General features: G+C 40.9%; 1 protein-coding gene and 1 long non-coding RNA gene across 2 annotated transcripts; one reads left to right on the top strand and one right to left on the bottom strand.

The window, feature by feature from the left end:
* The first annotated feature begins 17,320 nt into the window (after nucleotides 1-17,320).
* LOC149983112 (solute carrier family 12 member 1-like) lies at nucleotides 17,321-57,369 on the top strand. The gene is made up of 26 exons (XM_090239014.1): nucleotides 17,321-17,975; nucleotides 22,691-22,828; nucleotides 25,462-25,537; nucleotides 27,596-27,691; nucleotides 28,384-28,523; nucleotides 28,677-28,787; nucleotides 37,819-37,930; nucleotides 38,188-38,315; nucleotides 39,059-39,143; nucleotides 39,231-39,394; nucleotides 39,532-39,639; nucleotides 39,943-40,066; nucleotides 40,239-40,340; nucleotides 40,684-40,839; nucleotides 41,071-41,170; nucleotides 41,376-41,487; nucleotides 41,569-41,709; nucleotides 44,129-44,235; nucleotides 47,190-47,272; nucleotides 50,862-50,987; nucleotides 51,288-51,416; nucleotides 52,961-53,072; nucleotides 53,343-53,429; nucleotides 53,905-54,040; nucleotides 54,552-54,619; nucleotides 54,984-57,369. Exons 1-26 carry the CDS (start codon nucleotides 17,715-17,717, stop codon nucleotides 55,117-55,119), a joined length of 3,138 nt encoding a protein of 1,045 aa, XP_090095140.1. The 5' UTR covers nucleotides 17,321-17,714; the 3' UTR covers nucleotides 55,120-57,369.
* A 7,033-nt stretch (nucleotides 57,370-64,402) lies between these two features.
* On the bottom strand, nucleotides 64,403-65,755 carry LOC149983111 (uncharacterized). Its single transcript, XR_016496896.1, has 2 exons — nucleotides 65,634-65,755; nucleotides 64,403-64,556 (listed from the first exon to the last, which is right to left on the bottom strand). It is a non-coding gene; the product is annotated as an uncharacterized LOC149983111 (long non-coding RNA).
* Nucleotides 65,756-72,089: the final 6,334 nt, after the last annotated feature.

Raw genomic sequence — 72,089 nt, 5'->3', positions numbered from 1 at the left:
CTGTTGTCCGGACCTCTGGCAGTCTATGGGGGTGCCACAGGATTCAAGTCTCGGGCCGACTCTTCTCTGTATACATCAATGATTTCACTCTCGCTGCTGGTGATTCTTTGATTCACCTCTACGCAGACGACACCATTCTGAAAACCTCTGGCCCTTCGTTGAACACTGTGTTAACTAACCTCCAGATTCAAAGCTTCAATGCCATACAACTCTCCTTCCGTGGCCTCCAACCGCTCTTAAATGCAAGTAAAACTAAATGCATGCTCTTCAGCCGATCACTGCCCCCACCTGCCTGCCCGTCCAGCATCACTACTCTGGACGGTTCTGACTTAGAATATGTGGACAACTACAAATACCTAGGTGTCTGGTTAGACTAAACTCTCCTTCCAGACTCACATTAAACATCTCCAATCCAAAATTAAATCTATAATCAGCTTCCTATTTCGCAACAAAGCATCCTTCACTCATCCTGCCAAACATACACTCGTAAAACTGACCACCCTACTGATCCTCGACTTCGGCAATGTCATTTACAAAATAGCCTCAAACACTCTACTCAACAAATTGGATGCAGTCTATCACAGTGCCATCCGTTTTGTCACCAAAGCCCCATATACTACCCACCACTGAGACCTGTATGATCTGGTTGGCTGGCCCTCGCTTCATACTCGTCGTCAAACCCACTGGCTCCAGGTCATCTACAAGTCTCTGCTAGGTAAAGCCCCGCCTCATCTCAGCTCACTGGTCACCATAGCAGCACCCACCCATAGCACGCGCTCCAGCAGGTATATCTCACTGGTCACCCCCAAAGCCAATTCTTCATTTGGCCTCCTCTCCTTCATGTTCTCTGCTGCCAAATACTGGAACGAACTGCAAAAATCCCTGAAGCTGGAGACTCTTACCTCCCTAACTAACTTTAAGCACCAGCCGTCAGAGCAGCTCACAGATCACTGCACCTGTACATAGCTCATCTGTAAATAGCTCATCCCCATACTGTATTATTTATTTATTTATTTTGCTCCTTCGCACCCCAGTATCTCAACTTGCACATTCATCTTCTGCACATTCTACCATTCCAGTGTTTAATTGCTATATTGTAATTACTTCGCCACCATGGCCTATTTATTGCCTTACCTCTCTTATCCTACCTCATTCACACATGCTGTATATAGATTTTTCTACTGTACTATTGATTGTATGTTTGTTTATTCCATGTGTAACTCTGTGTTGCTGTATGTGTCGAACTGCTTTGCTTTATCGTGACCAGGTCGCAGTTGCAAATGAGAACTTGTTCTCAACTAGCCTACCTGGTTAAATAAAAGGGGAAATAAATAAATAAATACAAATATCAGGAAGTGCATAGGAGATGTTGTACCCACAATGACTATTAAAACCTACCCCAACTAGAAACCATGGATAGATGGGAGCATTTGGGCAAAACCGAAAGCCCGAACCTTTGCATTTAACCAGGGCTAGAAGACTGGGAATATGGAAGAACACACAGTGTAGTTATTCCCTCTGCAAAGCAATCAAGCAGGCTAAACGTCAGTATAGGGACAAAGTTGAGTCCTAGTTCAACGGCTCCGAAACGAGACGTATGTGGCAGGGTCTACAGACAATAATGGATTATAAAGAGAAAACCAGCCACGTCGCGGACACAGATGTCTTGCTTCCGTACAGGCTGAACACCTTGTTCGCTCGTTTTGAGGACAATTCAATGCCACCGACGCGGCCCGCTATCAAGGACTGTGGACTCTCCTTCTCCATGGCCAACGTGAGTAAGACATTTAAGCGTGTTAACCCTCGCAAGGCTACCGGCCCAGATGATATCCCTAGCTGTGTCCTCAGAGCATGCATAGAACAGCTGGCTGGTGTGTTCACAGATATGTTCAATCTCTCCCTATCCAGGCTGTTGTTCCCACATGCTTCAAGATAGCCAACATTGTCCCTGTACATAAGAAAGCAAAGGTAACTGAACTAAATGACCATCATCCCGTAGCACTCACCTCTGTCACCATGAAGTGCTTTGAGAGACTAGTCAAGGATCATATCACCTCCACTTTACCTGCCACACTAGACCCTCTTCAATTTGCTTACCGTCCCAATAGATCCACAGAATGATGCAATCGCCACTACATTGCACACTGCCTTGTCCCATCTGGACAAGAGGAATACCTATGTAAGTGTTACGTTCCCCAGTTTCTGTGTTGTAGATTGTGTATTTGAGTGTGTTTCAGGAGATGGCTTCCTGAAATCCCCCAGCAGCTGATTGGTCGACTCCACGGCTAATTGTAGCTGACCCCGCCCCCTTGTCAGGACGCAGCTGTCTCCAATTTCCAATGCCTTTGAAGCTATATAAAAGCCAGTGTTCTGTTCAGAAGAGAGATCATTGTTGGTAGGAGATTGCAGAGAGAGATTGAATGTGATATAGATCATTGCTGAGAGAGGAGGTTGATGGCTGAGGGGTATAGCATGTTGGCCGTTGGTATGTACTATGTTAGTTGTTGTTGGTAGCAGCTTTGGTATGTTCTGTGTTTGTTGCTTTGTCAGAGCTTCTTTAATGGCCTGAGTTAGTTTTTTCTCAGTTTCATTGTGAAGTGCATTGTTTAATATTCTGTTTCATTTGTTCCCAGGGGGGAAGGGGAAGGCACCCAGGGAGTGCTTAGGCAAGAGGCCTGTGGGCATACATATACCCGTAGTATATTCACTGTCTAGGCACACAAGGTAAGACCTGGGCGGACCACCCCCTGTATTTTGGTTAGGGCACCAGGTGGTGCTAAATTAGGTAAGTAGTGGGTAGGCAGGTAAGATAGGAGAGGGGGGGGCTTTGAGATTTACTTTCTTTGCTTTGGTTCCGTCCAGCCCCTTTTCCCCATATTACTCTATGAAGGAATACATTCAAGGTAAACTGTAAATTCTCTGCCTTTTGTCATCCTTACTCGCACCTACAGTCCATACCTCTTTCACTTTGCGGAGAGTTGAGTTGTAGCAGGGTGTTGCGTTCCCTCTTCATAGAGGCGTGCATAACAGTAAGAATACTGTTCATTGACTATAGCTCAGCATTCAACACCATAGTTCCCTCCAAGCTCATCATCAAGCTCGAGGCCCTGGGTCTGAACCCCGCCCTGTGCAACTGGGTCCTGGACTTCCTGACGGGTTGCCCCCAGGTGGTGAAGATAGGAAACAACACCTCTTCACTGATCCTCAACACTGGGGCCCCACAAGGGTGCGTGCGCAGCCCCCTCCTCTACTCCCTGTTCACCCATGACTGTGTGGCCAAACACGCCTCCAACTCAATCATCAAGTTTGCAGATGAAACCACAGTAGTAGGCTTGCCAACAATGATGAGACCGCCTTCAGGGAGGAGGTGAGGGCTCTGTGAGTGTGGTGCCAGGAAAATAACCTCTCACTCAAAACTAAGGAGATGATCGTGGACTTCAGGAAACGGCAGAGGGTGCACCCCCCTATCCACATCGATGGGACCACAGTGGAGAAGGTGGAAAGCTTCAAGTTCCTTGGCGTACACATCACTGACAAACTGAAATGGTCCACCCACACAGACAGTGTGTTAAAGAAGGCGCAATAGTGCTTCTTCAACCTCAGCTTAAAACCTAAAACCCTCACAATTTTACAGATGCACATTTGAGAGCATCCTGTCAGGCTGTATCACCACCTGGTATGGCAACTGCACCACCCACAACCGCAAAGCTCTCCAGAGGGTGGTGTGGTCTGCCTAAAGCATTACCGGTGGCAAACTTCCCGCCCTCCTGGACACCTACAGCACCCGGTGCCATAGGAAGGCCAAAAAGATAACCAAGGGCATCAACCACCTGAGCCACTGCCTGTTCACCACGTTATCATCCAGAAGGTGAGGTCAGTAAAGGTGCATCAAAGCTGGGACCGAGAAACTGAAAAACAGCTTCTATCTCAAGGCCATTATACTGTTAAACAGCCATCACTAGCACATCAGGGGCAGCTGCCTATAGACATAGATTAGGAGGCACTGGCCACTTTTAGAAATCGATCACTAGCCACTGTAATAATGTTCCGTATCTGGCATTACTCATCTCATGTGTATAAACTGCACTCCATACTATTCTACGGTATATTAGCCACTTGTAAATTGTGTTTACATATTCCATCATCCACTTCATACTGTATTGTATTCTATACTACACCACTGACTGTTAATCAGCCATGTCCAGTACATCAGGGGCGGCTGCCTATCGACATACACTGGAGGCACTGGACATTGTCAGAAATGGATCACTAGCCACTGTAATAATGTCTGTGTATCCTGCATTACTCATCCCATATGTGTAAACTGTACTCTATACTATGCCACTGTATCTTAGTCAAATGCCGCTCTGACATACATATACTGTAGCTATGTGCATATAGCTATTCATCTAGTGACAGCCATGTTTGGGGAAACTCCTCTAGTGTACCATACTGTCCTGTACAGCCTGTTGCCCAACCCTGTCCCTGCCACGCCTGAACTCTGGACCTGGACTATCATCTACCATTATCAACCATTATTGTTATTACCTGTGCCCTTTGGATCTCACCACCATGCCTAGGTCCATATCCTGTTATACCATTATCAACCAATATTATTATTACCTGTGCCCTTTGGATCTCACCACCATGCCTAGGTCCATTTCCTGTTATACCATTATCAACCATTATTGTTATTACCTGTGCTCTTCGGATCTCACCGCCATTCCTAGGTCCATTTCCTGTTATACCATTATCAACCATTATTATTATTATTACCTGTGCCCTTTGGATCTCACCACCATGCCTAGGTCCATTTCCTGTTATACCATTATCAACCATTATTATTATTATTACCTGTGCCCTTTGGATCTCACCACCATGCCTAGGTCCATTTCCTGTTATACCATTATCAACCATTATTATTATTATTACCTGTGCCCTTTGGATCTCACCACCATGCCTAGGTCCATTTCCTGTTATACCATTATCAACCATTATTATTATTATTATTACCTGTGCCCTTTGGATCTCACCACCATGCCTAGGTCCATTTTCTGTTTATGTACAGTATTGTATTTTATTGTATGGTTCCTGAAACCTGGTTATTAGGGTTGATGAAATAGGCCCCTAGTGCTAGGGAGGATGTATCTATTCATAGAACCTGGGTCTCCCTGTGAGGAACATGCCATATTTCATTTGCACAATCAATATATAGATGTAGGATCTTAAAGGTGCAATATGCAGAAATAGCTACACCATTTCCTGGCTGCTAAAATTCTAATAGTTTGCCTAATTTCAGTTTGTGACAAAACAAGCTATGTATAATGTAGAGCATAATTGCACCATTTAAACCGCTGTGAAATATATTTTCAATAACCAAAAATAATGTATTTTCAACTGTTTGAAGCTGAAAATTTTACTTAAGAAGGGAAGCATAGAAATTCCGCACCTAGAACAGATCTACCGCTTCTTAGATGTGCTTTCAATGAGAATGAGAGATCTATAACTTTCTATGGGAATTTGGTCAGGTAGCCCAAAAAGTTACATATTACAGCTTTAACTTGATTACCCTGTTGTAGGATTACTTTCATGCTATGCAGAACATTTTGTGTATTTCAGGCTTCTGAAGTTGGTAATTTGTACTCTGAAATTTCAGACTTGATTTTCTCCTATGACAAATGTATCTAAATTATAATCCAGATAATAATTCACATTTCCTGTTGCTGTAGAATTATTTTCCTGCTGTGACTAAAATGAAGGTCCTATATTGTAGCAATTGAATAGCAATATATAGCCTGTGTTTAGTCTCCTAGCTGTCATCAGTTATTAGACTATCCCTAATCTGCTATTAGACACACGTGCTGCTCCTGGGGTGTTTTTGTCTTCAGGCTAAAGCCAAGGTCAGATACACAGCGACTGTGTCCCACCCTATTCCCTATCTAGTGCACTACTTTTGACCACTTGTCAAAAGTATCCACTATGTAGGGAATAGGATGCTATTTGGGACGTAGGCAGATATTATCTATTAGCCCTGCCAGTCATTCATAGCTACATAAATGACTGGTAGTTCTGGGTAATAAGGAAGTTTACGTGTGAAGCCTTTTAAACAACACCCTAGCAGCAGCAGCAGCAGCTCGGGGTCGTATTCAATATAACACACTGCAGAAAACATTTTGCAGCAGAAAACTAAAACAAGCATTTCTTATTGGACACATGTAGGTAGTCCCTCCCTGTTTCAGCCTGTTTTGTCCGTTTGGTGCCTGATGAATACAACCCAGGAGTCATGTGGCTGTAGAAAGAGAGAAAGGCCCTGGAGCTGTTCCTGTTATTAAGTCTCATATTAACTTCCATATTAACACCTTTCATTTCCTGTCCACCTGTTCACCTCCTAGTGCTCTGCCACTCTGGGTTCAGCTTCAGGTTGAGGTTTATTTACCTGACATCATAGTACATTATGTGAAACATACTTAACATGTGATGTCATGCAATAGTTCAAAAGATGGGTACAAATAATAGTTATACTTTATTTAAAAGGTACCAACATATTGACTTCTTAACGCATTCAGAGTTCATACAGAATGCTTTTTTTAAATGATTTATATATTTTTTTACCGTTATTTAACTAGGCAAGTCAGTTAAGAACAAATTCTTATTTACAATGATAGTCTACTCCGGACAAACCTGGATGATGCTGGGCCAATTGTGCGGCACCCTATGGGATTCCCAATCACGGTTGGGTGTGATAGAGCCTGGATTCGAACCAGGGACTGTAGTGACACCTCTTGCACTGAGATGAGGTGCCTTAGAACGCTTTTACAAGAAGTGCAGTGCAGTGCATAAGGCTAACACGGACTGTGCATGAAGAACTAAGCCTAACAGGGACTGTTCATGAAGAACTAAGCCTAACAGGGACTGTGCATGAAGAACTAAGCCTAACAAGGACTGTTCATGAAGAACTAAGCCTAACACGGATTTTTCATGAAGAACTAAGCCTAACATGGACTGTGCATGAGGAACTAAGCCTAACAGGGTCTGTTCATGAGGAACTAAGCCTAACAGGGACTGTTCATGAATAACTAAGCCTTAACAGGGACTGTTCATGAAGAACTAAGCCTAACAAGGACTGTGCATGAAGAACTAAGCCTAACATGGACTGTGCATGAGGAACTAAGCCTAACAGGGACTGTTCATGAAGAACTAAGCCTAACAGGGACTGTTCATGAAGAACTAAGCCTAACAAGGACTGTGCATGAATAACTAAGCCTAACATGGACTGTGCATGAGGAACTAAGCCTAACAGGGACTGTGCATGAAGAACTAAGCCTAACAGGGACTCTTCATGAAGAACTAAGCCTAACAGGGACTGTGCATGAAGAACTAAGCCTAACAGGCACTGTGCATGAAGAACTAAGCCTAACAGGGACTATGCATGAAGAACTAAGCCTAACAGGGACTGTGCATGAAGAACTAAGCCTAACAAGGACTGTTCATGAAGAATTCAGCCTAACAGGGACTGTGCATGAAGAACTAAGCCTAACAGGGACTGTGCATGAAGAACTAAGCCTAACAGGGACTGTGCATGAAGAACTAAGCCTAACAAGGACTGTTCATGAAGAATTCAGCCTAACAGGGACTGTGCATGAAGAACTAAGCCTAACAGGGACTGTTCATGAAGAACTCAACCTCATCCTATTACTGCACCACTCAACCTGTCCAGTATGACAACCTCCATTACAGTTCATTTTTTAATACCTTTTTACTTAACCTTTATTTAACTAGGCAAGTCAGTAAAGAACACATTCTTATTTACAATGACCAAAAGGCAAAAGGCCTCCTGGGGGGACGGGGGCTGGGATTAAAAATACAAATCAGAGATAAGTGTTACTCCTCCCTGCACACATGTTTACTGTGATTTAACTAGGCATCGTTGGGAAGGGCTCGTAAGCAAGCATTTCACGATAGTCTACACCCGTTGTATTTGGTGCACGTGACAAATAAAATGTTATTTTATTTGAAGACAGTTTCGGTCGGTGTGACCTTCCTATAAACATTCCCCACCTCCACAACTCTCTCTCTCTCTCTCTGTGTGTTCTATTTTATTTTATTACTAAACATATAAACTGAACAAAAAAAATGTTGGTCCATGTTTCATGAGAAATTTTCCAGATGCACAAAAATATGATTTATCTTAAATGTTGTGCACAAATTTGTTGACATCCTTGTTAGTGAGCATTTCTCCTTTGCCAAGATAATCCATCCACCTGACAGGTGTGGCATATCAAGAAGCTGATTAAACAGTATGATCATTACAAAAGTGCACCTTGTACTAGTGACAATAAAAGGCCACTCTAAAATGTGCAGTTTTGAAACACAACACAATGCCACAGATGTCTCAAGTTTTGAGGGAGTGTGCAATAGGCATGATGACTACAGGAATGTCCACCAGAGCTGTTGCCAGAGAATTTAATGTTCATTTCTCTACCATAAGACACCTCCAAAGTCGTTTTCGAGATTTTGGCAGTGCGTCCAACCGGCCTCACAACCTCAGACCACTTGTAACCGCACCAGGCCAAGACCTCCACATCCTGCTTCTTCACCTGCGGGATAGTCTGAGACTAGCCACCCAGACAGCTGATGAAACTGAGGAGTATTTCTGTCTATAATAAAACCCTTTGTGTGGAAAAACTATTTCTGATTGGCTGGGCCTGGCTCCCAAGTGGTTGGGCCTATGCCCTCCCAGGCCCCCCAACGACCCTGCCCAGTCATGTCAAATCTTTAGATTAGGTTCTAATTGATTTATTTTAATCGACTGATTTTCTTGTATGAACTGTAACTCAGTAAAATCAATGACATTGTTGAAGCGTTTATATTTTCATTCAGTATAAATAGATATTGTTATTGAGACAGACAATAGGCGTTACAGACACTAAGACTGCAGATGTATACACTGTCAAATGTATCAATCCCTACAAAAATGATCATTAATTATGACAGAGTATCAACGGCAATTTATATCATTCGAGAATAACGCTGAAGTTATTTCTCCACACCGTCTGTGTCAATTATAACCTCCAACGATCATGACTCACATTACCATTCCTCTCTAACCTAGTCATTGTGTTTTGGCATATCATTAGCGACTTTAACCTTGAAATGTTTTCTGGCCATCGTGCAAGGTTTACCTGTAAGTGTAAACTTCCATGCTGCCAGCCAGCCTCTATCAATCTATCTAGGAAGGCAGTCATCTAGCCAGGCAGTCATTCAACTTCTGAGTCATTGTGAGGCATCTTTGTTCCAGAGATGAATAGTATTAATTAAAGATCAGACCTGGGTTCAAATATTATTCAATATAATTTCAAATACTTTAAATCTGTACTTGATTAAGCTTGTCTGGTTTAATGCACACTATAATAGTGCCCAAATCTTACCCAGCTGGCAGTTCAGGAAGGCTAGAGCAAACACTAAAAGTATTTGAAGATTTCAAATAGTTTTTGAACTCAGGTCTGCTAACTATAGGCTAACTACAGGCCCCATAAACATGGGCCAACAGAACAACATGTCCCTTCCTCCTGCACTTCTGAAAATAATATTAGTCATCAATTCTCAAATCAAATGTATTATTCACATGCTTGGCAAACAACAGGTGTAGAATAACAATGAAATGTTCCCCAACAACGCAGAGAGAAAGAAAATAAAGCAATAATAGAAAAGTAAAACTCGTAATAGTAAAGGTAATAATTAATACACAATGAATAATGATAACTTGGCTATATACAGTGGGGAGAACAAGTATTTGATACACTGCCGATTTTGCAGATTTTCCTACTTGCAAAGCATGTAGAGGTCTATAATTTTTTATCATAGGTACACTTCACTTCATGTATACACTGTCAAATGTATCAACCCCTACAAAAATGATCATTATTTATGACAGAGTATCAACGGCAATTTATATCATTCGATATAAATGTGTGATTGTCTGAAAACCTGCAAAATCGGCAGTGTATAAAATACTTGTTCTCCCCACTGTACATGGGGTACCAGTACCGAGTCGATGTGGGATACATATAACTAGGAATAAAGGGACCGATAATAAATAGTAGCAGAAGGGTATGTGATGAGTCCAAAAAGTTAGTGCCAAAAGGGTCAATGCAGATTGTCCGGGTAGCTATTTGGTTAACTATTTAACTAACGATCTTATCACTTGGGGGTAGAAACTGTTCAGGGTCCTGTTGATTCCAGACTTGGTGCATCGTTGTGTTTTGCCTTGTGGTAGCAGAGAGAACAGTCTATGACTTGGGTGGCTGGAGTCTTTGACAATTTTTAGGGCCTTCCTGTAGAGGTCCTGGATGGCAGGGACCTCGGCCCCAGTGATGTACTACCCTCTGTAGCACCTTGAGGCCGGATGCCAAGCAGTTGCCATACCAAGCGGTGATGCAGCCAGTCAAGATGCTCTCAATGGTGTAGCTGTAGAACTTTTTGAAGATCTGAGGGCGCATGTCAAATCTTTTCAGCCTCCTAATGTGGGAGCGGCATACCCTCTTCACAACTGTCTTGGTGGGTGTGGACCATAATAGATCCTTAGTGATGTGGACACAGAGGAACTTGAAGCTCTCAACCTGCTCCACTAAAGCCCCGTCGATGTGAATGGGGGTGTTCTTGGCCTTCTGTATGGAAACTGGAGTGGGTCCAGGGTGTCTGGGATGATGGTGTTGATTTGAGCCATGACCAGCCTCTCAAATAATTGTATGGTTATAGATGTGAGTGCTACAGGGCGATAGTCATTTAGACAGGTTACCTTGGCATTCTTGGGCACAGGGACTATGGTGGCCTGCTTGAAACTTGTAGTTTTTACAGACAGGATCAGGGAGAGGTTTAAAATGTCAGTAAAGACACTTGCCAGCTGGTCAGCGCAAGCTCTGAGTGCGCATCCTGTTAAACCTGTTTCAAGGTCTTACATCTGCTATGGAGAGCATGATCACACAGTCTTCCGGAACAGCTGGGACTCTCATGTATGGTTCAGTGTTGCTTGCCTTGAGGGAAAGCATAGAAGGCATTTAGCTTGTCTGGTTGGTTCGCATCACTGGGCAGCTCGCGGCTGGGTTTCCCTTTGTAGTTGGCAAGCCCTGCCACTTCCGACGAGCATCAGAGCCGGTGTTGTAGGATTCGATCTTTGTCCTGTATTGACGCTTTGCCTGTTTGATGGTTTGTAGGAGGGTGTAGAGGTATTTCTTATAAGTGTCCGGATTGGTGTCCCGCGGAAGCTTTAGCCTTTATCTCAGTGTGGATGTTACCTGTAATCCATGGCTTCTGGTGGGGGAAAAGGGAAACCTAGTCAATTGCACAACTGAATGCATTCAACCGAAATGTGTCTTCCGCATTTAACGGAAGGGGCTGCCTTAATCAACGTTTACGTCATCAGCGCCCGGGAAGCAGTATGTACGTTCACTGTGGGGACAACGTTGTCGATGCACTTATTAATGAAGCCGGTGACTGATGTGGTCAACTCCTGAAAGCCATCGGATTATTTATTTTTTCGTCTCTAGTTGCACAGGTGACATGATTGTAGAAATGAGGTAAGACAGATTTCGGTTTTCTTGCATTAAATCACCGGCCACTAGGAGTGCCGCTGGATAAGCATTTTCTTGTTTGCTAATGGCCCTATACAGCTCGTTGAGTGTGGTCATCATCGGTTTGTGGTGGTAAATGGTGGTAAATTTAAACTCTCTTGGTAAATAGTATAGTCTACATCTTATCATGAGGTATTCTAACTCAGGTGAGCAGAACCTTGATACTTACATGGTATTAGAGATTGTGCAACAGCTGTTGTTAACAAAGGGATACACACCTCCTCCCTTGAGCTTAATGTACAGTATTTTATCCATGTCCTTGTTCAGCCAAGACTCAGAGAAACATAGGATATTACAGTTCTTTGGGTCCTGTTGATAGGAGAGTCTCGAAAGGATCTCTGCCAGTTTGTTCTCCCGCACAGCAAAAAGTGAAATCTAAGCAAACCAAAATATATTATATTAAGTGAAAATTCACTTAAAATAATTTTTTTTCATGCTTTTTCATACCAAGCTAAATTATTGGCTGATGATTTTGCTTATTTTAACCAAAAAAATGCTTAATACAAGTAATTTATCTAATATTTTTAAGATATTCAAGATATCTTCAAGATATTTCTCAAGATATTGTACCCTAATCGTCATATTAATGGTAAAATATCTTGAAAAATATCTTGAAATAAGATAAATGACTTATTTTAAGCTTTTTGGGGGGTGATAAACCCTGGATTGCTGATGCTATGTTTTGACCATGGAGACGCTTTGAAGCCACCGGTCGGCCATATTGGCAGTTGTGACTAGAAGGAATATGGCTACGGATGAGATTTACCATTGAAATACCGCGAGAGTTTGGACAGTGACATGGCACTTTCTGTTCCTGTTGCGATAGATACCTAGATTTACATTAGTTCAGTTAACTAGTTAGTTAGACTCCCTCAGCGATGACAGTAAATATACTTTTAACCATAGACGGTGCAGTCGTGGCCAAAAGTTTTGAGAGTGACACAAATATTAATTTTCACGAAGTCTGCTGCCTCAGTTTGTATGATGGCAATTTGCATATACTCCAGAATGTTATGAAGAGTGATCAGATGAATTGCAATTAATTGCAAAGTCCCTCTTTGCCATGCAAACTGAATCCCCCAAAAACATTTCCACTGCATTTCAGCCCTGCCACAAAAGGACCAGCTGACATCATGTCAGTGATTCTCTCGTTAACACAGGTGTGAGTGTTGACGAGGACAAGGCTGAAGATCACTCTTGCTCAGGAATGGCAGCAGGCAGGTGTGAGTGCATCTGCACGCACAGTGAGGCAAAGACTTTTGATGGATGGCCTTGTGTCAAGAAGGGCAGCAAAGAAGCCACTTCTCTCCAGGAAAAACATCAGAGACCGACTGATATTCTGCAAAAGGTACAGGGATTGGACTGGACTGGGTAAAGTCATTTTCTCTGACGAATCCCCTTCCCGATTGTTTGGGGCATCCAGAAAAAAGCTTGTCCGGAGAAGACAAGGTAAGTGCTACCATCAGTCCTGTGTCATGCCAACAGTAAAGCATCCTGAGACCATTCATGTGTGGGGTTGCTTCTCAGCCAAGGGACTGGGCTCACTCACAATTTTGCCTAAGAACACAGCCATGAATGGTACCAGTACATCCTCCGAAAGCAACTTCTCCCAACCGTCCAGGAACAGTTTGGTGACGAACAATGCCTTTTCCAGCATGATGGAGCACCTTGCCATAAGGCAAAAGTGATAACTAACTGGCTCAGGGAACAAAACATCAATATGTTTTATGGGTCCATGGTCAGGAAACCAGACTTAATCCCATTGAGAATTTGTGGTCAATCCTCAAGAGGCGGGTGGATTAACAAAACCCGACAAATTCTGACAAACTCCAAGAATTGATTATGCAAGAATGGGCTGCCATCAGTCAGGATGTGGCCCAGAAGTTAATTGACAGCATGCCAGGGCGGATTGCAGAGGTCTTGAAAAAGAAGGGCCAACACTGCAAATATTGACTCTTTGCATCAACTTCATATAATTGTCAATAAAAGCCTTTGACACATGTGAAATGCTTGTAATTATACTTCAGTATTCCATAGTAACATCTGACAAAATATCTAAAGACACTGAAGTAGCAAACTTTGTGGAAATTAATATTTGCGTCATTCTCAAAACTTTTGGCCACGACTGTATATTGGTTTCCTCATTTATCTGTGATGACAGCGAGCTAGTATTCATATGGACATCACAGTGACATGCCAATTAGCTAACGTCACTGCCCTCGGGAAGAACGTCGAGAAGGCAAGCTGGTGCGAATGACTATTGCACAGGAGTTGTATGGAGGTGAATACCGACGTGAAGTGCTTCCTACAGGGCAGCTGTATTCACGGTGTCGCCGGTGTTGTATGGAGGTGAATACCGACGTGAAGTGCTTCCTACAGGGCAGCTGTATTCACGGTGTCGCCGGTGTTGTATGGAGGTGAATACCGACGTGAAGTGCTTCCTACAGGGCAGCTGTATTCACGGTGTCGCCGGTGTTGTATGGAGGTGAATACCGACGTGAAGTGCTTCCTACAGGGCAGCTGTATTCACGGTGTCGCCGGTGTTGTATGGAGGTGAATACCGACGTGAAGTGCTTCCTACAGGGCGGCTGTATTCACGGTGTCGCCGGTGTTGTATGGAGATGAATACCGACGTGAAGTGCTTCCTACAGGGCGGCTGTATTCACGGTGTCGCCGGTGTTGTATGGAGGTGAATACCGACGTGAAGTGCTTCCTACAGGGCGGCTGTATTCACGGTGTCGCCGGTGTTGTATGGAGGTGAATACCGACGTGAAGTGCTTCCTACAGGGCGGCTATATTCACGGTGTCGCCAGTGGTAGCTAACGTGGACAATTTATTTTTACCTCCAATGATTTTATTTAAATAGGATAGTAGCATCCTACACAATAAATAACTAATATTGATAACCATCTAGATGTCACCTTGATACAAGCATGAATGGCAACAACACCAGGACACGATGTATTTGTTCCCATTTGTCAAGCACTGTAGTCCCGCAAATGTGTGGTGGAAGGGTATCAAATACATCAATAACATGGTTTCCATGTGTTTGATACCATTCCATTTTCCCGTTCCAGCCATTATTATGAGCTGTCCTCCCCTCAGCAGCCTCCACTGTGTTGGAAGTAGCTGGGCTACTGATGCCAATATCAGGGTGACAGTCACAGTAAGCGCATGCATACAAGAAAGACTACACCTATCATCAGTACTTTCATCGAAAATAAACAATCGTCAACTCAGACTCATCCTCTGGCTTCAAAACGTTAAGTCCAACTTTCACAGTAGTGCAATTGTAAATCTCATCTGTAGCTGTAGTCCATCTAGTCACAAGCCATATTGGCACTCCTCAGAAAAGCAGTCCTCCATAGGAATGAATGGAATTCTACAGTAATTCATTTAAATGTTTCAATGACAGAATTACATGTATTTAAGTCATTTTTTTAGTGGTGGGGACAGTACCATTAGTACTTAAAAATAATTATGCTTTAAGGAAAATGTTTTAATATATAAATGTTTTGGTCACATAACATAATTTAAAAGTATGTGTTAAGGTGTGTGTATGTAATATAATTAACGTGTAACGGTTGTTTGATCAATAGGACTGTAAAGTTCCGATATGACTCACATGGTATTTACACATTTGCAGAAAACGATTAAACTGCATTTCGTGGCTTTTGCAAATGATTTCTAATGATGTAAAGTTGTTCTGTTACTACCGCCTGTGTCCAGTTCAAAGTGAATGATGGCAGGCAGGCCTGTGTCCAGTTCAAAGTGAATGATGGCAGGCAGGCCTGTGTCCAGTTCAAAGTGAATGATGGCAGGCAGGCCTGTGTCCAGTTCAAAGTGAATGATGGCAGGCAGGCCTGTGTCCAGTTCAAAGTGAATGATGGCAGGCAGGCCTGTGTGCCTAATTTCATTAAGGACTACTGAAGCTTCTTACTTTCTTACTGTGGATTGCTATGGAATTTTCACCAATACCTTACCCTGCGTCATTCCCAAACATTCTATGAAAGTATGAAAATGTGAAGAACCTATGTGCTCGCTTGTCAGAAGAAAAGGCATCATATTCTTCCTGGGGGTGTATATGAATAGATTTAATGTTGCTAAAACGCTGTCAGTTCCACTTTAAGTCTCATATTAACTTCCATATTAACACCTTTCATTTCCTGTCCACCTGTTCACCTCCTAGTGCTCTGCCACTCTGGGTTCAGCTTCAGGTTGAGGTTTATTTACCTGACATCATAGTACATTATGTGAAACATACTTAACATGTGATGTCATAAAATACTTCAAAAGATGGGTACAAATAATAGGCAACACTTTATTTAAAGGGTACCTACATATTGACTTCTTAACGCATTCAGAGTTCATGCAGAATGCTAACAGGGACTGTGCATGAATAACTAAGCCTAACAAGGACTGTTCATGAAGAACTAAGCCTAACAAGGACTGTGCATGAATAACTAAGCCTAACAAGGACTGTTCATGAAGAACTAAGCCTAACACGGACTGTGCATGAAGAACTAAGCCTAACAGGGACTGTGCATGAAGAACTAAGCCTAACAAGGACTGTGCATGAATAACTAAGCCTAACAAGGACTATTCATGAAGAACTAAGCCTAACATGGACTGTTCATGAAGAACTAAGCCTAACATGAACTGTTCATAAAGAACTAAGCCTAACAGGGACTGTGCATGAAGAACTAAGCCAGGGACTCCCTGCACACATGATTACTGTGATTTAACTAGGCATCGTTGGGACGAGCTCGTAAGCAAGCATTTCACAGTACAGTCCCCCATTGTATTCTGCATTGTATTATTTGCTGACAGTTTCAGTCATTGTGACCTTCCTGTAAGAATTCCCACCTCCACAACACTCTTTCTATCTCTGTTCTATCAACAGTACATGTTGCTGATTTTTTAAATTCATTATTAAGCATAGAAATAGATACTGGGATTGAGACAGACAATAGGCTTTACAAACACTAAGACTGTAGATGTATACACTGACAGAGTATCAACGCCAATTTACATAATTCGAGAATAAGGCAGAAGTTATTTCTCCACACCATGTGTCAATCATAAGCCCCTACCATTAGAGTCACATTGCCATTCCTCTCTAACCTATTCATTGTTTAGTGGCATATCATTAGAGTCTTTAACCTTTAAACTTTTTCCTCGTGACCTTAAGCCTACATTTTTTTTAAATATATTGAGTGATAATTCACTTTTTAAAATAATTCCTATCATTGGCAGATCATTTTGCGTATTTTAATCTATAGACTTAAAGCTGCAATATGTAACTTTTTGGGCGACCGGACCAAATTCACATAGAAATGTGTGTTATAGATCTGTCATTCTCATTGAAAGCAACCAGGAAATGGCGTAGCGATTTCTGCATTGTGCATCTTTAATATAAGTAATCTGTTCAAGATAAGATATCAATAAAATGATATTGAAATAAGAGAAATTACTTGTATTAGGTTTTTCGGCGGTTAAAATAAGCAAAATTGTCTGCCAATGTAGTCAGATAATGCAGCTTGCTACAAAAAAACTATAAAAAATACTAATTCTAAGTGAATTATCACTCAATATAAGATATTTAGGCTTGCTTTGATTTCACACTGCGAGCTCCAGGTCTTTATCTTCCAAGGTGTTTATTACTTGGTTAATGTTTAGTCAGAAGCTTTGTGGCCCCGAGGATGCAGCAAGGACATCTGAGACATACAGGGTTCTGAGAGTGGTTGGTAGAACCGCTGGTTCAGCCAATGGCTGAGTCCCAGGCAGAGCCCAGCATAGGGGCCAGGAGGATATAAAGCTGGGGTGGCAGAGCCAACATCAGCCTATATGACAGGTCTATAGGTCAGCTCTGGACCTACACAAGGATTTAACTAAACAGAATCAGATGAACCAACACTAGTCTGTCATACCAGCGCTCCAAACTCATAGCTGCCGATTGCTTCTGATACTTAGACAGTCTCTAGGCCCTGACCAGAGGACTGAAGGACCTCAGTATTCCTTTTCTGTAGTGTTTGACCTGTAGAAGCCAGTAGGTGTGAGGAGCCTGTATTTACAGCCAGTCTGATGGAGAATGATGCCTATGACAGGATCGGGGACGAACCCCCTAACTACGAGGAGACGTCTTTCTCCGGTGGTACCACCTCTAACGGTAATGGGACCGGTAACGGAGAGCACCGGGCCGTCCGTCCGTCCGTGGTCAGTGCGTTTGGTCATGACACGCTGGACCGCGTGCCCAACATCGACTTCTACCGGAATGCTGGGAGTGTGAGCGGTAACCGTGCGGTCCGACCGTCCCTGCAGGAGCTCCACGATGTCTTCCAGAAGGTCAGTGTGTGTGTGTGTGTCCTCCTCACCTCTACAACCCCCTCCACACACATCTGTATATCACTCTCTTTTCCTTACCGACACACACATCACACAACTGTCTCCACCAAGTCAGCAGACTTCTAACTGGAATCAACTCTCCTTTAATCCAGACAATTCAGAAAGATCATTGAAATTCAGATTCAGTAAATGAAAAACATTTTTATGTGGAACATGTTTTGACAACAACATTGGCCTGTTTGTCTCTCAATTCAATGAAATCAATTCAAAGGGGCTTTATGGTTAAGGGAAACATATGTTCACATTGTCAAAGCAAGTTAAATAAATAATTAACTAAAGTAAGAAGAAAAAAGAAAACATCAACAACAAAAATCTATGTCCAGTAAACATTTCACTGATAAAGGTTTGAAAAGGATCAAGACGTGTCAAATGTTATATTATCAGCTATGTGTTTTAACAATGTACATATAGTTGTACTACGACTAGTAGGGGAAGAAAGGAAACAGATACATATTGGTTGTATTTACAATGTTGTTTTCATGGCAACTTGTCACAAATCTCTCTCTCTGTTTGTATTGGTTTCTCTCTGTTCATTTGTTTATCTCACTCTCTCTTTCTCTTTCTCTCTCTGACTGTGTGACAGATTACTATCATGTCACAACAGTGATTGGGTAACAGTCATGTCTGTTCTAAAAAAGGGAAAGTCACTTCCCACTGGGCACAAATTGGTTGAATCAATGTTGTTTCAGCTTAATTTCTCAACATATTTATTGTAATGTTGAATCTATGTGGGAAATACATTGGATTTGAAAAAAGTAATCAACAGCTGTTTTGAGGGTAACATTTCAACCACAAGATTGTGTCATCATGGTAACCAAATGTCCACATAGACAAACCTTGTATAAAATATGTTGGATTTGTACCTTTATAACAACGTCAGATCTTCAACATTATATCCACTATCAGTAGAATAAGAAAAGACAATAGGCTAGGCAGCACCTCCTACTGGAGAACTGATTTATCTACAGCTACCCTCTGGCCTCACATCCAGGGTTTAAACAAGCCCTGCTGAGCTATGATGCTCCTGAGTGGCGCAGCGGTCTAAGGCACTGCATCTCAGTGCTAGAGGCGTCACTACAGACCCTGGTTTGATCCCGGACTGTATCACCGTGATCGGGAGTCCCATAGGGCGGTACACAACTGGTGCAGCGTCGTCCGGTTTAGGGGAGGGTTTGGCCGGGGTAGGCCGTAATTGTAAAATAATAATTTGTTCTTAACTGACTTGCCTAGTTAAATGAAGGTTAAATAAAAATGTTTTATAAAATAAGGACATTTGTCACTGACTTTTACCAGTGTGATTCACTGTTGCTATTGAACCCATTCTAAAGGGTAGGTTTAACAGAGCAAATTAAATGTGACCATAATGTCTCAATCATATGTCATCAATTATGCTATTTTTTAGCCCTATGTAGCATTTTCAAAGTCATCAACAGCTATTGTTTCAATTCAACCCAGGATTGAACTAAAAATAGACAATAGGATTTCCAGTGATAGTGATATTGAATTGTGTTTGGTTATCAACGCAACCAAATATCAACATTTGAAGGAAATGTATCTTCTGCTTGGATAGTTCCATCTGTACCACTAACTTAGTCTGGCTTTAATTCCACTTTGTTTTCAAATGAATCATTGTTGGATAAATAAATGTTGGATTGTCTCCATCTCAATCCAAAATCTAAGTTAAACAACAGGACTAAATCAAATTCAACGTTATTTAAAGTGCATTTAAACAACAGGACTAAATCAAATTCAACGTTATTTAAAGTGCATTTAAACAACAGGACTAAATCAAATTCAACGTTATTTAAAGTGCATTTAAACAACAGGACTAAATCAAATTCAACGTTATTTAAAGTGCATTTAAACAACAGGACTAAATCAAATTCAACTTTATTTAAAGTGCATTTAAACAACAGGACTAAATCAAATTCAACTTTATTTAAAGTGCATTTAAACAACAGGACTAAATCAAATTCAACTTTATTTAAAGTGCATTTAAACAACAGGACTAAATCAAATTCAACTTTATTTAAAGTGCATTTAAACAACAGGACTAAATCAAATTCAACTTTATTTAAAGTGCATTTAAACAACAGGACTAAATCAAATTCAACTTTATTTAAAGTGCATTTAAACAACAGGACTAAATCAAATTCAACTTTATTTAAAGTGCATTTAAACAACAGGACTAAATCAAATTCAACGTTATTTAAAGTGCATTTAAACAACAGGACTAAATCAAATTCAACGTTATTTAAAGTGCATTTAAACAACAGGACTAAATCAAATTCAACTTTATTTAAAGTGCATTTAAACAACAGGACTAAATCAAATTCAACTTTATTTAAAGTGCATTTAAACAACAGGACTAAATCAAATTCAACGTTATTTAAAGTGCATTTAAACAACAGGACTAAATCAAATTCAACTTTATTTAAAGTGCATTTAAACAACAGGACTAAATCAAATTCAACTTTATTTAAAGTGCATTTAAACAACAGGACTAAATCAAATTCAACTTTATTTAAAGTGCATTTAAAGTTTCATTTGCCTTTAATTCAGTGCAAGCAGAAGATAAATCTCCTTCACATGTTGATATTTGGTTGTTTACAACCAAACACAATTCAGTATCACTTTTGAAATACAATAAACAGCCTATTAACTTGTTGACAAATTATATGGTGGATCCACATCTCCAACTCAGCCAAAAATAAAAGTTAAAGAATGGGATTAAGCCAGTTGACAGATGGAACTATCCAAGCAGTAGATATATCTCATTTAAATGTTCATATTTGGTTGCCTTGTCAACCAAACACAATTCAATTGTAATACAGTAAATAGGCTATCTTACAAACTAATGAAACATTCACCCTTAAAATGATCAACACATCCATGGTCACAGTTTGAGGTTACTGTAACTATAAATGTCTTCTTCCATCATCATATAAAGCATGCATGTTGAAGATAGCATGCAGAGGTATTCACAGGTCTGTGGAGATATTCACAATTGCTGTAATAATCTGCCCAGAATCTCGAATGGCATTGATCATTGCACCATGTTCTTTTAATGTAATCTCAACTGTAATCCAGGTCATTTGGTTCTGATATTAGATAAAGGACAGTAATAAGTAACACATAAATAAATCAACCAAATATCTGACATTGTTTTCCCATTTGAACTTTTGCTGTGACTTTAATGGTTAAAAGCACAGTGATAGACATTTTGGTGATAACTAAACCAGAAATCTGACATTGTTTGGTTGTGCTTTTAGATGGTTCCAAGCATAGTGACAACACATTGGAAACTCAACTTATGGCTTTCTTTTTGAGTGGGTGAATATAGGTTGTAATCTCATTGATCAAGGTCTCAACCAAATATTTCCCAATTATCCACGTTGAAATGAGGTGGAGTGTGCAGTGGGATGGCCTTGGATTGGTCAACTCATTCCTCTTAAAGCATTTATAGACCTACTGTGTCCTGAAAGAGAACAACATGAACTCTCTGGAGGAAAGAACATATGTTTTACAGTCTCAGAGAGGAAGATAAGATAGAGAGAAAAGAGAGAGGAGAGAGAGAGATAAATGGAGTTTATAGTCCTTTAATCATTCATTTAACTGGAAACATTCCTGCCACTTTCATTAACCGCAGTTCAACCATCTTTCACACCCTATAAACCTACTGCCAACACTGGGACTGAACAGTCGTCAAAGACAGAGATAAGAATAGATCTACACAATGGTTGACATACTGACAGGCTAAAGTGTTTTATAGATTTGTAACACCTTTGGGTGACAGCCAGTCTGTTATCTCTGTCTGACAGCCACGCCACGCCCTACACCAGACAGAGATCTGAGCATCTCATTAAAGAGCTTGGTACTCATGTGTCCTTTAAACACTTCATATTCGTCTTACAAAAAGTTTAAACTGGGTCCACCCTGTTCTCTCTCTGTTCTATTCCCTCACTCTCTCCTTCTCTCTCTCTCTCTCTCTCTGTGTTCTATTCCCTCACTCTCTCTCTCTCTCTCCTTCTCTCTCTATCCTTCTCTCTCTCTCTCTCTCTCTCTCCCTCCTCTCTCTCTCTCTCTGTGTTCTATTCCCTCACTCTCTCTCTCTCTCTCATTCTCTCTCTCTCCTTCTCTCTCTCTCTCTCTCTCTCTCTCTCCCTCCTTCTCTCTCTCTCTCTCTCTCTCTCTCCGTTCTATTCCCTCACTCTCTCCTTCTCTCTCTCTCTCTCACACACACAGAGTGCAGTCTTCAAGGACAAGCACACAGTATAATAATGCTTCTCCAAACATGTATTCATCTTCATCAGAATCAAACTGCACGACTCTCTCTCTCACACACACACACACACACACACTCAGGAACAAGAACACTGCGTATCTTGTTTGATTGATTTAGAAAGAGAACATTTCAACAGGGTTCTGACCTCATAGAGACTTACCTATCTAACAGGAGGCCCAGAATTCTAGCATCAAGTTACTGTACTGCTAACTCTCTCTGATTTCCTAAAGACAAAACTAATCTAAACTTCCTCTAAAGTTTCAACAAATTCCTTCTTCCTCTACCAGCCGTATTCTTTATCTTCCTCCAGGTAGACTGGAGTGATACGTACCCCTGACAAGTCTTTTCCTGTCCTATTTTCTCTCTCTAGAATGGAAGGATCTCAGTGACGAACACGGTGGAGGACAGAGAGGGGAGCGACGGGACGCCGTCAGACGATGTGGAGTCTGTCATTCCCCTGGACAACAAAGATGGAACCGTGAGGTTCGGCTGGATAAAGGGAGTCCTGGTTAGTAGAGATGGGTTACTGTTATGAGAACTTTGTAAACTGAACTTCACTTAAATTATTCTGTCTATTACTAAGGATTTGTAAGGTTCTTATTGAAATGAAATATACAGAGGCCAGTTTACAATAGTCAGTAAGGTTTATATACGAGAGCGCTGCTGTACATATACAAAGACATTCCTTTTATAACTTTCTCTTACCCTACACACATACATACACACCAACATAGGGGTTTTCTCATGAGTCTCACCACAGTTTATTACCACTCAGCTGACAGTTCCAGTCTCCCCCAGATACAAGAGCTCTGGAGGGGCCCTCCCTGTCCTACCTTATCTCCCCAGAGTTACAGCCAGGTCGGTTCAAACATAGGTTAATGCCCCTCTTCGTTCTCTTTCGACACACACATACATTCCTTTCTTCCTAGGTCTATGCTACATAACCCCTTCCTAATCAACAAACATTATTTAACACTACTAGAAAGATAGGGTAGAATTCTGTTAGTTATAATTCTACGTTAAATGTATACATCATTTAGTCATTATTCATAATAAATCCCATAACAGTTGCATTGGACAGGGTTAGGAGGGTCCTGGGGAGCTGAGATGGGTTATATTGGACAGGGTTAGGAGGGTCCTGGGGAGTGGAGATGGGTTATATTGGGGCAGGGTTAGGAGGGTCCTGGGGAGTGGAGATGGGTTATATTGGGGCAGGGTTAGGAGGGTCCTGGGGAGTGGAGATGGGTTATATTGGGGCAGGGTTAGGAGGGTCCTGGGGAGTGGAGATGGGTTATATTGGACAGGGTTAGGAGGGTCCTGGGGAGTGGAGATGGGTTACATTGGACAGGGTTAGGAGGGTCCTGAGGAGTGGAGATGGGTTACATTGGGCAGGGTTAGGAGGGTCCTGGTTAGTAGAGATGGGTTACATTGGACAGGGTTAGGAGGGTCCTGGTTAGTAGAGATGGGTTACATTGGACAGGGTTAGGAGGGTCCTGAGGAGTGGAGATGGGTTACATTGGGCAGGGTTAGGAGGGTCCTGGTTAGTAGAGATGGGTTACATTGGACAGGGTTAGGAGGGTCCTGGGGAGTGGAGATGGGTTATATTGGACAGGGTTAGGAGGGTCCTGAGGAGTGGAGATGGGTTACATTGGACAGGGTTATGAGGGTCCTGAGGAGTGGAGATGGGTTACATTGGGCAGGGTTAGGAGGGTCCTGGTTAGTAGAGATGGGTTACATTGGACAGGGTTAGGAGGGTCCTGGGGAGTGGAGATGGGTTATATTGGGGGAGGGTTAGGAGGGTCCTGGGGAGTGGAGATGGGTTATATTGGACAGGGTTAGGAGGGTCCTGGGGAGTGGAGATGGGTTATATTGGGGCAGGGTTAGGAGGGTCCTGGGAGTAGTGATGGGTTATTTTGGGGCAGGGTTAGGAGGGTCCTGGGGAGTGGAGATGGGTTGTATTGGGGCAGGATTAGGATGGTTCTTAATGGGGTCCTGGCGAGGGCAGCTGGTTATGGGAACTGGCCTGTCCTAATGGGAACCTGGTGAGGGAAGTTTGTTATAGGGACTGGTCTAATGGGATCCTGGTGAGGGCAGTTGGTTATGGGGACTGGCCTAATGGGATCCTGGTGAGGGCAGTTGGTTATGGGGACTGGCTTGTCCTAATGGGATCCTGGTGAGGGCAGTTGGTTATGGGGACTGGCCTAATGGGATCCTGGTGAGGGCAGTTTGTTATGGGGACTGTCCTAATGGGATCCTGGTGAGGGCAGTTTTATGGGGACTGGCCTAATGGGATCCTGGTGAGGGCAGTTGGTTATGGGGACTGGCCTAATGGGATCCTGGTGAAGGCAGTTGGTTATGGGGACTGGCCTGTCCTAATGGGATCGTGGTGAGTAGGAATGGAGTCTTAGAGAGTGTGGCTGGATATCGAGCAGGGTGAATGGGGAGTCCTGGTCTGTGTGGTCAGGTTATGGGAACTTCTTCTACTGGGGGTCACTGGGGGTCACCCTGGCCACTCCTGAGCTGTATATCACAACCCAGCATCAATAACCTGCATACCTCAGTGATACCCTGACAGGTCACATGATCTGTCTGGAAGCCTCAGACACAGACACCGACACAGCGATAAAGAGATTCAGATAGTTATTCTGTCATAACCCGGTCTCTATCTAACCTAACTACGATCTGACTGGAAGCGAAGAGACAAGGTCAAAGTGATCCTGCCTTATGTGTAACTCAGGGCTAACCCCAGTCTCTACCTAACCTAGCCTCTCTCCTACTCTCTGTCTCTCTCCTCCTCTCTCTCGTCCTCTCTCGCCGCCTCTGTCTCCTCCTGTCCCTCTCCTCCCCTCGCTCTCCTCCTGTCTCTCCTCCTCTGTCTCCTCCTGTCTCTCTCCTCCTCTCGCTCTCCTCCTGTCTCTCCTCCCCTCGCTCTCCTCCTGTCTGTCCTCCTGTCTCTCCTCCTCTCTCCTCTCTCTCCTCCTCTCTCCTCTCTCTCCTCCTGTCTCTCCTACTGTCTCTCATCCTCTCTCCTCCTCTCTCTCCTCCTCTCCCTCCTCTTGTCTTTCCTCCTCTCTCATCCTCTCTTTCCTCCTGTCTCTCCTCAACTCTCCTCTCGCTCCTCTTGTCTTTCCTCCTCTCTAGGTGAGATGTATGTTGAACATCTGGGGTGTGATGCTGTTCATCCGTCTGTCCTGGGTGTTTGGACAGGCCGGCTGGGGTAAGTACAACACAGAGTAATAAATAATTACACCACACACACTATCAGAAAAAAGGAGTGCTATGTAGCAGGCTCCTTTTCAGGTCAGATAGAACCCTTTAGGTTTCCAAAAAGAACCAGGTTACAAAAAAATAATCTGGATTCCAAATAGATAAAGGTTGGTATTGGGAACCAGAAAGAGTTCTACCCATCTTAAATTCAGATGGTTCCCCAATACTCCCCTACAGAAGTGCTATTCAAAGTTGGGGTCGCGATGGGGTAACTGCAGTGGGGTCACGATGGGGTAACTGCAGTGGGGTCACGATGGGGTAACTGCAGTGGGGTCACGATGGGGTAACTGCAGTGGGGTTGCGATGGGGTAACTGCAGTGGGGTCACGATGGGGTAACTGCAGTGGGGTCACGATAGGGTAACTGCAGTGGGGTCGCGATGGGGTAACTGCAGTGGGGTCACGATAGGGTAACTGCAGTGGGGTCGCGATGGGGTAACTGCAGTAGGGTCACCAAAATGTTTTTAAAAATCATATTTTAAACAATGAGGAGTACAGATTATTACTGTATTACTGTATACAATATACAAACATTTTGAGAAAGATCATTTGAAAGCTACAATTTTATTGAGAAAATGTATTTATTGGTTTCTTTTCATGTTGATAAGAAATGAATATGCAATGAACATTTTAAGGTTGTGTCTTTAGATTTGGGTTGGGGTCGCAAGAAATGATTGGGGGGAAAATGGGGTCCCCAGAAATTCTGGTGGAAAAAATTGGCTCCCCGCTGGAAAAGTTTGAATACCTCTGACCTACTGGGACATTCTTTGTTGCACTCTTTGTTTCTGAGAGTGTAGACATGCAAAAATATGTACAACACAAAAAGACAACCAGTCAGCTCCCAGTGTCCTTCACTCTGAGGTCAAAGCAAAGGAAGTAGCTGGAATGTACCAGGTGTGTGTATGTGTGTGTGTGTGTGTGTTTGTGTGCATGTGTGTGTTTCTCAGGGGTGAGGACCTCTTTATGGAGCATAACTAATGTATTTCAGAGCGCTGGCTGCAGTGCAGATAGAGACCATGACAGATATCAGAGTAAACCGCCTGCTGGAACTAACAGCCTGCAGGCCTACAGCACCATTAGTCCTGAGAATGGACCATTTCAGACGCACAGAAGGCTTCACTGTGTTTCTCAAGGTGTTAGAGGTGACTGGAGGGCACAGAAGGCTACACTGTGTTTCTCAAGGTGTTAGAGGTGACTGGAGGGCACAGAAGGCTTCACTGTGTTTCTCAAGGTGTTAGAGGTGACTGGAGGGCACAGAAGGCTTCACTGTGTTTCTCAAGGTGTTAGAGGTGACTGGAGGGGACAGAAGGCTTCACTGTGTTTCTCAAGGTGTTAGAGGTGACTGGAGGGGACAGAAGGCTTCACTGTGTTTCTCAAGGTGTTAGAGGTGACTGGAGGGGACAGAAGGCTTCACTTGTGTTTTTCAAGGTGTTAGAGGTGCCTGGAGGGGACAGAAGGCTTCACTGTGTTTCTCAAGGTGTTAGAGGTGACTGGAGGGCACAGAAGGTGTGGTCAGGTGTTAGAAAGAGGAGGTGGTAGATTATTTCAGAACCAGCACAATGTGACAAAAACAGCACTCTACACTCCTTTATACACGGGTTCTTAAAGTCGTACTCCAGTTTCTGATTTAGCTCATTTATCAGCTGATTTACTTAACAAAAGGCACATCTCAATAGGTGGTCCAGGTATCCTTATGATATGGCACAAGTGGGGGTTGGCCTTTCCTCTTCTGTTCTCTAATGCTCCTCTATTGTTCCTCAAGCAAGGGAGGAGGCGGATGACATCACAACTTCCCATCCGACCAACTCCTTGAAGTTTGCAGTTGTGTTTTTGTTTTTAAACGATTTTGCTCAAAACATAAAATTGCTGGAGGACCATCTTTAAGAAGAAAAGAAAGACATTTCAGTGTGGAATTCAAACTTCGCAAAACATTGTATGCCTTCACATGTAGACAGACTGTAAATGGCCTGAGCAGGGGTGAGTTGGATTAACAGGTATTTTGTGTTTTAGGTCTGGGCATTGTGGTCATTGCTCTGAGCTGTGTGGTGACCACCGTCACAGGTCTCTCCATGTCTGCTATCTGCACCAATGGAGTGGTACGAGGAGGTGAGTCAACCAAATCAAATCAAATGTTATTTGTCACATGCGCCGAATATAACAGGTGTCGGTAGACCTTACAGTGAAATGCTTACTTACAAGTCCTTAACTAACAATGTTTTGAGAAGAATAAGTGCTAAGTAAAAAAAAACATGTAAGAAAAAAAGAAAAGAAAAATAGAAAAATAACAAATAATTAAAGAGCAGCAGTAAAATAACAGTAGCGAGGCTTTATACAGGCACTCAACACATTATAAACATGAGACAATGTTGAAAAAACAAGGAGAGCTCAAAGGTTGTTTTCAATGACTGTCCACTGTATGTACAAGTAGAGGAATGTTATTATCCCTGCTCCCTACCTGCTCTGTGTCCACTGTATGTACAAGTAGAGGAATGTTATTATCCCTGCTCCCTACCTGCTCTGTGTCCACTGTATGTACAAGTAGAGGAATGTTATTATCCCTGCTCCCTACCTGCTCTGTGTCCACTGTATGTACAAGTAGAGGAATGTTATTATCCCTGCTCCCTACCTGCTCTGTGTCCACTGTATGTACAAGTAGAGGAATGTTATTATCCCTGCTCCCTACCTGCTCTGTGTCCACTGTATGTACAAGTAGAGGAATGTTATTATCCCTGCTCCCTACCTGCTCTGTGTCCACTGTATGTACAAGTAGAGGAATGTTATTACTGATTGGTTTCCAGGAGGGGCGTACTACCTGATATCACGTAGTCTGGGACCAGAGTTTGGCGGTTCCATTGGTCTCATCTTCGCCTTCGCTAACGCTGTTGCCGTGGCGATGTACGTGGTGGGCTTCGCAGAGACTGTGGTTGACCTACTCAAGGTACGTAGCATCTGTGTGTGTGTGTGTGTGTGTGTGTGTGTGTCAGATCACTGACTGTGGTCCCTCTCTCCCTCTCCCCCCTCTCTCTCTCTACCTCTCCATGTGCATCTCTCTCTCCACCTCTGTCTCCCCCTCCTTCCCTCTCCTCTACAGGAAAACAATGCCATTATGATAGATGAGCTGAATGACATCAGGATCATCGGCTGTATCTCGGTGGTGCTGCTGCTGGGGATCTCAGTGGCCGGGATGGAGTGGGAGGCCAAGGTGAGATACTACACTACGCTACATTACATTATACTACACATTATACTACATTAAACTACAGTACACTACATTATACAACACTACGCTACATTATACTACATTATACTATACTATGCTACATTACATTATACTACACTACACTACAATAAACAACACTACTCTACATTATACTACACTACAATAAACAACACTACTCTACATTATACTACATTATACTACACTACATTATACAACACTACACTACTCTACACTACATTACATTATACTACTCTACTCTACATTATAGTATACTACTCTACTCTACATTATACTACTCTACACTACATTATACTACTCTACACTACATTACATTACACTACTCTACACTACATTACATTATACTACTCTACTCTACATTACATTATACTACTTTACACTACATTACATTATACTACTCTACTCTACATTACATTATACTACTCTACACTACATTACATTATACTACTCTACTCTACATTACACTATACTACTCTACACTACACTACATTACATTATACTACTCTACACTACATTACATTATACTACTCTACACTACATTACATTATACTACTCTACATTACATTACACTACTCTACATTACATTATACTACTCTACTCTACACTACATTATACTACTCTACGCTACATTACATTATACTACACTACATTACATTATACTACTCTACACTACATTATACTACTCTACACTACATTACATTACACTACTCTACACTACATTACATTATACTACTCTACTCTACACTACATTATACTACTCTACACTACATTATACTACTCTACTCTACATTACATTATACTACTCTACTCTACATTACATTATACTACTCTACACTACATTACATTATACTACTCTACACTACATTACATTATACTACTCTACTCTACATTACATTATACTACTCTACACTACACTACATTATACTACTCTACACTACATTATACTACTCTACTCTACATTACATTATACTACTCTACTCTACATTACATTATACTACTCTACATTACATTATACTACTCTACATTACATTACATTATACTACTCTACACTACATTATACTACTCTACTCTACATTACATTATACTACTCTACTCTACATTACATTATACTACTCTACATTACATTATACTACTCTACATTACATTACATTATACTACTCTACACTACATTATACTACTCTACTCTACATTACATTATACTACTCTACACTACATTACATTATACTACTCTACACTACATTACATTATACTACTCTACTCTACATTACATTATACTACTCTACTCTACACTACATTATACTACTCTACACTACATTACATTATACTACTCTACACTACATTACATTATACTACTCTACACTACATTACATTATACTACTCTACACTACATTACATTATACTACTCTACTCTACATTACATTATACTACTCTACTCTACATTACATTACATTATACTACTCTACACTACATTATACTACTCTACTCTACATTACATTATACTACTCTACTCTACATTACATTATACTACTCTACATTACATTATACTACTCTACATTACATTACATTATACTACTCTACACTACATTATACTACTCTACTCTACATTACATTATACTACTCTACACTACATTACATTATACTACTCTACACTACATTACATTATACTACTCTACTCTACATTACATTATACTACTCTACATTACATTACATTATACTACTCTACGCTACATTACACTATACTACTCTACACTACACTACATTATACTACTCTACACTACACTACATTACATTATACTACTCTACTCTACATTACATTATACTACTCTACACTACATTACATTATACTACTCTACATTACATTATACTACTCTACACTGCATTACATTATACTACTCTACACTACATTACATTATACTACTCTACTCTACATTACATTATACTACTCTACATTACATTATACTACTCTACACTGCATTACATTATACTACTCTACACTACATTACATTATACTACTCTACATTACATTATACTACTCTACACTACATTACATTATACTACTCTACACTACATTACATTATACTACTCTACTCTACATTACATTATACTACTCTACATTACATTATACTACCCTACTCTACATTACATTATACTACTCTACTCTACACTACATTATACTACTCTACTCTACATTACATTATACTACTCTACTCTACATTACATTATACTACTCTACTCTACATTACATTATACTACTCTACTCTACATTACATTATACTACTCTACTCTACACTACATTACACTACTCTACTCTACATTACATTATACTACTCTACATTACATTATACTACTCTACATTACATTATACTACTCTACTCTACATTACATTACACTACTCTACACTACATTACATTATACTACTCTACACTACATTACATTACTACTCTACTCTACATTACATTACACTACTCTACACTACATTACATTATACTACTCTACATTACATTATACTACTCTACTCTACATTACATTATACTACTCTACTCTACATTACATTACACTACTCTACACTACATTACATTATACTACTCTACATTACATTATACTACTCTACATTACATTATACTACTCTACTCTACATTACATTATACTACTCTACACTACATTACATTATACTACTCTACATTACATTATACTACTCTACATTACATTATACTACTCTACTCTACATTACATTATACTACTCTACTCTACATTACATTACACTACTCTACACTACATTACATTATACTACTCTACTCTACACTACATTACATTATACTACTCTACTCTACACTACATTACATTATACTACTCTACATTACATTATACTACTCTACTCTACATTACATTATACTACTCTACTCTACATTACATTATACTACTCTACTCTACTCTACATTACATTATACTACTCTACACTGCATTACATTATACTACTCTACTCTACATTACATTATACTACTCTACTCTACGCTACATTATACTACTCTACTCTACATTACATTATACTACTCTACACTACATTACACTACTCTACACTACATTACATTATACTACTCTACTCTACTCTACATTACATTATACTACTCTACACTGCATTACATTATACTACTCTACTCTACGCTACATTATACTACTCTACACTACATTACACTACTCTACACTGCATTACATTATACTACTCTACACTACATTACACTACTCTACACTACATTACATTATACTACTCTACATTACACTACTCTACACTACATTACATTATACTACTCTACTCTACATTACATTATACTACTCTACACTACACTACTCTACTCTACATTATACTACTCTACACTACATTACACTACTCTACACTACATTACATTATACTACTCTACTCTACATTACATTATACTACTCTACACTACATTACATTATACTACTCTACACTACATTACATTACACTACTCTACACTACATTACATTACACTACTCTACACTACATTACATTATACTACTCTACTCTACATTACATTATACTACTCTACTCTACATTACATTATACTACTCTACTCTACACTACATTATACTACTCTACTCTACATTACATTATACTACTCTACACTACATTACATTATACTACTCTACTCTACATTACATTATACTACTCTACACTACATTACATTATACTACTCTACTCTACACTACATTACATTATACTACTCTACTCTACATTATACTACTCTACTCTACATTACATTATACTACTCTACTCTACACTACATTACATTACATTATACTACTCTACTCTACATTACATTACACTACTCTACACTACATTACATTACACTACTCTACACTACATTACATTATACTACTCTACTCTACATTACATTATACTACTCTACACTACATTACATTATACTACTCTACACTACATTACATTATACTACTCTACTCTACATTACATTATACTACTCTACACTACACTACATTACATTATACTACTCTACACTACATTACATTATACTACTCTACACTACATTACATTATACTACTCTACACTACATTACATTATACTACTCTACACTACATTACATTATACTACTCTACACTACATTACATTATACTACTCTACACTACATTACATTATACTACTCTACACTACATTACATTATACTACTCTACACTACATTACATTATACTACTCTACACTACATTACATTATACTACTCTACACTACATTACATTATACTACTCTACACTACATTACATTATACTACTCTACTCTACATTACATTATACTACTCTACACTACACTACATTACATTATACTACTCTACACTACACTACATTATACTACTCTACACTACATTACATTATACTACTCTACACTACATTATACTACTCTACACTACATTACATTATACTACTCTACGCTACACTACATTATACTACTCTACACTACATTACATTATACTACTCTACACTACATTATACTACTCTACACTACACTACATTATACTACTCTACGCTACACTACATTATACTACTCTACACTACATTATACTACTCTACGCTACATTACATTATACTACTCTACTCTACATTACATTATACTACTCTACTCTACACTACATTATACTACTCTACTCTACATTATATTATACTACTCTACGCTACACTACATTATACTACTCTACACTACATTATACTACTCTACGCTACATTACATTATACTACTCTACTCTACATTACATTATACTACTCTACTCTACACTATATTATACTACTCTACGCTACATTACATTATACTACTCTACTCTACATTACATTATACTACTCTACTCTACACTACATTATACTACTCTACTCTACATTACATTATACTACTCTACGCTACATTACATTATACTACTCTACGCTACATTACATTATACTACTCTACACTACATTATACTACTCTACGCTACACTACATTATACTACTCTACACTACATTATACTACTCTACTCTACATTACATTATACTACTCTACGCTACATTACATTACACTACTCTACGCTACATTACATTATACTACATTATACTACTCTACGCTACACTACATTATACTACTCTACACTACATTATACTACTCTACTCTACATTACATTATACTACTCTACGCTACATTACATTACACTACTCTACACTACATTACATTATACTACTCTACACTACATTACATTATACTACTCTACACTACATTACATTATACTACTCTACACTACATTACATTATACTACTCTACACTACATTACATTATACTACTCTACACTACACTACATTATACTACTCTACACTACATTACATTATACTACTCTACACTACACTACATTATACTACTCTACACTACATTACATTATACTACTCTACACTACATTACATTATACTACTCTACACTACATTACATTATACTACTCTACACTACATTACATTATACTACTCTACACTACATTACATTATACTACTCTACACTACACTACATTACATTATACTACTCTACTCTACACTACATTATACTACTCTACTCTACATTACATTATACTACTCTACTCTACATTACATTATACTACTCTACACTACATTACATTATACTACTCTACACTACATTATACTACTCTACGCTACACTACATTATACTACTCTACTCTACATTACATTATACTACTCTACACTACATTATACTACTCTACGCTACACTACATTATACTACTCTACGCTACACTACATTATACTACTCTACTCTACATTACATTATACTACTCTACACTACATTACACTACTCTACGCTACACTACATTATACTACTCTACGCTACATTACATTACACTACTCTACACTACATTACATTATACTACTCTACTCTACACTACACTACATTATACTACTCTACTCTACGCTACATTACATTATACTACTCTACATTACATTATACTACTCTACTCTACACTACATTATACTACTCTACGCTACATTACATTATACTACTCTACATTACATTATACTACTCTACATTACATTACACTACTCTACATTACATTATACTACTCTACGCTACATTATACTACTCTACGCTACATTACATTATACTACTCTACTCTACACTACATTATACTACTCTACGCTACATTATACTACTCTACGCTACATTATACTACTCTACTCTACATTACATTATACTACTCTACTCTACACTACATTATACTACTCTACGCTACATTACATTATACTACTCTACATTACATTATACTACTCTACGCTACATTATACTACTCTACTCTACATTACATTATACTACTCTACTCTACACTACATTATACTACTCTACGCTACATTACATTATACTACTCTACATTACATTATACTACTCTACATTACATTACACTACTCTACATTACATTATACTACTCTACGCTACATTATACTACTCTACGCTACATTATACTACTCTACTCTACACTACATTATACTACTCTACGCTACATTACATTATACTACTCTACATTACATTATACTACTCTACATTACATTACACTACTCTACATTACATTATACTACTCTACGCTACATTATACTACTCTACGCTACATTACATTATACTACTCTACATTACATTATACTACTCTACATTACATTATACTACTCTACATTACATTATACTACTCTACATTACATTACACTACTCTACATTACATTATACTACTCTACGCTACATTACACTATACTACTCTACACTACATTACATTATACTACTCTACGCTACATTACATTATACTACTCTACTCTACATTACATTATACTACTCTACTCTACATTACATTATACTACTCTACTCTACATTACATTATACTACTCTACTCTACATTACATTATACTACTCTACTCTACACTACATTACATTATACTACTCTACACTACATTACATTATACTACTCTACTCTACATTACATTATACTACTCTACACTACATTACATTATACTACTCTACGCTACATTACATTATACTACTCTACTCTACACTACATTACATTATACTACTCTACACTACATTACATTATACTACTCTACACTACACTACATTACATTATACTACTCTACTCTACACTACATTATACTACTCTACACTACATTACATTATACTACTCTACTCTACACTACATTATACTACTCTACACTACATTACATTATACTACTCTACTCTACATTACATTATACTACTCTACTCTACATTACATTATACTACTCTACGCTACATTACATTATACTACTCTACTCTACACTACATTACATTATACTACTCTACACTACATTACATTATACTACTCTACTCTACGCTACATTACATTATACTACTCTACATTACATTACACTACTCTACATTACATTATACTACTCTACGCTACATTACATTACACTACTCTACACTACATTACATTATACTACTCTACTCTACGCTACATTACATTATACTACTCTACTCTACATTACACTATACTACTCTACACTACATTACATTACACTACTCTACATTACATTATACTACTCTACGCTACATTACATTACACTACTCTACACTACATTACATTATACTACTCTACTCTACGCTACATTACATTATACTACTCTACTCTACATTACACTATACTACTCTACACTACACTACATTACATTATACTACTCTACTCTACACTACATTATACTACTCTACACTACATTACATTATACTACTCTACTCTACACTACATTACATTATACTACTCTACATTACACTACACTACATTATACTACTCTACTCTACATTACACTATACTACTCTACACTACACTACATTACATTATACTACTCTACTCTACACTACATTATACTACTCTACACTACATTACATTATACTACTCTACTCTACATTACATTATACTACTCTACTCTACACTACATTATACTACTCTACACTACATTACATTATACTACTCTACTCTACATTACATTATACTACTCTACTCTACACTACATTATACTACTCTACACTACATTACATTATACTACTCTACTCTACATTACATTATACTACTCTACACTACACTACATTATACTACTCTACTCTACATTACATTATACTACTCTACTCTACATTACATTATACTACTCTACTCTACATTACACTATACTACTCTACATTACACTACATTACATTATACTACACTACATTACATTATACTACACTACATTATACTACTCTACTCTACATTACATTATACTACTCTACTCTACACTACATTATACTACTCTACACTACATTACATTATACTACTCTACTCTACATTACATTATACTACTCTACACTACACTACATTATACTACTCTACTCTACACTACATTATACTACTCTACACTACATTACATTATACTACTCTACTCTACATTACATTACACTACTCTACACTACATTACATTATACTACTCTACTCTACACTACATTACATTATACTACTCTACATTACACTACATTACATTATACTACACTACATTATAATATACTACACTACATTATACTACGCTACATTATAATACACTACTCAACGCTACATTATACTACGCAGCATGATATAATACACAACACATACACTACACTACATTATGCTACTCTCACTACGCTACACTGCACTTCACTGTACAGCTAGAGACAGATCCACATACAGTGTGGTTCAAATCCCCATGTTTCCAGTAGAAAATTAATCAACTGATATCAACTTGACATCTTTCAATTCCATGTCTGATATTGACCGTAACTGAGATCAGTATGTGTTCAGTTCCTTATCACAGTCGGTTTCTCCTCTTCAGCTGTTGGAGAGGAATGGTGTGACCTTGTAACTGTCCTCTAGTTTCATATGAAAACGTTGTAACCCAGACTAACCTGTTGATCCTGTCTCTTCAGGCCCAGATCGGTTTGCTGATCATCCTCCTGGTAGCCATCGTCAACGTCTTCGTAGGAACTGGCATCCCAGCCTCCACCGACAAGAAGTCTAAAGGATTCTTTAACTACGACGGTAAGGCAACAGAGGTTTCCTTCGCATAGATAGAGGAATTCATCAAATACATAACCTTTATAATGCTCACATTTATAATCAAGCTATATTAGTTTCATGATGAGAGCCCTGAGTTTGTCCTGCTCAGGTCACATGGTCAGGAGGAGAACATGTCTTTTTCTATACTCTGTCAAATGACACACAGAGACAGCATCACCAGTTTGACACAGAGACACCCTTCTCATCCACATCTATTCTCTTCTCTTTCTCCCCCACAGCCAAAATATTTATGGAGAACTTACCGCCGGACTTCCGAGATGGAGAGACGTTCTTCTCTGTGTTCGCCATCTTCTTCCCTGCTGCCACGGGTATCCTGGCTGGAGCTAACATCTCTGGAGACCTGAAGGTATGAAGGGCAAAAAATGACCCACTATGTTCCTCTGCCTGACCACACAGCAGATCTCAGTTCACTGTTAACATACGACTCCAGAGAGATGTGTTCTTGCAGTCATGTTTCTTAACATTATATTATGACATTTCAGATTTAGATATGATTATTTTCACGAAGTAGTTTGTAGCTTTATAAGTAGCTTTATAAACTACTGTATATTTCTCTTTAGGGTAGCTTTATAAACTACTGTATATTTCTCTTTAGGGTAGCTTTACTGTAGCACAACCTCTTCCTGTGTGAAGTCATTGGTAGCTTAGAGAGAGAGAGAGAGAGAGAGAGGGAGAGAGATAGTCAGAGAGAGAGAGACAGAGACAGAGAGAGAGAGAGAGACAGAGAGATAGTGAGAGAGACAGAGAGATAGTGAGAGATGATCAGTGAAAAGAGAGGTAGAAGCACAAGACCTGGACCACGAAACATCCAATAGAAGATAGGACATATCCACTCAGTGTTTATTGTCCCATGTTTCTAACAGCCAGTGATGGATGTGAAATGGCTAGCTAGTTATCGGTGGTGGGCGCTAATAGCCTTTCAATCGGTGACGTCACTTGCTCTTAGACCTTGAAGTAGTGGTTCCACTCTTTATTGTGTCTGTGAACAGGCAACTTCACTTTAAACAGCAGAGAATGATGATCCCATAGACCCAAACCACTGTTTCCTCCAGCTATCACTTCTGCTGTTTATCTCTGGTTCTACTGCAGGATCCCCAGGATGCTCTCCCTAAAGGAACCCTGCTGGCCATCCTCATCACTGGAGTCACATACCTGGGAGTTGCCCTCTGTGTCTGTAAGGATGCACGCGCGCACACACACACGAACGCACACACGAAACCCTCCCTAAATGTTGTGTCTGTTCTGTTTTCTGATTGATCAGCTGCCACGGTGGTGCGTGATGCAACAGGAAACATCAACGACACCATTGCCACAGGGATGGACATGTTCTGTAACGGTAGCAACACTGCTGCCTGTGAGCAGGGATGGAACTTCTCCTCCTGTGATGTCAGCAGCTGCAAGTTTGGCTCCATGAACAACTTCCAGGTACAAGAACAACAACAACAATGTAACAACAATCAAACAACACAGTTACACATTCAGTACAACAACACAACAAAATAACCAGACACACACACACAGTCCAGTGAAACTAAACAGCCCCTGTGTCTCCTCCTCCCCAGGTGATGACCATGGTGTCAGGGTTCGGTCCTCTCATCACAGCAGGAACCTTCTCTGCCACCCTCTCCTCCGCCCTCGCCTCCCTCGTCAGCGCACCCAAAGTCTTCCAGGTCAGTCACACTACTACTGTCTATCACCTGTCTGCTCACTTGATCCTCATTCATCAGCTCTGAGGGTTCCAGGTACTACTACAAGGTCTATGATGAGTGAAACAGAGCCCCTCTCTTTTTCATGTTCCTTCTAGCCAGATGACAACAATTGTCAAACTATGTTACAATCAGCTAACTCCCACTCCTCCCCCCTCTACCTCTCTCTCTTCCTCCTCCTCCACCTCTTCATCCACCCTTCTCTTCCTGCTCCTCCTCACCTTCTCGCCCCCCTCTTCCTCTTCTTCCTCCTCTTCCTCCTCTCAGGCTCTGTGTAAAGACAACATCTACACTGCACTGAAGTTCTTCGCCAAGGGACACGGCAAGAACAACGAGCCAATCAGAGGCTACGTTCTGACTTTCATCATCGCTGTCGCCTTCATAATCATCGGTGAGTGAGGTCACTACACACATTTAAGATAAACCACAGTCGCCAATTAGTTTAATATTGGTAATGTCACAAACAACTCAAATGAATCTCTGTTGTGTGTGTCTCTCTCTGTGTTTGTGTGTGTGACTCTCTCTCTCTCTGTGTGTGTGTGTGTGTGTGTGTGTGTGTGTAGCCGATCTGAACGTCATTGCGCCCATCATCTCCAACTTCTTCCTGGCATCGTACGCCCTCATCAACTTCTCCTGCTTCCACGCTTCATACGCTAAGTCACCAGGTACTCTCTCTAACTCTCTCTAACTCTCTCTCTCTCTCCCTCTCTCTCTCTTTAGCTCTCTCTAACTCTCTCTCTCTCTAACTCTCTCTCGCTAACTCTCTCCCTCTCTCTCTCTAACTCTCTCTCTCTCTAACTCTCTCTCTCTCTCTCTCTAACTCTCTCTCTCTCTAACTCTCTCTCTCTCTCTCTTTAGCTCTCTCTCTCTCTCTCTCTCTCTCTCTTTAGCTCTCTCTCTCTTTAACTCTCTCTCTCTCTCTTTTTAGCTCTCTCTCTCTAACTCTCTCTCTCTCTCTCTCTCTAACTTTCTAACTGTTGTCTCCTGTGATCTCTCCCCCCTGTGTAGGCTGGAGGCCAGCGTACAGGTACTACAACATGTGGTTGTCTCTGTTTGGAGCGGTGCTCTGCTGTGGTGTGATGTTTGTCATCAACTGGTGGGCTGCTCTCCTCACCTACGCAATCGAGATCTTCCTATATGTCTACGTCACTGTCAAGAAGCCAAGTGAGACACAGACATTGATTTGCATCAAGCTGACATTAGAATACATATGAACCAGTCACACACAAAGAACCAGTATACATTACCACATGGGAAGCCTGGGCTGGCCAAAAGTAATACTATGATAAAGGAATGAGTACATAGGGATGACATAAGATGTACATAGCTACTACATATGACATACGTAGCATCTCTAAGTTCAGTGTTACCATCAGTGTGTTCTGTTGTCCTCAGATGTGAACTGGGGCTCGTCCACTCAGGCCGTGACGTTTGTCAGCGCGGTCAACAACGCTCTGTCACTGACCGGAGTAGAGGACCATGTTAAGAACTTCAGGTAAGAGCCAACAGAAGCCACTGGTATTACACATCTTACTATGCTGTTGGATGGCGAGTGGAGGAAAACCTGCTCTGTTCATGGTTAGAGGTGAAATTAAAAGAAGGGGACTGGTACAATACTGCTCTGCATTCTAACCTGAACGTGTAGAATGTTAAGAAGACTAATGTGATTTAGATAACTGACTGTTATCCCCCCTCCTCAGACCTCAGTGTATGGTGCTGACAGGAGCACCTAAGAACAGACCGGCACTCCTGGACCTGGCTCATTGTTTCACTAAGAACTACGGACTCTGTCTCACATGTGAAGTCTTTGTGGTAAGAGTTCTTCATCCTTCAATTCCTCCTTCACACACAGCGCTATGAGATAATATAATATCCCCTCCTATCTCTCCCCAGGGCCCCAGAACAGAGACATTGACAGATGTGAACGCTGGAATGGAGAAGAACCAGATGTGGCTGAATAAGAAGAAGAGAAAAGCCTTCTATGCTGCAGTGGCCTGTGACTCCTTCAGACAGGGAACTGAGAACCTCATGCAGGTACACCTCCACGTCTACTACCTGGACCTCTAATAGATACACATACTCTGTGGTAGTTATTGACTGCTGCAGGAACCTACACATGGATTCCTCATTTATAATAGATACACACACACACACACACACTTTGATAGGAAGGCTTTCTATACTACTTTTATTATTGCCTCTTACATGAGTACAATGAATCAATTCATGGAGATATCAAGCCTAATGGTTCATCCTTAATAGTCTATTGACACATGTATATCAATCTAAGCAACATTATTAAGAAATCCCTATCAAAATCCATCAGTTTAAGCTAGAGATGAGTTTCTGCATGGGCTGTATCTCAATCCACCGCAGGCCTGTCACCCTTCCACATCTGTGGTGGAAGGTGGCCGAGCTACAGCGGTGTTTGTCAGACCATGAGACATCCCCAAAATCGGTCTTCTCATGAAAAAGTCTGTAGGGTCCGAAGAGCCTACAAACTATGGAAACGGGAGACTCTCACAAACACGATGGTGTTCTCAGTTTTGCTCTATGACTCCCACATGTGTTACGGGACTCGTCTGAAGGTAACCCATACCCTCGTCTGAAGGTAACCCATACAAATGGATAGAAGCATGGAGTTAAATATGTGTCCAAAAAATTAGAATATTTCTAATATCTCCTAGATATAGGACAGACAATTCAAAACCTTATTCCTTAGGATTTTTTTTTTTTTTTTTTTTTGCCATTTATAAATGTGTTATTCAATGCGTTTTTATGGGCTATAGTAGTAAACGCCAAATTCAATATTTTACCTGATCATGTTTAACTTCTACTTTGAGGTTAAAACTGTTTTCTATATAATATGACTATTCAACTGTTACCATGACAACACCATGTCATGGTTCAAAGTTAACTAGACTAGAGGACAGGTTAGGTTGGTTTTCTAACATTTTGGGATGAAAGTTACTTCATTTTCACATGTAAGCCTCAACAGGCTATGCTAGCTGAGATGAGTGCTAAAGCATAAGAAACAAGAGCAGCGTAGCATGGTAGCAGCAGCGTAGCAGAGCTGAGCAGCGTACAGCAGCGTAGCAGCAGCAGCGTAGCAGAGCTGAGCAGCGTACAGCAGCGTAGCAGCGTAGTCCAGTCTTGACTAGTTTTACACAGCATTTCTACCTCCCTTCAGTCCAGCCTAGCTCAGCCCAGACAGAACTGGTGTCTTAGTTAATGAGGTAGGAAGAGGAGAAGATAGAGTTATGGTCCATTTATGGTTGTCTTTATCACATTGGAACGGAGATAAGACTGTGTAGCGTGGTGTGGGTGGTCAAGAGGAGTGCTAGCTTTAAAGAGAAGCCAGATTAAACAGAACTATAGTCATCAGTGATTAACACAATGGTGAATGAGATCCTGCAGACAAATACAGTGCCTTCAGAAAATATTCAGACCCCTTGACTATTTCTATATTTTGTTAAGTTACAGCCTTATTCTAAAATGGATTAAATTATTTTTCCCCCTCGTCAATCTAGACACAATACCCAATAATGACATAGCAAAACAGGTTTTTAGAAATGTTTGCTAATTTATTTAAAATAAACTGAAATATTACATTTGGATAAGTAAATGTAATATTTACTCAGTACTTTGTTGAAGCACCTTTGGCAGCGATTACAGCATCGAGTCTTCTTGGGTATGACGCTACAAGCTTGGCACATCTGTATTAGGGGAGTTTCTCCCATTCTTCTATGCAGATCCTCTCAAACTCTGTCAGGTTGGATGGGGAGCGTTGCTGCACAGCTATTTTCACATCTCTCCAGAGATGTTCAATTGGGTTCAAGTCCGGGCTCTGGCTGGGCCACTCAAGGACATTCAGAGACTTGTCTCGAAGCCATTCCTGCATTGTTTTGGCTGTGTGCTTAGGGTCTTTTTCCTATTGGAAGGTGAACCTTCACCACAGTCTGAGGTCCTGAGGGCTCTGGAGCATTATTTATTTAATCAATTTTAGAATAAGGCTGTAATGTAACAAAATGTGGAAAAAGTTGAGGGTTCGGAATAATTTCCGAAGGCAGTGTACCTCTTCAGAGATCAGGGAGGTTAATTAATCAGGCTGTGAAAGAACTTTATAGTATTGTTTACTAGGCTATTCTCAACTTCTGTGTTTTGGAATGTACTTTTCATTAATAAAATACTATTTTTGCTGGAAAGTCTTGCGGTCTTGGAGTCAAATACATATCATGTCAAATACTTCCAAACGCGACCTTGATTTAAGTTGACCAGCATGCAGGGTTGGTGAAGTTTGCAGTTTGGAGATGATTCCATTGGTTTTATTGTACCAGGCAGGAAAACTATAAGTCTTTTCCATGTTTTTGTCCCAGGTCTGCTTGAATGCAGGTAGTGTAAGTCTTTCAAGATCAGCCTGTGTGTTATAACCTGTTGTCATTCTCTGTCCTAGGCATCAGGTCTGGGTCGTCTGAAACCCAACATTCTGATGATGGGCTTCAAGAAGGACTGGAGGACAGCAGACACAGCCGGCGTACAGAGCTATGTAGGAGTACTGCAGTAAGTCACACTCATACACTGAGTGGAACACCTGCTCTTTCCATGACAGACTGACCAGCTGATTCCAGGTGAAAGCTATGATCTCTTATTGATGTCACCTTTTAAATCCACTTCAATCAGTGACGATGAAGAGGAGGAGACGGGTTAATGAAGGATTTTTAAGCATTGAGACAATTGAGACATGGATTGTATATGTGTGGCATTCAGAGGGAGAATGGGTGAGAACGTGCTTTTACGTGCCTTTAAACAGAGTATGGTGGTAGGTGCCAGCTGCACTGGTTTGTGTCAAGAACTGCAATGCTGCTGGGTTTTTACAGTTTTTTTCGATTGCTAAACGACAGTGGGCACAACTGGAGTCACATGTGCAAAACTCTAAATACAGTCTGCACTACCAACAGTCACCTGAGCTAAACAGTTCACATCACCTGCAAAACTCATTCCAAGCAACACAACTCTTAACACATGGCTCAAAACACGCTCAGTGCAGCCAAACACTATGCACAACCCTCACTGAGATAACACACACTGTCACTCAGAACACACTGAGAGTAAAAACACTAGCATCAAACACCAATACAGAAAATACAAACTTTTCATCTTTACAGTTTGAACAATTTCAGTGACTTCATACAAAGTAATATTTTCTTCAAAGAAAAGTGACATTCTTTCACATGATTTATTAAACTTTTTAGAACATAACAATTCTTTAAGGTAAATGAAAATTAGCAGTTTGCTTCCATAGTCTGTAGTAATTTACGGAATTACAGTAATGAGAAAGAAAAGGTAGAAACTAAAAGTACATACTGTAATTCGAACAAATAATTGAGGGGCTAATCCTGCCTCTCTCTAGCATCAGACCACAGGTTTTCTTCAACATCACATCTAATGTTTTCTCTTGCCATGCACCTGGGGAAGAACCTTCTGGAGTGCCTTATCCATCCCTGGCAGTCCTCTGGACTCGTGTCCTCACATCCGGCACGCATGGCTTCCAAAAGAGACATTTGGTCATGTGGGTGGTGACCAAACACTTTCCACCTCCAGGCAGAGAAAAACTCCTCTATTGGGTTGAGGAAGGGTGAATATGCAGGCAGGTACAAAACCATAAATCTGTGATGTGCTGCAAACCAATCTGTGACAGCTGCAGAGTGGTGAAAAGCAACGTTATCGCAAACTATGACAAAAACTTGGGGGTTTCTTACTGGCTCCCCCTATTCTGCTGGCACTAGCTGAGCATAGAGCTGTTCTAGGAAAGCTATAAGCCTTTCTGTGTTGTATGGGCCAATGAGTGGTGTGTTGAGAAGCAAACCATCATTGGCCATTGCAGCACACATGGTGATATTTCCCCCCCTTTGGCCTGGAACCTCCACAGTGGCCCTTTGACCTATAACATTCCTTCCTCTGCGCCGTGTTTTGGCAAGGTTAAATCCAGCTTCATCGATAAATACAAATGAATGTGGTCTTTCCAGTGCTTCCACCTCCATTACTCTCTGAAAAACAGTAAGTGCACAGTTTTACTGTAGAAATGCTAGTGTTTTTTTTTACTGTAAATATTTTGTATAGCTGTGTACGTAACCTCAGACGTCTTACCTGGACATATTGGTATCTTTGCTCTTTTACCCGTTCACTGTTTCTCTCGAACGGTACAGTGTATAACTGTTTCATTGTAACTTGGTGTTTCTTTAAGACTCAAGCAATAGTTGTTGTGCTGACAGAATTAACATTTTCAAATATATCATTATCAGCCAGCACTCTATCTTGAATCTCCCGCAGTTTTATTGCATTGTTGACAACAACCATGTCAACAATAGCATTTTCCTGCGCATCTGAAAATATTTTTCCTCTTCCACCTGTTGGGGGCAGCCTATGGGTCCTGTTATAAAATAATATATTTTACAGTCAAACTTACTGTAATATATATCTGTGTAAATATTCTATAATTGCAATACAAAATAGATTCCTGTAATGTTTTCATTTACTGTAAGGATGTAACTCTCACCTGTTTGCATGATGGAAAATTCGCATTACAGATGCCACTGTGGATCTTTGCAGATTGGGTTGCACCCTCAACCCTGCCTCTCTCAATGAGAGACCATGGTTCACGACATGGTCTATAAGTGTAGCCCTTATTTCATCTGAAATAACAGCACTTTGTCTTCTTTGTCTTCCTCCACGCATCCGCCCTCTCCCTGCCACCCTTCTCCCTCCACGAACCCATCTTCCTTGTTCCATTTCCAAAATGAGTCTTTCTGAGCTCTACCTATATATACTGTAATATGTGTGTGTGTTCACTAACAAGTCTAAAACAAGACACCTGCTTAGCCTTTCAGCTGAAATTGCAATCAGCAGTGTTTGAAAGGCACAAGGCTGAAATCTATTCCGTTTTGAATGTGTGGTTCACAGTTTTGACAGCAGTGTGTTAGCATTTGAACAAAGTGCTGTAAATCCACAGTGTTGTGCAGGTTGTGGTTAAAGTCATGGGATAAGTGTGTAGAGTTTTGAAAACTGTGTTCAAGCAATGAAAAACGAACTAGTATTTGGTCCACATGAACTGCTGCTGTGCAGACTGTAGTTAGAGTTTTGCACATGAGACTCCAGTTGTGTCCACTGTCGTTTAGCAATCGAAAAAAACTGTAACACTCAACAGTTTCCCATGTGTATCAAGAATGGTCCACCAACCAAAGGACATCCAGACAACTTGACACAACTGTGGGAAGCATTGGAGTCGACATGGGCCACCATCCATGTGGAACGCTTTCCACACCTTGCAGAGTCCATGCCCCGATGAATTGAGGCTGTTCTGAGGGGAAAGTGGGGAGGGGGGTGCAACTCAATGTTAGGAAGGTGTTCCTAATGTTTGGTATACTCAGTGTACACACACACACACAAAATAAGCAAGATAAGTGCTAACTGTGTGTTATTAAAGTGTATGTTCTGTGCCGGGTGTGTGTTTTTAGCGATGCATTTGACTTTGAGTACGGAACCGTGGTACTAAGGATGAACCAGGGACTGGACATCTCACACATCATAAAGGCTCAGGGTGAGTACACACACACACACACACACGCATGCATGCATGCATGCATGCACGCACACACACACACACACACACACACACACACACACACACACACACACACACACACACACACACACACACACACACACACACACACACACACACACACACACACACACACACACACACACACACACACACACACACACACACACACACACACACACACACACACACACACACACACACACACACACCAATGTATAAAACAGAAGCAGTCAGAATACTCCAGCCTCGGGGCCTGTGATGTAAATAGAGCTGTTGTATAGATATAGTACTGGTTAAAGTACACCCACTTTGTCAGAAAAACACCACAAGTCATCTCCTCATGGTTTGTTGTGTGGCTGTTTCCATATAACAACCCCAATCATACAATGACTATTGATAACATTGACAACATTGATCGAGTTGATAAGGAGAGCTCTTTGGTCCATAGATCAGAGGCAGTAGATGAAGGTCACATCTAATCAGCTCCTAGCAATAACATCTACTGAATAAACTGTTACCAACAGAGCCACTGCAGGGCTATGGGCCCTAGTCAGAAGTAGTGCACTATATAGGCAATAGAGTGCAATTTGAGACACTCCCCAGGAGTCATAGATGCACTAATCTAGTAGTTACTCCTGTCCTGGAGAGATACAGGGTTTGCTGGCTTTAGTTCCAGCCCAGCACTAACACACCTTATTCAACCACTCCAGGGCTCGAGAATTAGTAGATTAGTTGATGGATGTGTTAGTGCAGGGTTAAATCAAATTTATTTGTCACATACACATGGTTAGCAGATGTTAATGCGAGTGTAGCGAAATGCTTGGTTAGAACAAACATGTAGGCTACCAAGTGGCGCAGCGGTCTAAGGCACTGCATCTCAGTGCTTGAGGCGTCATTACAGACACCCGGGATCAAATCCAGGCTGTATCACAACCGGCCGTGATTGGGATTCCATTAGGGCGGCGCACAATTGGCCCAGCATTATCTGGGTTTTGCCGGTGTAGGCCATCATTATAAATAAGAATTTGTTCTTAACTGACTTGCCTAGTTAAATAAAGGTTAAATTAATTCTAATTATATTATATATATTTTTGAAACTCTGTGGTGGTCCCCCAGGAGAGGTTTGAGACACAGTGGTCTAATGTGATGGGTTGTATTCACTAGGGACAACCCAGGAGAGGTTTGAGACACAGTGGTCTAATGTGATGGGTTGTATTCACTAGGGACAACCCAGGAGAGGTTTGAGACACAGTGGTCTAATGTGATGGGTCGTATTCACTAGGGACAACCCAGGAGAGGTTTGAGACACAGTGGTCTAATGTGATGGGTCGTATTCACTAGGGACAACCCAGGAGAGGTTTGAGACACAGTGGTCTAATGTGATGGGTTGTATTCACTAGGGACAACCCAGGAGAGGTTTGAGACACAGTGGTCCAATGTGATGGGTTGTATTCACTAGGGACAACCCAGGAGAGGTTTGAGACACAGTGGTCTAATGTGATGGGTTGTATTCACTAGCGACAACCCAGGAGAGGTTTGAGACACAGTGGTCTAATGTGATTGGCCGTATTCACTAGGGACAACCCAGGAGAGGTTTGAGACACAGTGGTCTAATGTGATGGGTTGTATTCACTAGGGACAACCCAGGAGAGGTTTGAGACACAGTGGTCTAATGTGATGGGTCATATTCACTAGGGACAACCCAGGAGAGGTTTGAGACACAGTGGTCTAATGTGATGGGTCGTATTCACTAGGGACAACCCAGGAGAGGTTTGAGACACAGTGGTCTAATGTGATGGGTCATATTCACTAGGGACAACCCAGGAGAGGTTTGAGACACAGTGGTCTAATGTGATGGGTTGTATTCACTAGCGACAACCCAGGAGAGGTTTGAGACACAGTGGTCTAATGTGATGGGTCGTATTCACTAGGGACAACCCAGGAGAGGTTTGAGACACAGTGGTCTAATGTGATGGGTCGTATTCACTAGCGACAACCCAGGAGAGGTTTGAGACACAGTGGTCTAATGTGATGGGTCGTATTCACTAGGGACAACCCAGGAGAGGTTTGAGACACAGTGGTCTAATGTGATGGGTCATATTCACTAGGGACAACCCAGGAGAGGTTTGAGACACAGTGGTCTAATGTGATGGGTCATATTCACTAGGGACAACCCAGGAGAGGTTTGAGACACAGTGGTCTAATGTGATGGGTCATATTCACTAGGGACAACCCAGGAGAGGTTTGAGACACAGTGGTCTAATGTGATGGGTCATATTCACTAGGGACAACCCAGGAGAGGTTTGAGACACAGTGGTCTAATGTGATGGGTCATATTCACTAGGGACAACCCAGTAGAGGTTTGAGACACAGTGGTCTAATGTGATGGGTCGTATTCACTTGGGACAACCCAGGAGAGATTTGAGACACAGTGGTCTAATGTGATGGGTCGTATTCACTAGGGACAACCCAGGAGAGGTTTGAGACACAGTGGTCTAATGTGATGGGTTGTATTCACTAGGGACAACCCAGGAGAGGTTTGAGACACAGTGGTCTAATGTGATGGGTTGTATTCACTAGGGACAACCCAGGAGAGGTTTGAGACACAGTGGTCTAATGTGATGGGTTGTATTCACTAGGGACAACCCAGGAGAGGTTTGAGACACAGTGGTCTAATGTGATGGGTCGTATTCACTAGGGCCAACCCAGGAGAGGTTTGAGACACAGTGGTCTAATGTGATGGGTCGTATTCACTAGGGACATCCCAGGAGAGGTTTGAGACACAGTGGTCTAATGTGATGGGTCGTATTCACTAGGGACAACCCAGGAGAGGTTTGAGACACAGTGGTCTAATGTGATTGGTCGTATTCACTAGGGACAACCCAGGAGAGGTTTGAGACAGAGTGGTCTAATGTGATGGGTTGTATTCACTAGGGACAACCCAGGAGAGGTTTGAGACACAGTGGTCTAATGTGATGGGTCATATTCACTAGGGACAACCCAGGAGAGGTTTGAGACACAGTGGTCTAATGTGATGGGTCATATTCACTAGGGACAACCCAGGAGAGGTTTGAGACACAGTGGTCTAATGTGATGGGTTGTATTCACTAGGGACAACCCAGGAGAGGTTTGAGACAGAGTGGTCTAATGTGATGGGTCGTATTCACTAGGGACATCCCAGGAGAGGTTTGAGACACAGTGGTCTAATGTGATGGGTCGTATTCACTAGGGACAACCCAGGAGAGGTTTGAGACACAGTGGTCTAATGTGATGGGTTGTATTCACTAGGGACAACCCAGGAGAGGTTTGAGACACAGTGGTCTAATGTGATGGGTTATATTCACTAGGGACAACCCAGGAGAGGTTTGAGACACAGTGGTCTAATGTGATGGGTTGTATTCACTAGGGACAACCCAGGGGGAAATGGACTGAAACAGGGAGGGACGAGCTAAACTTCATTTTGGTTTTCCATCGCAAAACGTTTTGCTATGGCTACGATGTACACTAATGAAGTAATGATGAGTAGAACCCTGTTGTAACGTGTCTCTCTACCGCCCCCCAGAGGAGATGGAGAGAGAAGCCCAGGAGCAGAAGGATCTGGAGAAAGAAGAGCTGGCTGAGGAGAATAAGGGGAAATCCATCTTCAGGAAGTCACGGAACTTATCTACACAAGGCCTCACTTCCAGAGGTACCAGATCACTCACTCACTCACTCACTCACTCACTCACTCACTCACTCACTCACTCACACACTCACACACTCACACACACACACACACACACACACACACACACACACACACACACACACACACACACACACACCAACCTTGGGGAAAAAGAGAGGGGAAGAGATAAGAGACATACAGAGAGAGAGGCACAGAGAGAGATGAATGATCATAGGAACTGAGCATACTTGGTCGTAAATGCCTATTACTGTATTATTAAACACATTACTAATGTGTTCTCTTTTCTTTTCTCTCCCCCAGCATCAGTGACGACCCCCCAGTCTCCCCAGGTAGTGGTAGTGAATGAAAGGCTGGTGTCCAACAGCACTCAGTTCCAGAGGAAACAGGGCAAAGGAACCATCGATGTCTGGTGGATGTTTGATGACGGAGGTAGGCGACCTCTCTTTACACATCACACAACGGTGACACATTATAGACCACAGCATGTCTATATCACTCTCTTCATTATAGACCACAGCATGTCTATATCACTCTCTTCATTATAGACCCCAGCATATCTATATCACTCTCCAACATTATAGACCACAGCATGTCTATATCACTCTCTTCACTATAGACCACAGCATGTCTATATCACTCTCTTCATTATAGACCACAACATGTCTATATCACTCTCTTCATTATGGACCCCAGCATGTCTATATCACTCTCTTCACTATAGACCACAGCATGTCTATATCACTCTCTTCACTATAGACCACAGCATGTCTATATCACTCTCTTCCTTATAGACCACAGCATGTCTATATCACTCTTCATTATAGACCACAGCATGTCTATATCACTCTCTTCATTATAGACCACAGCATGTCTATGTCACTCTCTTCATTATAGACCACAGCATGTCTATATCACTCTCTTCATTATAGACCACAGCATGTCTATATCACTCTTCATTATAGACCACAGCATGTCTATATCACTCTCTTCACTATAGACCACAGCATGTCTATATCACTCTCTTCATTATAGACCACAGCATGTCTATGTCACTCTCTTCATTATAGACCACAACATGGCTATATCACTCTTCATTATAGACCAAAGCATGTCTATATCACTCTCTTCACTATAGACCAAAGCATGTCTATATCACTCTCTTCATTATAGACCCCAGCATGTCTATATCACTCTTCATTATAGACCCCAGCAGGTCTATATCACTCTTCATTATAGACCCCAGCAGGTCTATATCACTCTTCATTATAGACCACAGCATGTCTATAAGTCTCTCTTCATTATAGACCACAGCATGTCTATATCATACTCTTCACTATAGACCACAGCATGGCTATATCCCTCTCTTCATTATAGACCACAGCATGTCTATAAGTCTCTCTTCATTATAGACCACAGCATGTCTATATCACTCTCTTCATTATAGACCACAGAATGTGTATATCACTCTCTTCATTATAGACCACAGCATGTCGATATCACTCTCCAACATTATAGACCACAGCATGTCTATATCACTCTCTTCATTATAGACCACAGCATGTCTATATCACTCTCTTCATTATAGACCCCATCATGTCTTTAAGTCTCTCTTCATTATAGACCACAGCATGTCTATATCACTCTCTTCATTATAGACCACAGCATGGCTATATCACTCTCTTCATTATAGACCACAGCATGTCTATATCATACTCTTCACTATAGACCACAGCATGGCTATGTCCCTCTCTTCATTATAGACCACAGCATGTCTAAGTCTCTCTTCATTATAGACCACAGAATGTCTATATCACTCTCTTCATTATAGACCACAGCATGTCTATATCACTCTCTTCACTATAGACCACAACATCTTCACATAATAGGCTTATAGATTGAAATAGCTACCTACCTTCCTCCCTCACGCTCTCTCTTTCTCTGCCTGTATCTCTGTCTGTGTGTCTGTGTGTCAGGTCTAACCCTACTGCTGCCCTACATCCTGACAACCCGTAAGAAGTTCAAAGACTGCAAGATGAGGATCTTCATCGCTGGCCAGCCGGGACGTGTCGAGCAGGACAGGCATGAGTACGTATAATCAATTTCAATCATTTATGAATAGAGGAAGATAATACAGTCTAATCATCAACAACCACTAGCCTGGTCCCAGATCTGTTTGTACTTGTCACTAATCCTTTTCTGCCATGGTCATGCCACACATTACAATTCCATAAGGAGTTGGCAAGAGAGTAGAAACAGACTGGCTAAACAAGCACATCTTTGGAAATAAGACCTGTTATATCGCAGCTCATAGCAGTGGTGATCAGTGTGTGCCTCTGTGTGTGTCTGTGTTTATAGGATGAAGTCTCTGCTGGAGAAGTTCAGGATCAAATATGCAGACATCCACGTCATCGACGACATCACCCAAAACCCCAACTCTAACAGGTAATATAAACACACACACACACACACACACACACACACACACACACACACACACACACACAACCTTGGGGAGATGTGACTGCTCACACACACACACTGTCGCTCACATGCTGTGGTGGGAGAGATTCCAGACATTCTGTACTGTAGCCATGAGGTCACTCTCAGCTGACCAACCACACGTCAGGGATGTGATCAGCAGTCAGCCGAAAGCAACACCAGTCAGGAAATGGATAAAGGCTCTATTATAGTGAGATAGTTAATGACCATATAAAACAGACGCAGAACTTTGTCTCATTCAGTATTTACACAAGAAAAGACAACTCAGCTTCAAACTGCTCCATCTCTGGTGTCAGAGTAGTCGATTTCATTCTGTGCCAAGATGAATGATAACATGCACAGGTAAAATATAAAGTCATAGGATCAATGAATAATACCTGATTAACCCAGCTAACTGCTGTCTGTGTTCGTCCCCCAGCTGGAAGATGTTTGAGGACATGATTGAGCCGTTCCGTCTTCACGAGGGGTCAAAGAGCACCACTCTGGCCGAGGCTCTGAGGAAAGACAACCCCTGGAAGATCTCTGACGCCGAGCTGGACACCTTCGAGGAAAAGGTGGAGTCTAGAGACAGACCAGTGACTGCTCACCATAGAGACTTGTAGAGCCAGAACACTGCACAGTGCTCACCACAGAGACCAATAACTTCTACTGATTAACAACCACATACTGTGCTCATTGCAGTACAACATGAATGAACATGCTCAACCAGTGCTTGAGTTGGGCAGCTCACCGGGGCTGAGTACCAGCACCTCAAATGTTCCATTGCTTGAGCTCCTTTTCCCCTTATAGAATATTAGCTCCAAAGTATTGTGGAACTCCTGCACCTAAATATAAACAGTCCCTGCACCCAAAATGAGTACCGGAACCTTTTTCAGTCCAAGTCAAGCACTGTGCTCAACTCTATCTTCTTGTAGTAGAATGTAATGTATTCATCTGGACAATAGAATCCAACAGTCCCATGATGCAGTAGCAACAGAAGTAGACAGCTGTGTTTTCACTGAAGCCTTACATGGTTGTCATACCAACCATGTGGCCCACCACCACTTTGTGTCCTCTCTCCTCCAGACCAACCTCCAGGTCAGGCTGAATGAACTACTGCAGGAGAACTCCCGAGCTGCCAACCTCATCATAGTGTAAGTACAATATACTGTAGAGTTTTTCCTGGTCAGGTCACCATGTGTTCAGGAAAAACTCTAGGCCCTAATTATAAGAGACACCAACAAGAGCCATATCATCATCTATCAATCTCTCTGTAAAAAAGACATAAATATGATAGTCCAATGCGTCACAAAACTATGAAGCTAACTGAGGTATTTAACAATAATAACAACAATAATAATCATTTGGTTGGTGCTTATATCTGTCCTGTTTCAACTATGTATTAGACGCATGTGTGAAATCCCCCTGAGACACCCACGGCCATATAGTGGTGACCCTGCTGCTAATAGCCAACTGTTTAGATAACTTAGGTTTAATACTGTACTTCCCTCTTTGCAGGAGTATGCCCATCGCCCGTCTAGGCTCAGTCTCTGACCACCTCTACATGGCCTGGTTGGACATCCTCACCAAGAACCTCCCTCCCACCATGTTGATCAGAGGCAACCACAAGAGCGTCCTCACCTTCTACTCATAGACCGACCCTCTCAGCAGTCACTAGATGGCCACAAGGGACAACCAAGGCACTTTCATCAATATCCAGGAGTTAGTTGCTATCAGTTTAAATGAAAAGGTGATGGTTAGAGATAAGGTTATGGGAAAGGTTAAAGGTTAGAAAGTGAGGCTCTTCCGTCTTGTCTAGCATGACCAAATAGTGATGACACAACACAGACATATGGACTCAGGGATATATGGGCACAAGGACCGGACACTGCCTGGGATGGGTCAATTACACTGCCTGGGATGGGTCAATTACACTGCCAATGCCTATGCTGCCCCCCGTTGGAATTGTACATGTGGTGCATAATTAGGGGTCCAAACCCTGAATCGGGCCGGAAAACTCGTATTATTATATATATTAGTCATGTAACAGATGCTCTTATCCAGAGCAACTTACAGTTAGTGTTCTTGTTAAGGATATTATTATTCTGACATATTATTATTATTATTCCAATTTTAAGAGAGCTATAGTGCTTAAATAGTTCGACCTATAGAGACCAAACTTGGAGGGATGGTGTAAATTGGTGACCCAATACATCTGGTAAATCTTTGGTATTTGACACAGTGGGACTGGGATGTTAGATAACAGACTGGTCCCAGGCTAGTTGGAGCCCCCTGCTGGCTATGCATCTCAACACGGTATACTTTTTCCTTAAATGTGCACTTGTCCACTACCCAGATAGTGGTCCTCTGTAGCACAGTTGGTAGAGCATGGTGCTTGCAATGCCAGGATAGTGGGTTTGATATCTGGGACCATTCATATGTAAAACATTTTTGGCAAGCATGACAGTAAGTTTCTTTAGATATAAGTGTCTGATAAATGGCATAAATGATATTATTCTATATTATGAGATTAGTCTAAGAGCAAAAGATTGAGTCAAGACCAGAACCTGTAGTTCATACATACAGACTCCTCCATAGTTCTCAACCCTGAGGCCGGCATGGGCTAGTCCCTTCGTCTTGTACATGCCAACCCATGGCGGCCCAGGTTCAAATCCCACCACTGCTGCTTTCAGATAGACATCCCTAAACACTGAGTTGGTGTTGTGGCTAAATTTGATGACTTAAATAAGGGCAAAATATTTGAGGAAGAGTCAAAAGGCTTGGGCCCAGGTCATTGCTGCTTGCAGCTAGCCTATATGTATAATTCTTCTTTTGGGGGAACAACAGATGATACACACTGTACACAAAACATTAAGAACACCAGCTCTTTCCATGACATAGACTGAGCAGGTGAAAGCTATGATCCCTTATTGATGTCACTTGTTAAATCCACTTCAATCAGTATAGATGAACGGGAGGAGACAGGTTAAAGAAGGATTTTTAAGCCTTGTGACAATTGAGACATGTATTGTGCATGTGTGCCATTCAGAGGGTGATTGGACAAGACAAAAGATTTAAGTGTCTTTGAACATGGTATGGTAGTAGGTGTCAGGTGCACCAGTTTGTGTCAAGAACTGTAATGCTGTTGGGTTTTTCACACTCAACAGTTTCCCGTGTGTATCAAGAAAGGTCCACCACCCTAAGGACATCCAGCCAACTTGACACAACTGTGGAAAACATTGGAGTCAACATGGGCCAGCATTCCTGTGGAATGCTAATTGAGGCTGTTCTGCGAGCAACTTAAGGTGTCCTTAATGTTTTGTACACTGTGTATGTAGGCTAGTATACACAAATATGATGGTGTTCTAGGAAATGAACATTATAGCAAACAAATGACCTATGCAAAAAGTGATCAATATATAAATAAAAAGATATATATATATATATTCAAATGCTACTAGCGGCGTTGATAACTTGATTTAAAAAAAATAAGATTAGTTTGATATCCATTGAAAAATACTGTATAATACTTTGTATAATGTGTATATTCCACACAAGTAGCTACTAGTTGAGTGTCTCGGGAAATAATGAAGGGATCACTTACTACCTTAATGCACACGCACGCACACACACACACACACACACACACACACACACACACACACACACACACACACACACACACACACACACACACACACACACACACTGTGATGAAAATCTATCAAACAGAACAGGAAAATGTAAATCAACTTATGTGCTGTATATTTTCAATATAGAAATGCTTGATTTATTTCTGTGTTTTAACCATTGTCTTTTATAAGACTTCAGTCCTTATCATATTTAACTGTCATATTTTAATTAATGTATTATGAAGAAGGAATAAAATGTTGAGTTACTCTTATTTTTCCTCATAATTTGTGTCCATCAAGACGGTCAGACACATTACATTAGAAGTCAATAGGTTGGTTACATTATTCTCAAATGTAGAAATGTAGAACATAATGCAGAATAATACAATAGTTGGGTACGCCAACCTTTCTTGTGTTCAGTCCTTGGTTATTGGCAATGATTTATATATACACTTGATGACAGATAGGGGGCGCTGTGTTGAAGCCACTGAACCTCCATCTTGGCACGCCAACACGGTAGTAAAAAATATTTGGGATTTATTAATGTCTACATTTATTTTTGCCACATTTAGAATATTCTAGACACCTTAATGCATACTTTTAAATTATATTATGTGAGCCAAACATAAAAAAATATATACAAATATTTTCCTTATAGTATATGTTTGAGATTACTAACGATAGTGTCCCCATTACAAAGAAATCATACTTAAATACATGTCATTTTGTCCTTGAAACATTCAACTGAAATACTGTAGAAATCCATGAATTCCTATGGAGCAGTGTTTCAGTCCTCCAGTACCCCCCAACAGTACATATTTTTGTTATGGCCCCCTGGACAAGTACACCTGATTCTACCACTCAACTAATCATCAAGACCTTGACACATTGAATCAGATGCTTTTGTCCAGGGCTACAACATAAATATGTGCTGTTGGCGGTGTACGAGGACCAGAGTTGAGAAACACTGCTATGGAGGGAGGACTGTGCCTACTGGGTAATGACAATATGGCCGACCAGTGGCTTCAAAGCCTCTTAATGGCCAATTCATAGCATCAGCAATCCAGAGTTTATGTATATCATTGGTTATTAGCCCCAAGCTACAAGTCTTCCATTACACAACAGAGGAGCATGAGGGAGCTACCTGGCCTGGGACAGACACACATGGGGGGTAAAAGACAATTTATGCTTGATCCGAAAATGTGGTCAGAGGCTCCATATGTGTGTGATGCAATTGCGGAGCCTCCAGAGGCATGCAGAGGCCAAATTGAGCTCTGCACTGCATTGTGCCTCCCAAATGATGTAACAATGCAGGGCTCTGTATAGCTCTGCATTGACATGATTGGTTGACGGTAGGTGAGGGCGGGAGGTCCTGTATAAATACACACTCACTTCCTTGACAACTTCCTTCACAACAGCTCTGCGCTGCTCCATGAAGCGCATATGGCAGAGACCATATCACCGTAAATGCTGCAGGCCAATGCAGACATCAGATTGACCATGCAATGCATTTTAGGAGGAGAATGATGCACACATCACTCCAGCTAGCTACCATTAGTTATTGTTACCAGGGCCACAAACAAACCATGCATGACGTGATAAAGTAGCATCTAGCTATTTGGCAAAAAAGATGATCTATCGCCTCTTCCTCTCTGGTTATAAGGTCTGTTAGTGGGTTATCCTGTGCCTTCAGAAAGTAATCATACCCGTGACTTATTCCATTTTGTTGTGTTACAGCCTGAATTCAAAATAGATTAAATAAAACTAATTCTCACCCATCTACACACAATACCCCATAATTACAAAGTGAAAACATGTTTTTAGAATTTTTTGAAAATGTCTTAAATGAAATACACTACCAAAATCATGGGAATGAATATGGAGTTGGTCCCCCCTTTGCTGCTATAACAGCCTCCACTCTCCACATTTAATTGTGCAGTTGAAGTCTGAAGTTTACACGTTTACACCTTAGCCAAATACATTTAAACTCAGTTTTTCACAATTCCTGACATTTAATCCTAGTAAAAATTCCCTGTCTTAGGTCAGTTAGAATCAACACTTTATTTAAAGAATGTGAAATGTCAAATTAATGGTAGAGAGAATGATTTATTTCAGCTTTTATTTCTTTCATCACATTCCCAGTGGATCAGAAGTTTACATCCGTGCACTCAATTAGTATTTGGTAGCATTGCCTTTAAATTGCTTAACTTGGGTCAAATGTTTTGGGTAGCCTTCCACAAGTTTCCCACAATAAGTTGGGTGAATTTTGGCCCATTCCTCCTGACAGAACTGGTGTAACTGAGTCAGGTTTGTAGGCCTTCCTGCTCGCACACGCTTTTTCAGTTTTGCCCACAAATTTTCTATAAGATTGAGGTCAGTGCTTTGTGATGGCCACTCCAATACCTTGACTTTGTTGTCCTTAAGCCATTTTGCCACAACTTTGGAAGTAAGCTTGGGGTCATTGTCCATTTGGAAGACCCATTTGTGACCAAGCTTTAACATCCTGAGTGATGTCTTGAGATGTCTTGTTGCTTCAATGTATCCACATAATTTTCCACCCTCATGATGCCATCTATTTTGTGAAGTGCACCAGTCCCTCCTGCAGCAAAGTACCCCCACAACATGATGCTGCCACTCCCATGCTTCACAGTTGGGATGGTGTTATTATGCTTGCAAGCCTCCCCCTTTTTCCTCCAAACAAAACGATGGTCATTATGGCCAAACAGTTCTACTTTTGTTTCATCAGAAGTATCATCTATTTACTGTGGATAGAGATATTCTTTGTACCCATTTCCTCCAGCATCTTCACAAGGTCCTTTGCTGTTGTTCTGGGATTGATTTGCACTTTTCGCACTAAAGTACGTTCATCTCTAGAAGATAGAATGTGTCTCCTTCCTGAGTGGTATGACGGCTGCATGGTCCCATGGTATTTATACTTGCGTACTATTGTTTGTACAGATGAACGTGGTACCTTCAGGCGTTTGGAAATTGCTCCCAAGGATGAGCCAGACCAACCAATTTTGAACCAACCAATTTTTTTTCTGAGGTCTTGGCTGATTTCTTTTGATTTTCCCATGATGTCAAGCAAAGTGGCACTGAGTTTGAAGGTAGGCCTTGAAATATATCCACAGGTCACACTCAAATAATGTGAATTGGCCTATCAGAAGCTTCTAAAACCATGACATAATTTTCTGGAATTTTCCAAGCTGTTTAAAGGCACAGTCAACATAGTGTATGTACATTTCTGACCCACTGGAATTGTGATACAGTGAATTATAAGTGAAATAATCTGTCTGTAAACATTTGTTGGAAAAATTACTTGTGTCAACCACAAATTAGATGTTCTAACCGACTTGCCAAAACTATAGTTTGTTAACAAGAAATTTGTGGAGTAGTTGAAAAACGAGTTTTAATGACTCCAACCTAAGTGTATGTAAACTTCCGACTTCAACTGTAAATGATATAGGGTGAGTATTGGTAAAGTGGGACACTTTCTGTAATTTGCTTTTCCGAACACTTTACAGAATCATCCCAATGTCTTAACCCTCAACATGATACCATTCTAAATAGCTTAAGAACTCCATTATTAACTTATACAAAATGAATCAATATTAAATACAGGATGGATGACTTTTTCAAACACATTGTCCTGAGACCACATTTTTTCAGTCGATACTGACAAATTGGGACACCTTGATTGGCAAAGTGGAACACTTACTACTTTATTGTAAAGAAGGATAAATTAGAGAGTATATGCATAATTTCAATATTTTTATGATACTTTTGTGGAACATTAAAGTGGCACTATGTAACTTTTTGGGCAACCTGACCAAATTAACATAGATCTTTAACTCACTTTTCTATCCTTCGACTTGAAAGCAAGTCTAAGAAGTGGTAGATCCATTCTATGTATGCTATTTCTATGCTTCCTGTTCTTAAGTTTTGTTTTTGCATCTTCTACTTTTTGGGTTTGTACAGCAGCTTCAGACTCGACCCTAAAGAACATTTTGTAGAATGAAACCAGAAAGACATCACCCCTCAACAATTTCAATGACTGTTTTACTGTCATTGTGCATTACACCTGTCCAGTGTGCATTTACAGGTGATTAGAATGCTTGTTATGGGCACATATTTACACGTGTTCATTACACCTGTTTAGCCTATTGGGTAAGGAATTGTGTTTTTGTAGTTAGCTTTTTAATAGTAGTAGCTTTTTAATAATTTCAGAAAACAACTTATTTGGTAGATAACGTCACATTTTGTGATTTTTTAAAGCATTGATGTATTGAAAAAAGCACATAAAGGCTTCATAATTCATAAAGGTATTTATTTGAATTAGCTATCCATCATTTTTCATCATCTGAGGTATCAAGCTCTAAGTCCATGTGAAAAAAATATATACAACACTATATACAACACTTTATACAACACTTTATACAACACTATATACAACACTATATACAACACTATATACAACACTATATACAACACTATATACAACACTATATACAACACTATATACAACACTATATACAACACTATATACAACACTTTATACAACACTATATACAACACTTTATACAACACTTTATACAACACTATATACAACACTATATACAACACTTTATACAACACTATATACAACACTATATACAACACTATATACAACACTATATACAACACTATATACAACACTATATACAACACTATATACAACACTATATACAACACTATATACAACACTTTATACAACACTATATACAACACTTTATACAACACTATATACAACACTATATACAACACTATATACAACACTATATACAACACTATATACAACACTTTATACAACACTATATACAACACTATATACAACACTTTATACAACACTATATACAACACTATATACAACACTATATACAACACTATATACAACACTTTATACAACACTATATACAACACTTTCCATCCACCAGATGGGATTGTCTGGTGAAAAGTACCTACTTTTCCAAAAGTAGGTACTTTTGAAAGCAATAATAGTCACTATGCTTTCCAAACCACAAAGACCGAATTAAAATGTTTTCTAAAAAGGAATTGATGAACTGTTATGGAGGCAGTGGAGGAAGGACCAGGGTGCAACATTTGAGAGAAATAAGCTTTTTGTGCATATGGAAACTGTCTGGCATCGTTTATTTCAGCTCATGAAACCAATCACTTTACATGATGCATTTATATTTTTTTTCCGTGTATATATGTCCATGTGAAAATGTGCTGCAAACTGATATGTCACTGCTCAAGTTGGTAATCCAATGTTTTGAGAATAGCTGGCTAGCCTCTGTCCAGTACATAACATTCGATATTTGCATGTTAAGGCTATGTCATGGCGTGGCCCTTTCTGGGTATAGATTGTGGCATCCCCCTCTCCTACACCCAGGTTCTGTTATTTCAGGTTGTAAATTCCTGGAGGAGACTCTCTCCTCCTGGCCATGCAGTATAGAGAGAGAGAGTTTCACAGTAGAACAAAGGAACTTCTTCTACATCACAGAACTTGAGAACTGAACAATATCCATGTTTTGGAGAATGTGTAAACGGTCGGTGGAGAAGCCAGCTACGACCTGGACCGTTTTGTTTCATGTTTGTGAACTCATGAAAGACAATACAGCCACATTACCATTACTCTCTTTATACAGGAGCCTCTGTTATGAGGTTTGCATCTAATTATTGTATAAAATGAATGAGTAAAGATTAAACTATTTGTGAAATTATGTAAGGTGATGTTAAACCTTTTAATGAAAGATAATTGTATTCCCTTTAAAGTTTAACTAAGTCATTGGCCCGCCCCCATGAGCACAGACATGATCTGGCGTCATGGAACAGCCCTTTTCTACTGTTATGAATTAAAAAAAACACCTGAAGAAATCCTCTTTAGACCATGCATACCTCGGTCAGTTGAGGGGGCAAAGGTTTGAGTAGAGACCACAGAAACCTCAGTCTAAGCTAAGGTTGTAATGGTTGTTGAATTCCTAACCATACCACGTAGAGCATTGGCTACACGACAGGAAATGGTTAAACTCTGAGTCTATCGATCACGACAGAATAACAGCAAATCTTAGATACAAATTATTAGTCTGCAGCTAGAAATTATGTCAACCTGAGATGCGGAGACCGACAACCGCCGAAACATCTATTCTATAAGAACATTTCTGAATGGTACTCTGAAGTATCCATTCTAACCGCAAAAGACTTCAGGGAAGCGGAGATGCTCTGATGAACATTCCAACAGAAGGACTGACGATTCCAACAGAGATCACGACAACACACTAGGCGTAAATATATAATTGATCCCAATTATTCCCGAATGAGTGAGCGTTCATGTGCAAAGGATTAGCATTTCAATTATCAACTGCGTAGTGTCTCTTTTGTCTTTCGCCCCCTTCTCAGTCCACACCCACTTCCCTTTGTCCACCAAGCCATCATATCGGCTTAGCCCACAAGGGAACTTCCCCTATCATTTCCCTGTAACCATATCTACTTGTTTGTTTATGTATTTCTGTGATTATTTAGTTAGTTAGTAAATAAATTATTAAGACAATTGGTGTATGGATGATTCATAGTAAAATCTGGGTTCGTGCAGATAACCAACAATTTACGACGTTTGGAATGAGACTAACGTGAGGCAAAGAATAATTCATTAGAAGACTAATTGATCAGATATAATAATATCTGAAGAGTTAAATTAGGAAAATGATAACTTTGCAATCTGATGATTTTCCTTGGTGCCCTGACTTCCTAGTTAATTACATTTACATGATTAGTTTAATCACGTAATAATAATTACAGAGAATTGATTTGATAAAATAACAGTTAACTTTAATGATGCCAAAGACATGACAGCTACCTCAACCTGTTTATTTTGTCATTGATAGGCTGGACATTTACCTATTTATTCCCTGACATTGTCCAAGTTCTGATTTGTCATTAACTCTCCCTTCCTCCTCCAATGTATCCATATTGCCCACTTCCTCACCAGACAGTAGAAACAAACTATTAAAAAACGGTGCTAATTTCAATCATAAACATTTAAAAAAGGGTAGTAGACATTTACAGTAGACATTACCCAATCATAGTCTAGCTCAAAACTAATGAGACTGTATCAGTATGTAAAAAGTAACAGTAGAAAACACATTACTTTAGCAAAAAGTGAGTTTTGACTGAATATATATTTAAATAAAAGTTTCAAAACAATACATTATACTATGGACCTGCTAAATTACTCACATCCAGCATTTAAAAAAACCAGAAACAGAATAAACTAAAATAATTTTGTATTTATTTCTGATGTAACAATTGTTCATGAAGCAAACATTGTATGACTTGGTGAAGGTGTGGTAGAAGGAAGTTGTCTATTTTCCTCCCCCTCTTTCATCCGCCGGTGCTCATTCAACATAGTATTTGGAGATTCCTGTGAACATCAACAGTCATAAACATGTCATTCTGAACAGCAACATCTTCTTAACAAGAATTTAGTCAGTTGCCAATTCAACAGAATTCAATATTGTTCATGATCGGTACAACATGAGACAGATAGCAAGCCATGGTATATCAGACCGTATACTACGGGTGAGTCAATATTACTTGTTTACTGTTGTAATTACGTTGGTAACCAGTTATATAGCAATAAGGCACCTTGGGGGTTTGTGGTATATGGCCAATATACCACGGCTAAGGGCTGTATCCAGGCACTCCGCATTGAGCATAACAGCCCTTATCCGTGGTATATTGTCCATATACCAGGCTAGACAAAATACTATTGCTAGTGTAACAGTACAAATTTAAACCGTCCCCTCGCCCATACCCGGGCGCGAACTAGGGACCTTCTGCACACATCAACAGTCACCCTCGAAGCATCGTTACCCATCGCTCCACAAAAGCCGCGGCCCTTGCAGAGCAAGGGGAACTACTACTTCAAGGTCTCAGAGCAAGTGACGTCACTGATTGAAACGCTATTTAGCGCCCACGCTAACTAAACTAGCCGTTTCACATCTGTTACACTCACCCCCCTTTTGACCTTCCTCCTTTTTCCCGCAGCAACTAGTAATCCGGGTCACGGCACCAATGTAACAGTACAAATTTAAACCGTCCCCTCGCCCATACCCGGGCGCGAACTAGGGACCTTCTGCACACATCAACAGTCACCCTCGAAGCATCGTTACCCATCGCTCCACAAAAGCCACGGCCCTTGCAGAGCAAGGGGAACTACTACTTCAAGGTCTCAGAGCAAGTGACGTCACTGATTGAAACGCTATTTAGCGCCCACGCTAACTAAACTAGCCGTTTCACATCTGTTACACTAGCTAGCTAACTAGCCATGCTATTTCAATGAAAATAAACTAGCTAGCCAGCGTCAGCTTTGTAGTTGTAATGCTATGTGGAAAAAGTAGTTTTAATTTCTCCCTAAATTTTTCTCACCAACGCCTTGCATTCTGTAAATTACTAATTGTAACAATTTGATCCATATTTAGAAACATCTCCTCCCTACCTGGGAAAGCGATTCATCGCAACATGCCGGAAGTCAAACTCAATGTGCTACTTTCAGACACATGAAATGTACCTGTTACTACACAGACGTTAGGAACGTGTGCAAAGGCACAATTTCTTCTTCTTCTGAGGTTTAACGGCGGTTTGCATCCACTTTGTTGCATTACCGCCACCTACTAGACTGTAGTACAACACCCTTATTCTTTGCTTGAAAAATAAAAATGTACTAAATAAATACCCTACCATCTAACACTACTCACTAATTTCAAAATGATATAAAATAAAAATGAACACTACCCTACTCCACTAATTAAATGTATTTATTCCTACCTCATACCATTATCCTGAAAGAATGGGACATCGCCACCTAACACATCTTGTAACTCTTCTGATGTCAAGTGTCGCACACCCAAATACCTCTCTGCAGCTGCCACCACAAACTCAATTTTACGTGACTTCCGATCCATCCCTGCAGTACAATTGGTAACCATTTTTATAAATGCTAAAAATCCAATCTTACTCTGTACTGGTAGGGCTCTACTCTAACCTGGAAACCTCAACCTGCCTCTCTCGCTCGGGACATTTCTGATCCCCAGCTCCATGGGTACCCCTACAATTAACACATTCCCCAATAGTACACATTCCTTTGTCTCATGCCCTTCTGAACATTTCTCACACCTTGAACCCTCCCTCCTACACACTGCTGCCACATGCCCATAAGCTTGACACCCGTAACATCGTAATGTATTCGGCACATACAGGATAACATATCCTAACTTCACTTTGTCGGGCAAAGACTCAACATCAAAACTCAAAAGAACAGACACAATGTATCTTCTGTTTCCCCACTCTTTCCGCATCAAACGACTAACATCAGATACACTGCAAATCTTATCCCTCAGCTGGTCAACTGTTATATTTAATGCTACCCCAGTTTATCACTCCTTTCATTGGTGCCCTTTTCTTGAGAACAAAACAATGAACTTTTCTTGCCACCATTCGTTTTACTCCGAGCGCATTCTCCCTCTACCCAACAGAAACACACTTATCACTAGACCACTTCTGGTTACCCTCACTGATTCCACATGACCCAACTCTTTTTTTCACACACCGCGCAACCACAAATGGATCAGCCAAAGGGCAAGAGTCCACTTTATCAATAAACTTCACTCCTACTGTCACAGCAGTGTTGCCAACTTAGCGACTTTGTAGCTATATTTAGCGAGTATTCAGACCCCTCTAGCGACACATTTTTCAAACACATGACCCAACTCTTTTTTTTCACACACCGCGCAACCACAAATGGATCAGCCAAAGGGCAAGAGTCCACTTTTTCAATAAACTTCACTCCTACTGTAACAGCAGTGTTGCCAATTTAGCGACTTTGTAGCTATATTTAGCGAGTATTCATACCCCTCTAGCGTCACATTTTTCAAAAAAGCGACTAGCAACAAATCTAGCGACTTTTTCTGGTGTTATTTGAGACTTTTGGAGACTCTGACGTGAAAGCCACATATCGTTCTTAGGTGCTGCCGTGGGCCCCACCCCGGGCCCCACCCCCGTCCCGAAGCACCCACAGTCCTCGCGCAACGGTTCCTCCCAGATGCAGTCAGAGCAGGAGATGTTCACCCCTCTGCATCCAGACTGCAAATGAATCGCGCATGCTGGAAGCTGCCGCTGACTGATCCCGCACTGGGTTACATAAAAATAAAAATAAAAAACTGAATTAGGACCAGACTAGTTACCATCATTTTCTCACATTGCCAGTAACAGTTTTTTCTATTGTCTCTTTTTGGTCCATTTAGATTGTTAATGTTGATTGTATACAAAACTTGTTTTTATTTTTATGGAATGGTTAAAGATGTTCATGTTTTACTGTGACTTGTTGTAGGCTCCTAAGTGGATAAGGTTAAAAACCAAACCAAATTAAGAAAAATAAAAAACTAAGTAACTCTGCCAGAGTGTCTCTTTTAGGTCGCTTTTGCCGGTCCTGTTATATAAATATTCATACACATAGCTCATATAAACAAAGACATTCCGTAGTAAGAACACATACACCCAGCCATAAGACTGACCCCCTCTTCCTTATATAAACACACATCTCATCTCCCTCTAACTGGCCTGTCCCAAGAGCAAAGAACTTTTGCTGTGCACCAATGGGGCCCGCTCTGGCTAGAGCAAGGCCCGCCTCCAACCCTCCGACCAGTCAAGAAGACCGAAACGACAAGACTCCACCTACTTTATTCTATGTATAAAAATGTATGTAACCATTGTATAGGCCTCTTTTTCACCTGGCTCCTTGCAGAGTTATGTGAACTAGGTCCGTGCACGTAAAACTGCGGGACAAGATATCTCTGACTCATTAAAACTGTCTTTTGTTACAACTGAAATCCACTCTGTCCAACGTCCGTGATTTAGTCTCAACTCTCCAGTTTTTGAACACTAACAGAATTGGTAGCAGAGTTTGGTTATTCTTGAATTCGATCTATTATAAGTTAGTGTGAGAGGACGAGACTGATCACGGCTAAAAAATCAGACGGAAGAGTGACTTCCCCAGCCATTCATCTTGCCTCAGGAAATCTGATCGGAGCGCTCTATATAAAGGTGAGCAGAGCCCGTTATATCGAAATCTGCATATTGTATTATAGCCTAAACCAAATTTTGATCAGAAAGTACTGGGCGTGAGTATGAATCGGTGCCCAAATTTTTTACATAAGAACCTAAGACATTGATCGGGGAGATCTTGTTTTGCTCGTTTTTATTTTTTATTTGTATTTTTATTTTTTATCAATTGGCCTATTATTAGAAGTGTAGTATGCATGTAAAAGTTCCTATTAAATAAGTGCTTACTGTTTAATTGGTTTTGTTTAGAAGTGTAGTATGCACGTAAAAGTTCCTATTGAATAAGTTCTAAACTGTTTAATTGGTTGTGTTTAGAGATTTAGTTAATTAATAGATCGACTGAATCTGCATGTAAAAGTTCCTATTGAATGAGTTGTAAACTGTTTAATTGGTTATGTTAGAGGTGTAGTCGAATAGATATAGGATATGTAAGTTTGGCCTTCCACTAGACAGAGATCGGGAATGATGTGGCTATTGCACATCAAACAATAAACATAAGATGAACCAGAGTTGACATTCCATGATTTGGAGATGGGGGAAATTAAATTGAAAGAAACGTTTGTCGCGGAGTAGGTTGGGATACGTAACTGGGCTATTATGCACACGTGCTGGTAGACAAAGCCACCTTAGTATCGAATGGAATACTGATTTTCGTTTTTTTTTTCATTCCTGTTGATATTGCCTAAAGTTTAAAATTATTCTGACAATTGCTATAGAATCGCTCGAATTTACTGATATAAGTTCATAAAGGAATTTACTGAATTGTTTACAGAAAGTATTTAAATAATTCACTGAACAACTCTTAGTTGTCTAGACATTCTATCTATATTTCCTAAAGAGCTAGAATTACTCTGAAAATTGTTAGAGAACCGCATATATTCACTGATATATTGTTCCAAAAGGAAATCGCAGAATCATTTATAGAAAATACCTAAACGAATCGCTGAACAAATTCAAATAAAATACCGGTGAAATACACACGTGGCGGGCGTCACATACTGATAACCCCCTTTGTCTCGACCAGGGACAGGCTAAGCATACAACGATAGAAATAAACACCACATAGTAAGGATTGAATATACCTAAATAACGCATTATACACATTATCAGACGACTTAGATAAAATGTCTGCAGCCAACACGCCCAAACAAATGATTGCAGTAGAAACTCAAGACCAAGGGGAGCAGCCAGAGAACACTCAGATCGTGGCACAGACTGTCTCTCAGATGATCCAACAGCAGGCAGCCCCACCACCCCATTACCCTCCCCCACAGCGGTATATCCTGCAACGGCAACGGGCTCAACGAGGCCCCTACACTGGACCATACAGAGGGGGAAACTACCAGTGGTATAACTGAGGAATTCCCGGTCACTATGCCAGATATTGCACGAAACCACTCTCCCCACAGCAATGGAGAGAAAGAGGAAGAGGACGTGGAGGGGCACCAGGAAGAGGAAGAGGACCCTCTCCTAGACACATGCAGCAGGAGCAGCAAGATTACAACCAACCCTACCACTTCAACACCTGATCACCCAGTAAGAATGATGAGGATGCCACTCCTGCCGATGACCACACTGTCTGAAGCCCAAGAAGTGTACTGGGTAAAATGCCTACCCACAGGGCCTGCCACCCCTCACATCCAGTTTAAGTTCAACCAACTGAAAGCTCAAATCTACACTCTGCACCCATATAAGACTCCCCAAGCTGAGATCCATTGCACACTCAATGCAACAGAAACTGATGACTTCCTCTACACTGCAGACTGGGACGAAGACATGATGCACCTGACCCCACCTATCAGGTGTTGTACCATTGGGTGTGGCCCAGAGGGGGTGGCAGCACCGGTACGATCAAGGAACCTCCATGCACCCCTGGCCTGGACGGCTGAAGCATCAACAGCCATAGCACTCCTGAAAACAGATCTATCAGCGGCAGCAGCTCTGACTGCACCTGACTACAAGAACAAGTTCCATTTGGATGTTTCTGGAAGGGAAGGATTCACCTCATCCGTCGTATTCCAGAAACAAGAGGGGGAGAGAAGGGTCTTGATGTACTACTCTTCAAACTTGACCACATTGAGGTAGGACAGTCAACATGCTCCAGATACGTTGCTGCAGTAGCAAAAGCTATTGAAAAAAAAAACAGCTCACCTCGTGATGTCACCCTTCAATCAGCCATCATCCCTCAACCAGCATCGGCCAAATTAGCTGAAATCATCGGATTGACGCAGGTCCTCATCAGAGGAAAAGGAAAGACTGAATATCTATACAGACTCAGCCCATGCCCATGAAGCAGGCCACACTGATGGACCCAGAACTTTTATGAGAAACACATGGCCCCACACACGAAGGCAAACTAAAGACCCTCCAAAAAGGCCTCGCACATCTGGTGGCACCCTCACATAAAAAATATGACTGACTTATTTTATGACGATGATTTATTTTGTGACGAATGCAATGGTTGTGACAGACACAACCCAAAGACACCATATCAAACACCAATGGGCTCATACGTAATACCTAATGCATGTTTTCAGGATATTAGTATAGACTACACCGACATGGGCCCCGAAAATGTATCTAAAGGCAAACTCTATCTCCTAGTCATAGTAGATAGGTTCTCCAAATGGGTAGAGGCAATACTAACAAAAGGGGAGGATACTAGGTCAGTCTTTAAGTGGCTACAAACCAAACTAATACCCAGGTATGGCATCCCAAGACAAATCAAATTTGACAAATGGCTCACATTTAACAAACACCTGAGACAGGTGGAAGAAAGATTTGGCATAACCCACAGATTTGGGTCTGTGTACAGGCCCCAATCCCAAAATCTGGTGGAACGTCAAACCAAAAGCTAAGATAGCTTTGGGATAATGACTGGTAGAGTCATGCATGGTCCACCAAGGGAGGGAGGTCATATGCCCGCCCTTGATGTACAACAAATTGTAATGTCTAATTATGTGAAAAAACTGACGGTTCTCTCTGCAGCACTCTCTACCCAGGTTCACAAGGTCCAGGAGGGGGAGCTGCCGGGGGACACGACACTACTGAAGGTAAAGGTTGGTGACGGGGTGAGGGTTACAGTCCACAAGAGAAAGTGGCTGGAACCCAGGTGGACTGGACCGTACGAAGTGAAGGAGGTTACTTCACACTCAGTCCAGGTCAAAGGTAAATCAGGCACACCTTGGCACCGCCTTACACATTGCACCCCAGCCCCAATTCCTTCTAGAACACTGACTGAAGTCAGAGCTGATTTGAGCGGCCTAAATTCGATTCCAAATGAAGACACTCCTTCCTCAGGTGATGCGGCATCAAACTCCGCCTCCCCTGAGAAGGGAACCTCGCCCAGTTAGAGGGAAATTTCTCCCTCTCTGGGTGAGGCTGGGGATATCTGGTCCCTTATTTGTGATATTCATACTGATATTTGGAGTAACCCTAGGACTTTCACATGGTTAATTGAACAACTACTTCACCCTGCCACATCACATACACCAACCCCTACACATGTCCCTAACTCCTTTCCTGATATCACTCCCTCCAATCACTCCCGTCCCAAACGTAGCACTACACCTACAGACCCACCATGCAAACCAGACAAGGTTAGGAGCACCACCTTATGTATACCCACGATTGCAACCGCCACCTTTCTGCTATAGTTTTCACGTCTAATAGACGTGAAGAGGGGGATTTGTTATATAAATATTCATACACATAGCTCATATAAACAAAGACATTCCGTAGTAAGAACACATACACCCAGCCATAAGACTGACCCCCTCTTCCTTATATAAACACACATCTCATCTCCCTCTAACTGGCCTGTCCCAAGAGCAAA

The sequence above is a fragment of the Oncorhynchus mykiss genome, chromosome 6 (assembly GCF_057628025.1).
Source record: "Oncorhynchus mykiss isolate SJ-2025 chromosome 6, ASM5762802v1, whole genome shotgun sequence".
Classification (NCBI taxonomy): Eukaryota; Metazoa; Chordata; class Actinopteri; order Salmoniformes; family Salmonidae; genus Oncorhynchus; species Oncorhynchus mykiss.
The sequence above is the reverse complement of the archived record's forward strand: the minus strand, read 5'-3'. Positions and strand labels throughout refer to the sequence as shown.

Coding starts and splice junctions, on each gene's coding strand:
- LOC149983112 (XM_090239014.1), top strand. CDS start 17,715: ATGGAGAATGATGCCTATGACAGGATCGGGGACGAACCCCCTAACTAC. Junction 44,236..47,189: donor AGCTATGTAGGAGTACTGCA/GTAAGTCACACT, acceptor GTGTGTTTTTAG/CGATGCATTTGACTTTGAGT. Junction 51,417..52,960: donor GTGGATGTTTGATGACGGAG/GTAGGCGACCTC, acceptor TCTGTGTGTCAG/GTCTAACCCTACTGCTGCCC.